Source organism: Nicotiana tabacum, chromosome 20, assembly GCF_000715075.1.
Source record: "Nicotiana tabacum cultivar K326 chromosome 20, ASM71507v2, whole genome shotgun sequence".
NCBI lineage: Eukaryota > Viridiplantae > Streptophyta > Magnoliopsida > Solanales > Solanaceae > Nicotiana > Nicotiana tabacum.
In genome coordinates this window covers 134,760,689-134,832,777 of record NC_134099.1, presented here as the reverse complement: position 1 = coordinate 134,832,777, position 72,089 = coordinate 134,760,689, and the positions used below count along the sequence as shown (strand labels likewise).

General features: G+C 40.6%; 3 protein-coding genes and 1 long non-coding RNA gene across 5 annotated transcripts in view; 3 read left to right on the top strand and 1 right to left on the bottom strand.

Annotated features, from left to right (window-relative positions):
• Nucleotides 1-29,687: 29,687 nt before the first annotated feature.
• On the top strand, nucleotides 29,688-30,149 carry LOC142174548 (uncharacterized). Its single transcript, XM_075240363.1, has one exon. It carries the CDS (start codon nucleotides 29,688-29,690, stop codon nucleotides 30,147-30,149), a length of 462 nt encoding a protein of 153 aa, XP_075096464.1.
• Nucleotides 30,150-48,093: 17,944 nt separating this feature from the next.
• LOC142174547 (uncharacterized) lies at nucleotides 48,094-48,615 on the top strand. The gene has a single exon (XM_075240362.1). It carries the CDS (start codon nucleotides 48,094-48,096, stop codon nucleotides 48,613-48,615), a length of 522 nt encoding a protein of 173 aa, XP_075096463.1.
• Nucleotides 48,616-65,925: 17,310 nt separating this feature from the next.
• Nucleotides 65,926-69,154, top strand: LOC107809907 (protein LEAD-SENSITIVE 1-like). Of its 2 annotated transcripts, none has more exons than XM_016634603.2 (3): nucleotides 65,926-66,155; nucleotides 66,795-66,919; nucleotides 68,032-69,154. In XM_016634603.2, the coding sequence occupies exons 2-3, from the start codon at nucleotides 66,826-66,828 to the stop codon at nucleotides 68,775-68,777; spliced, it is 840 nt and encodes a 279-aa protein (XP_016490089.1). In that variant the 5' UTR covers nucleotides 65,926-66,155; nucleotides 66,795-66,825; the 3' UTR covers nucleotides 68,778-69,154. The 2 variants fall into 2 exon arrangements, with proteins under 2 accessions (XP_016490089.1, XP_016490090.1); XM_016634604.2 differs by lacking the exon at nucleotides 65,926-66,155 and adding an exon at nucleotides 66,233-66,581.
• Nucleotides 69,155-70,204: 1,050 nt separating this feature from the next.
• Nucleotides 70,205-72,089, bottom strand: part of LOC107809909 (uncharacterized) — a 2,180-nt gene continuing 295 nt past the window's right edge. Inside the window, exons 2-3 of the long non-coding RNA XR_001653517.2 lie at nucleotides 71,274-71,332; nucleotides 70,205-70,607 (exon numbers count right to left, since the gene is read on the bottom strand). This is a non-coding gene — a long non-coding RNA (uncharacterized LOC107809909). The remainder of the gene's footprint in view (nucleotides 70,608-71,273; nucleotides 71,333-72,089) is intronic.

Here is a 72,089-nt window from a genome sequence, read left to right as displayed (position 1 = left end):
TGAGCATCATATAAAGGACTATTAGGTGCTTGATTTCTATCTTGATTTGACGTATAGTCTCGAAATATGAGTGTGTTGAAGGATATTTCACGTTGTTTGATTGTGGGACGAATCAGATTCTCATGTCTTATTGATGATTTCAGACTCAGGAAGGAATAAGTGATTGCGTAGTAATTGTGGCTACGAAAGGGTATAGAAAGATACCAATTTGAGGCTAAGCAGGTGGATTATCTCCTGTTGGGCGGTCTATAGATATGTGGTCCTTAAGATGTTGTATGGAGTGTTTCTTTTATACCAGTGGGTTATAGGTGTTGCAATTTGAGTTTGGATTGGTTGAGAAAGTTGACCTGACTGTCACGAGAACGAATGCGAGCTTTGCGGATGATTTTAGGTATTTTATGTCTGGTGTTACATGAGGTTATGAAGGATTTAGTTAAATCTCACTACGGTTTTATGGCAGTAATAGAGTATGGGCATTGTGGGTTATGAAGTGTTTTGTTCTAAGCTTTGAGCCAAGTGGGGGAGTCTGCTATCGACGATTTGATTGCATGGTTATGTGTTATACTGGTTTTGGTTTGAGGCATACTTGTGAATCAGATATGATTTGCGGAGGTTGAAATCGAGGAAGGCTCGAGTAAAGGAATTTATAGATACAGGTTATGTTACCCTTTATGGGTATATGGGATCATGGAATGATTGAGTTGTTATTCATGGATGATATAGTGCGCATGGAGTAGGAATTTGTCATGCCCCAAACCTAGGGAGGCGTGGCTGGCACCCGTTACCGTACTAGCCCGAGCGAACCACTCTATAACTCTTTTTTTCTTCTTGAAATATCATGGGCCAACACGGCTACAACTCATAATGTATAATAATAAGTGGGAAAGCATTATATGAATGAACTATCATTCCTAAAACATGAATACATACAGGCCGTCTAGGCCTCTGACATACTGTACATAATGAAGTTGTGTCTACAAAGCCTCTAAGAGTATTTGACATTAAATGGGACAAGGTACTGACCTACCCATAAGTCTATAGCAAAACTATGACATGATGACTTATAGACTCGGTTACACTCTGAATGATGTGGAGTCTTATCGATCCTTCGCTGAATGCTAACCTCGTCTACTATGAGGGCTCGTCAAACTGATTACCTATGCTTGCAGGCATGAATGCAGCATCCCCAACAAAAGGACATTTGTACGAATAATGTACCGAGTATGTAAGGCATGTAAATCAGTATATAAAGGACATGGAAGAAACATGGAGTAAATGACTCAACTTGTAAGTCTGGATAGCTCTGTAAATCATGAAACATTTACAATGTTATGCAAATGCATATAAATGTCATATAATGCATAGGTCTGTACGTACATAACATCATCAAGCCTCTAAGGACATCCCATCATATCATCTCAGCCTCTATGGGCAAAATCATTAATGTATACCAACTGATCATGTAGTGGTGCGTATATAACGCAATAACTGTTTCCCATATCCCATATACATATAATATATGCGTATATAATGCTATCTAGTCGTGGGTCAATGTACATGTATAAATGAACAAAATGCATAAGAAGTACGTTAATAAGATTTCTCGGAATGTCATAAGATCAATATGTCTTCGGATAAACTTTATCAACTACGTATTTTTGTGAGAGCCACAAATGGAAGATATAATAAGACACATGAGAAATAAAGAACATAGGCATCAATAGTACTTTTATGAATAGAGTCATTTATGAAAGTTGCGCATTTGCTCGTTTCATTTGTATTATATGGATCATGCCAAAAGAAAAGAAGGGATAGCCTTAACATACCTTACTTGAGGAATTTATCAAAAACTTTTACTTGAGCTTGCCAAGAACAACTTTTTATCCTTCTAAATCTTTGAACAAGAACTAAGTACTTCTTATGATCACGACATATTTTATGTTGCTGAACATATGGAGTATCATGGATGTATGTTTTTGCTATGTTTCTAAAGTAAAAGACTCCCTAATAATAGAAGGAAAGATTTCAACCTTCTTTCTAGATCTCAATTACAAAAGAAGTATATAATATAAAGGCTTAAAGGTTTACATTGTCACGTGTAAACAAGGCACACCAAGTGCTATGACTCATGTGTACTTTGGTGCCACCCTTGGCCAACTTTATGCCATGTGGCAGCCCATAAATTTTCCTAAAATGCCACCTAATCTCATAAACCAAAGAGTCACAATTTCCCAAGCCTTTTCCTGCCACGTTGGGAGGCTTATCAAGCCTATCCAAACATTTTAACTACTTATCCACCCCAATAATTTGATGACTAAGCCACCAAAACTCCATAATCATGCCACCTAGCTCCAACACTTGCCTAGTTAATATTGAAATCCCTACTTGCTTCCATCTCAATCCTTATAAATTTGATTAGTCATGAGCCCCCCTTTATCCTCATGATTCCACGTGGATTCATATAAATAACACTTATCCACTTATAACTAATTCCATATTCCATGACTTTATACCAACATTTAACCAATTATTCACTCAATAATTTCTAGGTCTCGACTCACTTAAATACTAATATATTTAATATACCTTACTATCATGGTCATGTGGTATAGCACTAATCTATAAATACGGGGTATTATAGCTTGGACCGTATTTCATCTCAAAATATCATACTTCGGCGATACTAAATTCCTTCGATTCGCTTACCTTCTGACTTTCGTAACACTTATTTATTACTTGCTTGACATATCAAAAGTACTTATAACCTAGAAAATACTCTTGTCCTTGAACTTATGTCAATTATCTTATGACACATCCAATGTAGAAAAGTACGGAATGTAACATCCTTCCCCCTTTAAAAACATTCATCCTCGAATGTTAACGCTTAGAGATTTACAAAATTTTCTCTAGTGTCTCCTTTGTAAACTAAACTAAAACCAAACCTCTATATGAAGTCTGAACTATTCATAATCTTTTGTACTTGAGTATCTCGTATCTTCTTAACCTTTACCATACTTACCTTTCGATCTCACATCGTTTCTTCTGTCGCTTTCATAACCTCCCTTCCACATAGGTGGAAATTAGATCTAATCCATAAAGTTTTACTATGATGCGTGCACCTCTGGTGCGTACAAAATCTAGCAGAAGCTTCATACTGACTTCTTACGACTCAACTCTATGGCACGATCTAGAAACAAAAGAAGGGTAATATTTCCTAAATGCCTATAGCCTCTCAGTTATAAATGTGGCACGCAATACACTCATAAGTGAGACTCTACTAGGCACGGCTTTGTAGACTCCCTAGGACGCGGCCTGCTCCGATACCACTTTGTCACCTCCCAAACATGAGGAGGAGTGGCTAGCACCCTGTGCCATACTAACCCGAGCGAACCACGCTGTAACTCTTTTTTTCTTCTGCAAATATCATGGCAACTCATAATATGTAACAATAAGTGGAAAAATGTTGTATTAATGAACCATCATTCTCAAAACATGAATACATACGGGCCGCCAAGGACTCTAACATACTGTACATAATAAAATTGTGTCTACAAAGCCTCTAAGAGTATTTGACATCAAATGGGATAGGGTACTGGCCTACCCATAAGTCTGTAGTAAAACTCTGACACAATGACTTATAGACTCGGCTTCACTCTGAATGAGGTGTAGTCTTACCGATCCTTTGCTGAATGCTAACCTCGTCTACTATGGGGGCTCGTCAAACTGATTATCTATACCTGCAAGCATGAATGTAGCATCCCCAACAAAAGGATGTCAGTACGAATAATGTACCGAGTATGTAAGTCATGTAAATCAGTATATAAAGGACATGGAAGAAACATGGAGTAAAGGACTCAACCTGTAAGTCTAGATAGCTCTATAAATCATGAAATTTTATAATGTCATGCATATGCGTATAAATGTCATATAATGCATAGGTATGTACTTACATAACATCATCAAGCCTCTGAGGACATCCCATCATATCATCTTAGCATCTGTGGGAAAAATCATTAACGTATACCAACTGATCAGGTGGTGGTGCGTATATAACGTCGTAACCTTTTTTCATATCACATATACATATAATATACGTGTATATAATGTCATCTGGTCATGGGTCAGCATACATGTATAAATGAATGAAATGCATAAGAAGTACGTTAATAAGATTTCTCGGAATGTCATAAAATCAATATGTCTTCGGATAAACGTTTTCAACTATATATTTTTTTTAGACCCATGAATAAATGATATAATAAGACACGGGAAATCAAAGAACGTAGGCATCTGTAGTACTTCTATGAATAGAGTCATTTATGAAAGTTGCCATTTACTCGTTTCATTTGTATCATATGGATCATGCCAAAAGAAAAGAAGAGATAGCCTTAACATACCTTACTAGAGGAATTTATCAAACACTTTTACTTGAGCTTGCCAAGAACAAATTTTTCTCCTTCTAAATCTTTGAACAAGAACTAAGCACTTCTTATGATCACAGAATATTTCATGTTGTTGGACATATGGAGTATCATGGATGTATTTTTTGCTATGTTTCTAAAGTAAGAGACTACCAAATAATAAAAGGAAAGATTTCAACCTTCTTTCTATATCTCAATTGCAAAAGAAGTATATAATATAAAGGCTTAAAGTCTTACATTGTCACGTGTAAACAAGGCACACCAAGTGCTATGACTCATGTGTACTTTGGTGCCACCCTTGGCCAATTTTATGCCATGTGGCAGCCCATAAATTTTCCTAAAATGCCACCTAATCTCATAAACCAAAGAGTCGCCATTTTCCAAGCCTTTTCCTGCCACGTTGGGAGGCTTATCAAGCCTATCCAAATATTTTAACTACTTGTCCACCCTAATAATTTGATGACTAAGCCACCAAAACTCCCTAATCTTGCCACCTAGCTCCAAAACATGCCTAGTTAATATTGAATTCCCTACTTGCTTCCACCTCAATACTTATAAATTTAATTAGTCATGAGCTCCCCTTTATCCTCATGATTCCACGTGGATTCATGCAAATAACACTTATCCACTTATAACTAATTCCACATTCCATGAATTTATACCAATATTTAACCAATTATTGACACAATAATTTTTATGTCTCGATTCACTTAAATACTAATATATTTCATATACCTTACTATCATGGTCATGTGGTATAGCATTAATCCATAAATATGGGGTATTATAGCTTAGACCGCATTTTATCTCAAAATGTCATACATCGGCGATACTAAACTCCTTTGATTAGTTTATCTCTAACCTTCGTAACACTTATTTATCACTTATTTGACATATCAAAAATACTTATAACCTTGAAAATAGTCTTTTCCTAGAACTTAGGTCAATTATCTTATGAGAAATCCAATGTAGAAAAGTACGAGATGTAACATCCTTCCCCCCTTTAAAAACATTCGTCGTCGAATGTTAACGCTTAGAGATTTACAAAATTTTCTCTGGGGTCTCCTTTGTAAACTAAACTAAAACTCAACCTCTATCTGAAGTCTGGACTATTCTAATCTTTTGTACTTGAGTATCTCGTATCTTCTTCACCTTTACCATACTTACATTTCGATCTCACGTCGTTTCTTCTGTCGCTTTAATAACCTCCCTTCAACATAGGTGGAAATTAGATCCACTCTATAAAGCTTTACTACCATGCCTGCACCTCTAGTGCGTACAAAATCTGGTAGAAGCTTCATACTGACTTCTTATGACTCAACTCTATGGCACATTCTGGAAACAAAAGAAGGGTAACATTCCTAAATTCCCTATAGCCTCTCAATTATAAATGTGGCGCGCAACACATCCATAAGTGAGACTCTACTAGGCACGGATTTGTAGACTCCCTAGGACATGGTCTGCTCTAATACCACTTTGTCACCTCCCAAACATGGGGAGGAGTGGCTGGAACTCGGTGCCGTACTAGCCCGAGCGAACCACTCTGTAACTCTTTTTTTCTTCTGCAAATATTATGGGCCAACATGACCACAACTCGTAATGTATAACAATAAGTGAAAATATTGTATCAATGAACCCTCATTCCTAAAACATGAATACATACCGGTCATTAAGGCCTCTGACATACTGTACATAATAAAATTGTGTCTACAAAGCCTCTAAGAGTATTTGACATCAAATGGGATAGGGTACTAACCTACCCATAAGTTTGTAGCAAAACTCTGACACAATGACTAATAGAATTGCTCGACTGCGTTAAGGCGGGGTTACTTCTTTGGGTGTTGTCGTGCTAATGTGCACATGTCGTTCTACCTGTTTGGGTGGTGTAATTGAGATTTAAGTAGAGTGGATAACTCTCGAGAGGTTCTAATGGATTCAAGATTTATATATAGCAATTGAGAATTTATACGGATTTGTATATGGCTAGAATCCGAGGTTTGCATTGGATGGTGTCGGGACTCGCGGTATTTCTGTTTCACTATGGATTCTACATTTCAGTATCAGGAAAGGTAAAGGAAATAGTTTTAGGTTCACATAAGGTCTCTTCTTATGGAACTTTGAGGTGATAAGAGGGAATACAACGGCTTATGTGCCTTAGGGCATCGTGGTTTCATGCTATGATCTTTTGTGTTGAGCTTCGGGTAAGGATCTCGGTGCTCTGGAAAGGGAAAGTTTTAGCTTAAGGGTAATTCGGAAGGAACTCGGAGGAATAAGACAACTTGGTAGTAGATTAGATCAACACCGTAATGGATATGATCGGTTCTTTGGGGTACTTATGATGTAGTGAGTTTCTATAAGTAATTTGTGGTTGTACTCTTAGGTTTGGCAACCTGGGCGGCTTGGTTGAGTTTGAAAGATTCAGTTTTGATGGTTTGGTTATGTGCAAATGGGTTTCAGAGAGTTCTCGATGGTTTTTACCACAATTTGAGATGGATATTTCCTACCGACATGAGGAGCATGTTGTGTATTGTGATTTTTCTCCTGGATGGGATCAAGTGGCAGGTTTCTGACTGATTGGGTATGTATTATGCTGGTGACTCAGAGTTGATTATAAGATTCTCGTACTTTTCATATGATAGCATGATATATGGGATGTATTGTGTGGGATTGAGATTTGCATGTACAAGGTCATGATTTAGTTTCTAAAGGAAAGTCATGATTTTATGCAGCACAGACGATTTTAGATGTTGGAACCATTTGGTATTGCTTGAGAAGGGTGCGCATTTTAGAAGGTGCACTGTGTTTTGGCTTATGGATGCTTCATTATTACCGCGGTACTCACTTGGTTGATCGATTGCTGATGTTCAGATTTTGCTATATGGCATGGAGAAATTATAGAAGTATTTCTCGTGGGGATAATTATGTATGATAGATGTGTTAGTCATTCGAGTGGCAAAATTGGGATCAACTATGGTGATTCATGTGTTCTATGGATTTAAAGACTAAGAGATCATAAAAGTAGATAGTTTCAGGGTTGCGGACTGTGAAGATGTGGCCAAAGTTAGCTAGATGGTAGTACATGTTATGGTTAGATCATTGTGGACTTTTGGAGGGCTATTTATCCATTTGGGGAAGGCTGGAGTTAATTGTGGGGCCCACTGGTAGGCCCAATGAGAATGTGTATCCTACACTAGGTCGGATTTATTGACTCGGCGTTGTTATTGTAGAAAGGTATGTCGTTCAGTTAGAATTGATCTTATACGTATCTAAAGTGTTCTATGTGTTACTCTTCTATGCTACGAAGGATTATGATTTGTTGGTTATATGGATACATGGTGCGGGTTTGTTTGGGTCTTGTAGCGGAATTTGAGCGAGATGGTTATTAGGGTGTTGAATGGTTGATTGCGCCTTGGTTATGTTCTTTCCGGGCTATGGTATAAAGTGTTATTCAATTCTCCATGGTTATTGTCATGCACTCGTGTACTTGGTGTCGAATTGCTTATGGTTGTTGATTTTGAGCATTGGGGCTCGAGGTATTTCATATGGATCTGTGTTTGAAAGGGTCACGTATTGCAGGTGGGTTATGATGGGATATGATCCTTTGTGGTAGATTCGTGTGTTTTGGTTCTACTATGTGTGATAGGTTATTAGCATAGCATTGGGGTGGTACTTATTGAGCTTGCGGAATGGTTCTCTCATTTGAGTCATTTTTCGTTTTCGAGTGCATTTGAATTACTGCGTATTGGTGCATGGATAACACGGTTTGTGGCTTTGGTAGTACTGGTGTAGCATCTGTGTAGAGTAGCTTGTATTTGATGAGATGAAGTCTTTGGGCCAAAGGTGTTTGCTATCAAATTTGATTACAGTGTGTTTGGGGGGATAATATTGGAGGTCATCTTAGGATTTGGCTTTAGTTCTTATCGGATTAGAGAGGGCTCCATGACTGGTTGATCTGATAAATGGTTATGAGTTTCTGCATGTTTCTTTATCTGATAAGTGGTTATGAGTTTCTGCGTGTTTCTTTCATCATCGGCAGTGTATGAAGGTTTTAGAACGAGATTTTGTTTGATATGAGGTTTATTATCGGTACCGTGTTTGTTTTGAGTAGTTACATTGATTGGAAATTATTCCTACAAGTATACGACATGTGTGGTATATCATGCGATTTCATCTTCGGTCATGGTTATGGCTTGATATAGCTTGTTCAAACTTGTAAGGATTGCAGATGTTGGAAATTGGGTTCTAAGTCTTATGGACTAAGGTTGAATTAAGATCTTCAGTTATTTTGTAATTTGATGGGTATCAGAATGATTCTTGGCACGTTCGAGGACGAATGTATGTTTAAGTGAGGGAGGATGTAATGACACGACGGTCGTTTTGAGTGTTTGCACTTCACTCGTGGTTTGTGGGCATGAGTAGCATCGTATGATATATTATGACATGCGTGAGCTGCCGGTTCTGGTTTTCAGGTAATTTGGAAGTGATTTGGAAGAATGAATTTCGTGATTGAAGCTTTAAAGTTGGAAGAGTTGACCAAGTGTCACACCTCATTTTTCCTCGCGGAGTCCGGGTTTCGACATTTTTGGGACAACTCCTTTCCTTTTGGGATTGGGTAAGGGATTTGAAGAGTCGCCACCTAACGGATTAAGGTGCGTTAGGACACCTAGAACAATTAACTCATGAAACCAGTTTGCATCACTAGAGATCGGGTGAGGGCTCGAAATTACCTTGAGGGGAAGGTGTTAGGCACCCCTCGAGGTCCACAACGGTGGGCTCCGACCAAACTTAATTAAGCGAATTAGTCTTTAAAGGAAAGTTAAAAAATTTGAAACAAATAGATAACTACTTTAAAACAAGCATTAAAGCGGTCCTACGTTTTTTAGCCTATAGGATCATTTCCATGCAATACTTGGTAACTTTACCCAAATTGGGGTGTTACGCATAGCATTAGCGCACAAGTCATCATCTCCTTTACTACCCCATTACTATCTTTCAGTTGTTACCTAAGCGTTTTAGTAGCTTCTAATGCGTACCTTATGCATGCACTACCCGTCCCTTACTTATGATTTTGGAGGTATTTAGGAACTCTATTTTGGATAGTTCTAGACTGACCTATATTGTTTAAAATGAGAAAAGCTAGGCGAAAAATAAAATTCAGATAGGACTATCATGTAAGGAGCAAATAAGGGCTCATATTAACCTCCACAAGTAGATAACAAATGCACGCAGTTAAATGAATATGTTTCTTTAATTAAGGATCCTATAGACAGGATATCTAGATGAGCAGAAACAGAATACAGAACAGCAATTTACTAAGGCGGACATTTGGACCTATCAGTTTTGCCTATTGATAACCGGGCAGAATCCTATAAACATGGTATCTAAACTGTTCATTAGAGACTACGGTTTATAACTGGGTCACTGATTTTAATAGGAAGATTTTATCTTTAGATCCTACAGGCATGCTTTCTAATTTACAGAAATAATTACCCTTATAGGCATGATTTCTAAGTGCTGAAGCTGATAGTTAGTGTTATTTCCTATAGACATGATATCTAAGTGAAAAACTGATTTTGTATTTATTTCCTATAGGCATAATATCTATGTGCAGAACTGATTTATATTTGTTTCCTATAGGCATGATATCTAAGTTGGCAGAGACGTTAACAAAATGTCATACAAATTTAGTAATTTTCACAAGGAAGATCCTATATACGTGATCTCTAATGTACACTGAGATTTGAAAATATGCGTGGAACATGGGTTCTTGATGCAGAATTGATAAAACAACCTATAAACAGGATTTCTAGGATGCCAAGTATGAAACTTCAGATTTCAAACAGTGAGACAAGATCCTATAGGCGTGATTTCTAGTGGTATGCACATAAAGAATCATCGCAACAACCTACAGACATGGTTTCTACCCGAACCTGACAAAGATATATAAAAATCCCTCCCCAGCTTTTACTAAAACCCCATATCTGTTTTTACAAGGATTATTACATTATTACAGACAAATATGAATAAATTACAAAAAGTTATTCATTACACTATTTGGAGCCTTAGCAAGCCCAAAATCAACCTGAAAACCATGCCTTCAAGCAAGCAAGTATGATGTACACATGTATTTCATCCATAATACACAAATGGGCTTCTGATGTGTCAAAGTTCCCAAGTGCCTCAGGGACCCCGGGCAAAGCTCACACCCGAATCTTTCAAAGAAAACAATTTTGTAACAGGTTGGAAGACCAGCCCCAATGTGTCAGAGTTCGGAGGAGTCTCATGGACCTAAAGCAGTGCTCACATTGGGGGTGGTAGGACCCTTGATAACTAAGAGTAGAAGTTTAAAAATAGTGTATAAGGGGGAAGGGGATAGTTTTAGAAAAGCAGTTTGATTGGGGGCAAACAGGTTCAAAAGACTGCAAATAGAATAGAAACCTCATTTAGCATATTGGTCCAGGCATATATACCAGTAATTAAACAATCACAACATCATGGACACTTGAATTATAGATAGAACTGCCTACACATATTTGCAGTATCTAAACAAAGTCTCACATTATTGAAGGTTACTTAGCTTACTAGTTATCACTAGGTGGGACCATATAGGCGTGTATTAAACAGAAACATGCTGAAGTTTGAAATAACTAACCAACAAACACATAGCAAAGGGTAGCAAGAACTAAAGCATACTAGTCTAGAAAGAAGTAAACAGAAATCATGGCCAGACATGCTAAGGTAAACTAACCACACCAGCACATAGAACAGAGTAGATTATCAGGAATTAAGGCATACTAGTTAGGAAGAAAGCAAACAGGAAACATATGGCAAACAGAAGCATATCGAGGTTTGAAGTAAACTAATCATATAATCCTATGGAACAGAACAAGACAACAAGAACTAAAGCATAACAATTGAGAAAGAGATGGTCAAGAATCGTGTATCAAACAGAAGCATGTTGAGGTCTGTGATAAAACTGACTACATAAGCATATAGAATAAAACAAGATAACAGGAATTAAGGCATACTAGTTAGGGAGAAAGTAAACAGGAAGGTGAAGGAAATTGGAATCCAAGAGTCTAGCCTTGGCTTTCATCCGGCTAGACAATGCAGCAAATCGGAGTGATAGAAAGAACTCAAATTGTGTGAGTGTAAGTGTGTAGGTGTGAGCTTGTGTGTCTCAGCGTGTATTTGAAAATCAGAACAATGAAGAGTTTTATAGCATATAGTAGAGTAAAACCAAATAAGGTAGGAGAATCAATGGTACACAAATAAGGCAAAGAAATCAGTTAATCAATCAATTAGGGTTAAACACAAATCACTTAATAGGACAGAATTACAGAATTATTACTTAGGCTAAGGAGAATCTTATACGAAATCAATTAGCAGACAAGATTGAGGTTTAATAAGGTAAGTAATAAGTCTAGAAAGCATTCAAAGGTTAGTCATAACAATCAAGGCCTAGAAATCAGGTCAGTGATATAATTAAAGAAAGCAGTACCAATTACGAGTCACATATAAGGAAAGAATAGATAAAAATCTCAGAGAGATACCAATTTTAAAAGAAAATATAATTTCAAACCTTAATTAGGCAAATAAATCAATTAATCAATTTATTTGACAAAGCCGAAGTGAACGGGCAAATAATTTAGCAAGCAGTAGAATAATTAGAAACCCTAGGGCATAAAGTCATAGGGATGAAAATCAGGAAGAAAATTGGAGTTAAACACTAAAACATTTTAAAATATTTTTGCAGAAGCTTCTTTTTAAAAAAAAAATTGAAAACCCTAGATTTTAAGGAAAAAACAAAAATTGGTTACCAATAATAGGGAAAACGGCATAATCTTAATGGAAAAGTAACAAACAAACTCAAACCTCTTCAGATCTAAAGAGATCTGAACGGATTTAGCCAGAAATGGTTAGGATATATAAAAAATAAACAGAGGTGAGAAAAATCTGGTTTGAACCACAGATTTGAAGCCATAAACATGAAGATATTAGTACTCACAGACATAGGAATGAACACAGACGGATTTATCGAGAACATGAGGTGTTTGAACCAAATCAGGTTCGAATCTCTTTGAGATTCCATCAAGCAATACGAAAATCATAACACCAGTAGAGATAGGAGGCCGGATAGGACCCACGATCGAAGAGAAATGCCATGGATTGAAGGGGTTTAGGTGACGGCGGGTTAGGGTTAGAGAAGGTTGAGAGAGAAGAGAAGAGGAAGGGATTCAGGGGCGGCGGGATTTGGAAATGATTAGGTTTGGGGGGTTAGGGATTAATTAAAAAAGGAAATGGATCCTGAACCGTTGATCTTCTCAGATCCACGGACAGGATTCCATCCGGGTTGGGGAGGGTTATAGGAAATTGAGTTATGGGTTGATGGGTTAATTTAATTGGGCTGGGTAGAAATTGGGCTAAGATCCGAAAATCAAATTAAAAAGAGGTTAAATACTCAATTAATATGATAAAATAATTTATAAAATAGCTAATAAATGATAAAAATGCTATTTATGCATGGAAATAATTTAAAATAATTACTTAATATTATAAAAATATAAAAGGTCATTTTTCGTGTAAATAATATAATTATACATATAAGGGCTATTATTGCAAAGTTATTGCAATTATAGCCTAACGATAAATATATTTATGCATAAGATGATTGAAGCTTAATATAAATATAAATAATAAAAATCAAGTAATAAATTATTATAAAATTATTTGTGATGCAATTAGTAACTATTTAGATAATAAAATGCTAGAATAAATTACTTCAAATCCTTTTTAAAATTTACAGGAAATTATAGAAAAATACTGATTGATGTTCATGCACTATTTTGAAAGTATATAGTCACTTAAAAATATATGAGAGAAAAATTGGATATCAACACCAAGTTTGACCTTTTAGTATTTGACCTCGGATTAGAGTTTTGACGGTTTCGTTAGGTCTGAATGGTGATTTTAGACTCGGGCGTATGCCCGGATTTGCATTTGGATATTTCTAGAAGGTTTTGGCGCAAATTGGCGAAAGTTAGAAATTTGAAGGTTTGGAATGTTCATAAGTTTAACGGAGAGTTGACCTTGAGGATATAGTATTTGGATTGTGGTTTCCGGAATTGGAATAGTTTAATTATGTCATTTGGGACTCGCATGCCAAATTTGAGTTCATTCTGAGTTTATTTGATAAGACGCAAGTTTTGGAAGTTGAAAATTGAAAGTTCAGTAAGTTCGATTTGAGGCGCAATTCGTGATTTTGATGTTGTTATGCGTGATTCGAGGCCTCGAGTAAGTTTGTAATATGTTATGAGACATGTTGGTATATTTGGACAGGGTCCTGAGGGGCTCGGTAAGTTTCGGACGTGGTTCGGATTATTTTATCACATGTTGCATTGCTGAAGGAGTATTGGTTCTAGTGTTTCACACCTGCAGTTAGTTTTGCGGTGGTCGCAGAAGCGTTAATGTGGTTGCATCTGCGACGAAGGTTGGGTTGGGATACCTCCGCAGAAGCGAGATTTTTAGCGCACCTGCGTCATCAAAGATGCAGGGAATTAGTCGCAGAAGCGACGTGTGTTGCAGAAGTTGGAGCTATTGTCGCATCTGCGTATGCGCAGAAGCGGGTCTCTTCCCGCAGATGAGATGGGGGAGTTTCAGTAGTTTTTTCACAGAAGCGCATTTTGGTCGCAAAAGCAACGTCACAGAAGCGGCTATGTGTTTCGCAGATGCGACGATGCCTGTGTAGAAGCTATATATCGAGTGCTTGACTATTTTATTCGCATTTTGAGTTTGGGAGCTCCATGAAAGTTTGGGAGAGGGTTGTGGAGGTTAGGGTGAGGAAGATAGTGTTTATATCTAACAACCAGTTTGGGTTCATACCGGGTCGCTCGACTATGGAAGCTATCCACGTTATTAGGAGGTTGGTGGAACAATACAGGGATCGGAAGAAGGATCTGCACATGGTGTTTATTGACTTGGAGAAAGCGTATGACAAGGTCCCTAGGGAGGTGCTATAGAGATGTCTGGAGCTAAAAGGTGTGTCGGTAGCTTACATTAGAGCAATCAAGGATATGTATGATGGAGCGAAGACTAGGGTAAGGACTGTAGGAGGCGACTCAAAGCATTTCCTGGTTGTTATGGGGTAACACCAAGGATCTGCGCTTAGCCCGTTCTTATTTGCCTTGGTAATGGATGCACTGACACACCATATTCAAGGGGAAGTGCCATGGTGTATGTTATTCACTGATGACATAATCCTGATTGATGAGATGCGGGACGGTGTTAACAAGAGGTTGGAGTTTGGAGATAGGCTCTCGAGTCTAAGGGTTTCAAATTGAGCAGGACTAAGACAGAGTACTTGGAGTGCAAGTTCAGCGCCGAGTCGAGGGAAGTAGGCATGGACGTGAGACTTGGATCACAGGACATTCCCAAGAGAGGTAGTTTCAAGTACTTTGGGTCAGATACTCAAGAGGATGGAGAGTTCGACGAGGACTTCACTCACCGTATAGGGGTGGGGTGGATGAAAAGGAGGCTAGCATCTGGAGTCTTATATGACAAGAAAGTGCCACCGATACTTATAGGTAAGTTTTATAGAGCGGTGGTTAGACCGATCATGTTGTATGGGGCAGAGTGTTGTCCGGTTAAGAACTCTCATATCCAGAAGATTAAGGTAGCTGAGATGAGGATGTTGAGGTGGATGTGCGGGTACACTAGGATGGATAAGATTAGGAATGAAGATATTCGGGAGAAGGTGGGTGTGACCCCTGTGGATGACAAGATGTAGGAAGCGAGGCTTAGATGGTTCAAGCACGTGCAGAGGAGAAGCCTGGATGCTCCGGTGAGGAGGTGTGAGTGGTTGCCTTTGGTGGGTATGAGAAGAGGTAGAGGACGGCCTAAGAAGTATTGGGAAGAGGTGATCAGACAGGACATGGTACGATTGCAGATTTCCGAGGACATGGCCCTTGATAGGAAGGTTTGGAGGTCGAGCATTAGGGTTGTAGGCTAGGGGTAGTCGAGCTTCTCCTTCTCCATTCTGGGGGTGAAGCGAGTTTGATTAGGTTGATCTTAGACGGCTTGTGGTTAATGTAGAGTCCAGACTACCCTTACTGTTTTCCATAGCTCCGGACCTTAATTGTTGGTTATTGTTATTGCATGTCATCTATTTTATGGTTTTAGGATGTTGTCACTATTTCTATGGTTATGATGATGATACTGATGAATCGTCTTTTCTTGTTTTATTTCTATCTTCCTGAGCCAAGGGTCTATCAGAAACAATCTCTCTGCCCTATCGGGGTAGGGGTAAGGTCTGCATACAGACTACCCTCTCTAAACCCCACTTTGTGGGATTTTACTGGGTCGTTGTTGTTTGTTTGTTATTTTGAGTTGGGGAGCTCGAATTTGAGCGATTTTGGAGGCAAATTTCACCACATTAATTAGGATAAGCATTCTATACTCGAATTTTATTAAATTTCAAGAATCTATCATCGTTTTTGGTATTTGGTTGATGATTTCAAAAGAGAAATTGAGGGTTTTTGTCTAAAGTTTCATAGAGTAAATTTTTTAGTTTTGAACATCAATTCGGAGTCGGATTTGAGTGAAACTAGTATGGTTGGACTCAAAATTGAATGGGTTATCAGATTTTATGAGTTTTTGTCGGGTTTTGAGGTGCGGGCCCGAATTTGGCTTTTTGGTTGACTTTGGGCTTTTGATTAAAGATTTCACCTTTATCAGTTGGGTTTGTTTCTTTTGGCATTATTTGATTTTGTTGAGTTTCTTTTGGCTAGTTTTGAGCAGTTTGGAGATCGGTACGTGCGGGTGGCATTTTTGGATCATCGTTTGGCTTGCTCGGTATTGGATTTGGCTTATTCAAGGTAAGTAACACTTCTAAACATGGTGTTGAGGGTATGAACCCCTGAATATATATGTTTTGTGTTCGATATTGAGGTGACGTGCATGCAATGTTTAACGACCTGGCCGGTTGTTTTAAGAATTAATGCCCGATCCCCTATTAACTGCTTTCCCCGTGTTTGTTTCTGCTATTTTGATTTGTCAGGATGTTTGGTTTTGAGTTTCGGAATGATTTGGGACACTTAGTCCCTAAATGAGAGCTTAAACTTTAGAATTTGGACCGTAGTCAGAGCAGTGTGAAGAAGGCCTCCTAATGGAATTTTGTCGGTTCCGTTAGCTCCGTTGGGTGATTTCGGGCTTAAGGGAGTGTTCAGATTGTGTTTTGGAAGTTCGTAGCTTTTTTAGGCTTGAAATGCTGAAAATTGAATTTTTGAAGTTTTTGGTTCGATAGTGAGATTTTGATATCGGGGTCGGAATGGAATTCTGGAAGTTGGAGTAGCTCTGTAGTATTGAATGTGACGTGCTTGCAAAATTTCAGGTCATTCGAACGAGGTTTGATAGACCTTTTGATCGAAAGCGAAATTTGAGAGTTTTTGGAGTTCTTAGGCTTGAATCCAATGTTAAATTGGTGTTTTTGATGTTGTTTTGAGAATTCCAAAGTTTGGAACAAGTTTGAATGATGTTTTAGGATTGGTTGACATGTGTGGTTAAGGTCCCGGGGGCCTCGGGGTGTGTTTCGGATGCATAATGGACCATTTTTGGACTTGGAGAAGGATCAGATTTTTGCTGGTATTTGTTGCAGACTTTTCTTCATCGCGATCGCATGAGAAGGCTCGCGATCGCGAAGGCTTAGATGAGGCACAGGGGGAGTTGTTCATCGCGTTCGCGTGATACCGCGTGCGAACGCGGAGGTATGTCATCAGGCTTAATCGCGAACGAGTGGGACAAGGCCGCGTTCGCATAGGAGTGTGAGGCAGCCGGCTGGGAACGCATGAGTCTTTCCGTGTTCGCGTAGTGTATTTTTAGGGCGCGTGTGTTTACTCTACGCGATCGCATTTTTTGGTACACAATCGCACTGAGTGTAAGCTTTCGCAGATTTTAAAAACCCAAAATCGAAGGTTTAAGCCATAATTCATATTTTGGACTTGGGAGCTCGGGAAATTGTGATTTTTGAAGAAATTTTCACCTGAGCGATTTGGGTAAATAATTCCTACTCGGTTTAGACTAATTTCCATGAATCTACATTTAAATCCATCCTTTTATTTCGAATTTATGGTGGAAAATTAGGGGAAAGTTCTTAGACCTAAATTTCGAGTTTTGATTTGGGATTTGACATTAGATTTGAATAATTTTGGCATGGTTAGACTCGTGAAAGTATGAGGATTCTGAAAATATAAATTTTACCTGATTCCGAGACGTGGGCCCGAGGGGCGTTTTGGTTATTTTTCCTAATTTTGCATATTAGCTTAGAATTTGGTTTGTAGAATCAGTTACTTGAAGTGTTATTTACATTATGCAATTGAACTGAATAGATTTGGGCTATTTGGAGTCGCGTACTCGTGGCAAGAGCGTGATTCCGGGTTGATTAATAAGCCGGTTCGAGGTAAGTGGCTTGTCTAACCTTGTGTGAGGGAACTCCCGTTAGGATTTGGTATTATTGATATTTGAAATGCCTTGTACGTGAGGTGACAAGTGCGTATTTGTGCTAATTATTGAAAATCCGTTTTTCTTTAAGTAATTTTAACAGTGTTTCTTTTCTTGTTTATGTTACTAGCAATTTAAGCATGTTGTTAGCTTAGGGAAGCATATCTAGTTGACTTAATTGCGTTGCTTGCTCAAACTGCTTTATTTGGATTATGTGCAGCATGCTATGCAAAAATACCTGTTTTACCATGTTATGGAAATTGAAATGAATTGTGTATACTTTGTGTTGTTGTTGTGTGTTTACTTTGGGACTACGAGACGGTATCCCGAGAGATCCCCCTGTATGTTCACTTTGGGACTACAGATCGGTATTCCAGGAGATCCCCCTGCACTTTTATATTGGAACTACGGGACTGCACCCTATGATTTCCCCAGTACTAGGTATTTATATTTGGGACTACGGATCGGAATTCCGGTAGATCCCCGTGCACTATGAGTTAGACTACGGGATGGTATCCCAGGAGATCCACTGGATATGTATATTTTGGACTCCAGGATGGTATCTTGGGAGATCCTCGGTTGTTACCTCAGTGTTGAGCTGTACTCCTTTCCGTGATTGTTGTGCCTCTATTATAATTTTTGTTGTTCTTTCTATTCTATGTTATTTCTTACTATTGCACTTAATTATACTATCTTATTCTATACTATTATACCTTATATTTCATTAATCTCAGTAGGGCCCTAGCTTTCTTAGTCACTACCCCACCGAGGTTAGGCTTGGCACTTACTGAGTACCGTTGTGGTGTACTCATGCATTTTCTGCACATGTTTTTCATGTGTAGATCTAGGTACATCCACTCAGTCTTATCACACTTGAGGTGAGGCGCTTTGGTAGAGACTTCGAGGAATATTTGCCGCGTTAGTAGAGCAAAGAATCCCTTTCTATTCTTAATACTAGTATAGCCCTTCTATATTTTCCTTGTTGATAGATATTTCTGGAGTTAGAGCTTTTTATGTAAACTCTTAGCTTGTGATTCATAGGGTTCCGAATTTTGAGAGTGTTTTGGTTGAGATTCTTGTACTGTTATATGCCAGGCGGCATCTTAAATATTGTTTCATTTTGTTATCTCAGTTTTTAATATTTTTCTTTCAGCAATTGTTTATTTTCTGCATTTGTTAGGCTTACCTAGTCGTAGAGACTAGGTGTTATCATGATAGTTCACGGAGGGAGAATTGGGGTCGTGACAAGTTGGTATCAGAGCTCTAGGTTCATAGGATTCATGAATCACAAGCCGGTTCATAGGTTGCCTTTGGTGGGTATGAGAAGAGGTAGAGGACGGCCTAAGAAGTATTGGGAAGAGGTGATCAGACAGGACATGGTACGATTGCAGATTTCCGAGGACATGGCCCTTGATAGGAAGGTTTGGAGGTCGAGCATTAGGGTTGTAGGCTAGGGGTAGTCGAGCTTCTCCTTCTCCATTCTGGGGGTGAAGCGAGTTTGATTAGGTTGATCTTAGACGGCTTGTGGTTAATGTAGAGTCCAGACTGCCCTTACTGTTTTCCATAGCTCCGGACCTTAATTGTTGGTTATTGTTATTGCATGTCATCTATTTTATGGTTTTAGGATGTTGTCACTATTTCTATGGTTATGATGATGATACTGATGAATCGTCTTTTCTTGTTTTATTTCTATCTTCCTGAGCCAAGGGTCAATCAGAAACAACCTCTCTGCCCTATCAGGGTAGGGGTAAGGTCTGCATACAGACTACCCTCCCTAGACCCCACTTTGTGGGATTTTACTGGGTCGTTGTTGTTTGTTTGTTATTTTGAGTTGGGGAGCTCGAATTTGAGCGATTTTGGAGGCAAATTTCACCACATTAATTAGGATAAGCATTCTATACTCGAATTTTATTATATTTCAAGAATCTATCATCGTTTTTGGGACTTGGGACTACGAGACGATATCCCGAGAGATCCCCCTGTATGTTCACTTTGGGACTACGGATCGGTATTCCAGGAGATCCCCCTGAACTTTTATATTGGAACTACGGGATTGCACCCGGTGATTTCCCCAGTACTAGGTATTTATATTTGGGACTACGGATCGGAATTCTGGTAGATCCCCGTGCACTATGAGTTAGACTACGGGATGGTATCCCAGGAGATCCACTGGATATGTATATTTGGGACTCCAGGATGGTATCTTGGGAGATCCTCGGTTGTTACCTCAGTGTTGAGTTGTACTCCTTTCCGTGATTTTTGTGCCTCTATTATAGTTTTTGTTATTCTTTCTATTCTATGTTATTTCTTACTATTGCACTTAATTATACTGTCTTATTCTATACTATTATATCTTATATTTCATTAATCTCAGTAGGGCCCTAGCTTTCCTAGTCACTACCCCACCGAGGTTAGGCTTGGCACTTACTGAGTACCGTTGTGGTGTACTCATGCCTTTTCTGCACATGTTTTTCATGTGCAGATCTAGGTACATCCACTCAGTCTTATCACACTTGAGGTGAGGCGCTTTGGTAGAGACTTCGAGGTATATCTGCCGCGTTCGCAGACCAAAGAATCCCTTTCTATTCTTAATACTAGTATAGCCCTTCTATATTTTCCTTGTTGATAGATATTTCTGGAGTTAGAGCTTTTTATGTAAACTCTTAGCTTGTGATTCATGGGGTTCCAAATTTTGGGAGTGTTTTGGTTGAGATTCTTGTACTGTTATATGCCAGGCGGCATCTTAAATACTGTTTCATTTTGTTATCTCAATTTTTAATATTTTTCTTTCAGTAATTGTTTATTTTCCGCATTTGTTAGGCTTACCTAGTCGTAGAGACTAGGTGCCATCACGATAGTTCACGGAGGGAGAACTTGGGTCGTGACAAGTTGGTATCAGAGCTCTAGGTTCATAGGATTCATGAATCACAAGCCGATTTATTAGAGTCTCGTGGTACGGAGACACCTGTACTTATCTACGAGAGGCTATGTAACTGTTAGGAAAATTCAACTTCATTTGATTTACTTGTCGTGCGAGATTTTGATATCACAATTCTAAACTTCTGTCTTCTATTCTCTCACAGATGGTGAGGACACGTGCTACCCGAGACGATCAGGCACTCGCGCCCCTTACTGCAACTGTTAGAGACCGGGGTCGGGGTAGAGGTTGAGGACGCGCACGTTGTACAAGCTAGAGCACCTGCGCGAGCTGCCATCGAGGTACCACCAGCAGTTCCGGCCGGAGTCAAATTACTTGATACACCTGCTGCTACTACTACTCCAGCGCTCCAGGAGACTCTTGCACAGTTCATGAGCATGTACACCACTCTGGCTCAAGCAGGGTTGTTTCCCCTTGCTGCAGCTACATCTCAGGCCGGGGGAGGAGCACAGACTTCGGCCTCCCACACTCCTGAGCAGCGAGTACATGTTGATCAGGTTCTAGAGATTATTCCTGTACATCCTGCAGTCCGAGTTCAGCTCGAGGACAGGGCAGCGGTTTTCGAGGATGAGCAGTTGAGGCTTGAGAGGTTCAAGAAGTACAAGCCTCCTGTATTCAGTGGTCTAGCATCAGATGATGTTCTGGGATTTCTAGATGAGTGCTACCGCATTCTCTGTACCATAGGTATATCAGGATTGAGCGGGGTTTCCTTCACTGCTTTCCAGCTTTGAGGAGCCGCCTATGAGTGGTGGCGCACCTATGAGTTAGATATTCCGGATGAGGCTGCTTCCCTGACTTGGACTCAGTTTTCAGATATGTTCCTGAGAGAGTATGTTCCTCAGAGCCTAAGGGATGCATGACACATAGAGTTTGAGCATTTGTGCCAGGGTACTATGACTGTCTCGGAGTATGATGTCCATTACACCAGCTTGGCTAGACATGCAACAACTTTGGTTTCTACTGTTCACAAGAGGGTTCGCCGGTTTATTGAGGGGCTTATCCCCAGTATCAGGTCTAGCATGGCTCATGAGTCGTAGATGGATATTTCTTATTAGCAGGTGGTGAGAATTTATAGGAGGATTGAGGGTATGCATGTTAGGGATAGAGAGGAGAGGGAGACCAAGAGGTCTCGAGAGTCGGGCCATTTTTATAGTGCCCATGCCCCAGCTGCAGGTCGTCATGGGAGGGGTTTTATGAGTCGCCCCGTTCATCCAGCTCTTCCAGCAGCCAGTGGTATTCCAACTCCTCCTAGGCCTTAGGAGCCTTATTATGCACCTCCAGTATCTAATGCGCCTCCTACGCGGGGTGCTTTCAGTGGTCAGTCCAGCAGACCTGGTCTGAGCTAGTCACAGCCTTCACGTCCTCCTAGAGCTTGTTTTGAGTGTGGTGACACACACCATATGATGAGGGATTGCCCCAGACTTAGGAGGGGTGCATCTCCATAGACTTCTCAGCCACTGCGTGCCCCGTAGAGTTCTCAGGCTATGGTTACAGCTCCAGTTACTACCCCACCAGCTTAGCATTTGCTGTGTTGGCCTGAGGCTGGGCGTTGGTGCTTGGCATTAGGGTCTGTGCGCGAGGCGCTGCTGGCGAGAGGCATCGGTGGGGCAACAGAGGCGCATGCGCGCTTGTCACTTAGCGCAGCCAAGACCACGGGGCCGACCATGGCGCTAGGCATTGTGAGGCTTGCTAGACTGCCATGGGGCGCGACCAAGGGGTCATGGGTCGTGTCTGGAAAGCAGCCCATGACATTCTACCCCACCTGAGTTGGCGCCATTCTCGGAGCCTTATGATGATGATGATGATGATGTTTCTGATGGTTGTTGGATTGGAGGTCTGCGCCCCTATGTTCTGTGAGCTTGCTGTTGTAGCGACGCAATGATTTCATGCGGCTGACATGGAAGACTGGATGGATCTTCCACCAGGATGGAGTTATCACCTGGTATGTGGACTTCCCAATGCGTTTTTCAATCGGCAGGGGCCCGATGTATTTTTGTTGCAGGCGAGGGTCATGGGTTCTTTCTGCAAACAAGTACCGCTTTGGGATGCATAGCATTACTTTTTCCCCTGTTTGATGTTGGGCAAAGTAAAGCTTTTGTTCGGTGAACCTTTTTGCCCGCTCTTGGGCTTTGACGAGATAGCTCCGCACTATCCCCATGTTGCGCTCCCATTCGCTCGAGAAGTTGGCAGCTCGAGGAGATTTCAGCATGGTTGATGCATTCACCGTTTGCGGGAGAAGCGGTTGTTGTCCGGTAACAATTTCAAAAGGGCTTTTGTTTGTATGATGGCTCTTTTGAGAATTGAAACACAGTTGAGCAGCATCCAGGAGCTTCACCCAATGCTTCTGTGATCCGGTTGCAAAGTTGCGGAGATATTTCTCCAGCATGTCATCGAACCGGTCTGTCTAGCCATCTGATGGTGGATGAATGTCTGAGTTGTGACTCAATGTTGACCCAAAGCACCTGAAGAGATGGGTCCAAAAGTTGCTAGTAAAGCGTGAGTCGCGCCTACTAACAATGTCTTTGGGCAGGCCCCAATGTTTGACAATGTGCGAGAAGAAGAGTCGAGCTGTATCTTCTGCTGATGCGTTTTGCGGGGATGCTATAAAGGTTGCATATTTTGAAAATTGATCTATGACAACCATGATGGATGCAAGATTACCGACTTGGGGCAATCCCGTGATGAATCTGAGGGAAACACTTTCCCATGGTCTCTGTGGGACATGTAATGGCTGCAAGGGTCCCGTCTGTGATGAGTGATCCGACTTGTCCTTGTGGCATGGCTGACAAGTCTTCACACGCTGAGGAGTGTCACCAGTCTTTTGAGGCCGATAACATGATGGCTGATTGTTGCTGCGAAGGGTAGCCGGAACCAGGGGTTCATGTCTGTTGACTACCTTCTCCAACTGCATGGCCGAGATGTTTTCAGCGGCCATCTTTATGGGAAAGCATGGTATGGTGCAGGTCTTGGCCCCGTTTTCTCCCATCATCAGGAGCATGTTGGCATATGGTACTGGTATGGTGTTGGTTTGCCTCATGAACTCCAAACCCACTATGATGTCGAAGTCATCTATGATTGCGATGTGCATGTCGATGCTTCCTTTGTATGGGCCAAGTTTCACTGGGACATTTGTAGCTGTTCCACCCAATGTCTGAGGTGGTGAGTTGATAACCTTGACGCGGCCTTTTCTCTTTTGCACAACAAGACCTAGGTGCCCTACTTACGTTGACGACAAGTAGTTGTGGGTGGCACCCGTGTCTATCAATGTGTGAAGGGGCTTGCCGTTCACTTTCAATTCGATGAACATTAGGGTCCTCTCTTGTTTAGGAGGCCTCTCGTCCATCTTTTCCTTCCCTTTCTTGGTGATTGGGACTGATGTTTTCTTAGGAGGACATGCACTGGTCCCCGCTAAGGCATGCGGGATAGAGCCAACAATTGCATTGAAGGCGCCTACCTGGTCATCTTCTGATGTGTCTGATGCGTCTGACTCATCCTCGACAGTCTGATGAGCATTGACCTTTATGTTTGGGCATTCATTGTTCCAATGTGCCCCGCCGCAATGACGGAATTCTGAGGGAGGCTTTCTCCCCTGATTGTTGTTAATGGATGCAGCAGTGTTGCTGTTGGAGGGAGGAGTCTTAGCTTTGGATACACTCCGATCTCCCCCACTTTTGCTTGGGCCACCATTGCTGGGATGGTTCCCGTTGAATCCCCCTCGGACAGACGGCTGGGGCCTGTCGTTCTGAGTTCCCAAATGATAATCGCCAAGGCATTCTGCAGCTTGAATGGCATTGGGCAGGGTGTCTACCCGTTGTCTCTGTAGTTCCATACGGGCATGAGGTTTCAAACCTTCTATGAATGCGAAGAGTTTGTCTTTGTCCCCCATGTCGCATATGTTTAGCATGAGTGCGGAGAATTCGCGCACATACTCCCGCACTGATTTGGTGTGGCGGAGGTCCCGTAGCTTTCTCCTTGCATTGTATTCCACATTTTCGGGGAAGAACTACATGCGTATGGCTACCTTCAATTCATCCCATGTCTGAAGAGTATCTTCACCGGCCTTGATGGCTTCGTATTTGACCCGCCACCAAAGTTTGGCATCGCCCAGAAGATACATGGCAGCAGTCGCTACCTTTTTGGATTCTTCCAAATGGCCCACGGCATCGAAGTATTGTTCGATGTCGAAGATGAAGTTTTCCACTTCTTTAGAATCCTGAGATCCGTCGTATGGCTTTGGCTCCGGTATCTTAAGCTTTTGTGGAATGGGGGTGAGGTTTGTTGCACCCCTAATGTGGTTGTCGCCTCCTCGATGTAGGCTCTGTAAGGCAGCATTGACAACATTGAGCTTGTCTGTCAAGTCGTCTATGGTTTGCTGCATGGCAGTTAGTCTGTCTGCCTCTTGTTGCTGATGGGCTAAATCGTCGGCACGCTCCTGTTGGAGGTCCTCAAATTTGCCATGAATATTGGCAGTTTCAATGGCTGTCGTTTGTCGGTCCTCGTTAGAGTCACGACTGATGTTTGTAATGTCATTTTCTGCCTGCCGCATTCAGCGGTCCAGGTCGTCCAACTTTGCACTAAGTTGTTGTTTTGATCAGGCACCGTATCCACGATGGGTTGTAATCGGTCAACCGCTCTTCTAGGAATGCTAGATGCTCCCCATGATTCACCATGGTCAGAAATGGTAATGATGACAAATGTGTTCCCTCGTCCGATGTCGAGCCTAGGCTCTGATACCAATTGTTACGCAACGCCTTCCTGATGTTCTTTGGAAGGGCAACGTAAGGCTAAGCAACCAATGTCAGTGCGGTTGTTGTCCGCCAATGAGGTCCTCTCCGCACGCTAGACTAGATTGTCAGTGACGTGCGGGAAAACCAATGTCATGACCAATTGCGGAAGCTAAGAGAGAATTGGGTTTTGAATGATGATGATGATTTTATTGATGACTGAAAATGTTGATTACAAAGATGCGGTGTCGAGGGGGAGAGACACCAGAAAAATGCTTGCTTGAAATGTTTGATTGTTTGGTCCCCCTTAATAATGCTTAAAAAAAATAAACCAATATTACATGACAAGTCCTAATAAAGCTGTAGAAGCACACTGAAATGGAAATGATGTAAACTAGCCTATAATTACAATGAAAAGGACTTAGTTTATTACAAGGTAGAACTAAGTCCGATGGTAGCAACTTTGTCTTGTGGGTAAGGGTCTGCGCGCGCGTTGCTGTGGGCGCGCGCGACATTTGCTGTGTTGGCCTGAGGCTAGGCGCTGGTGCTTCGCATCAGGGTCTATGCGCGAGGCGTTGCTGGAATGGGCATGCAGCTGGGCGCTGGCGAGGCATCAGGATCTGCGTGCGCGGCATTGTCAGGGCGCGCGGCGCTGTTGTCATTGGCCAGCCCTTGGGCGCTGGTGAGAGGCATCGGTGGGGCGACAGAGGCGCATGCGTGCTTGTCACTAGGCGTAGCCAAGACCACGGGACCGACCATGGCGCTAGGCATTGTGAGGCTTGTTAGGCCGCCATGGGGCGCGGCAAAGGGTCATGGGGCGTGTCTGGAAAGCAGCCCATGACAATACATGTGATGGGCAGAGAAGTAAAGAATTTTAATTGGTATGATTTTTCATGTTAGGCAATGTCAGATGTTTTGAACCAGCAAAGGTTCTTTTGTTCCTTGCCCGTGAAAGATTGTTTCTTTAGCTCACTAATTATTCTATTTATCAGTATTGTGATTGTGACGGTCTCGAAATTGAATTGTTGGCCATCTTGAACTTACAATTGGATCGAAAGGCAAATTGAGGTGAGTTGAGGTTACTTTCCTAGTAGGGAATTCTATTAGGACACATGTGCTCCATATGTTAGATAAAGCTATGTCATGTCTTCTCGTGATCCAATACTCAGTTCACTTATTCTTATTCAGTACGACATTATATGGAGAATGAATACATGCTTATGTGTATTACCAGTTGTTATGTGCCTTTATTTGTGATATTCATATTCAGTTAAGTATTGAGTTTCAACATTTATTCATGCATCAATGTGATCACATTCGGTAGGGAAAAGTGGCAAACCTCCCCAGCGTGAGTGCCATGATGCCAGGGTTGTCTACCCCACCCTCGCAGGTGCCAACTGTTTGTTGGGGAGATAGGCCGACACTCCCCCGTACGTGTTCCCAAATGCTCACGTACACAGGGCCATTATGTGTAACAATTTTTAGCAAAGTTATATTTTAAAAAATATATATAACTCAGATTCTATTTCAAATATCAGTTATGGACTCAATTTCTACTCTAAGTTTCAGTTTCAGTTTATAGTTTAGCTTATAGTTTTAGTTTTCAGCTTATTACTTGGTTGAAAATTTTTAGATGATTTAAATGATTATTCTGTATATCCGTTTTCTTTCTTATTTTTCCCAAAAGGTCTCGCTCTTCCTTTTAGGAGGTAGCCTATGAGACTTGCTGGTTATCTTTTGGTGATACTTAGCCCGTTTGTGCCTTCTACGTCGTGTGGCGGGTATTGAGGACGCAAGTAACGAGGCATGTGGCTAGATGAGATATTCTGGTTTTAGTTTACAGACTTCGTTGATTCATCCCAGCGGTATTGGACTCTTTTAAGACTATTATTTAGTTTTAAATGTTTATTTTATTTTTAGGGAATGCCCTGCAAGCTATGTATTTTCAGTTTTGTAAAATTCTAGAAGCGTGGGTTAGTATTGTGATATTTCGGGATTTATCCTTTATTGATTATTTTATCGGTCCGTTTAAGAACTACGACTTGAGTAGAATGGACATTTAAGCGCATTAGATTGTTTGCTATTAAACATGAAGAGTTGATACAACTAGCACAGGGTTCACTCAACAAGTGGTAAGGGTTGAGTGCCAATCACGTCTCACCCTAGTTGGGGGCGTGACAAGTTGGTATCAGAGGAACCAAGTTGAGGGAGTCCTAGGAAGTCATGAGTCGTGTCTAGCAGAGTCTCAATTATGGGTATGTTATGCACCATACTTATATTTGGGAGGCTTCAGGGCATGTTAGAAATTATTTTATCGTGCGTTAGAGCTAAACATTTCAGAATTCTAACACTCATTTATCTCTCGTTTCAATGAACAAGATGGTTAGAACAAGATCTACTTCATCCTCTACTGCTAACAATATTGGGATACCAGCTGCTAATCATCAAGAAGCAGCACCAGAGGTGCGGGCCACACCAATAGCACCGGCTACAGTTAGAGGACGTGGCAGAGGTAGAGGTAGAGGTCAAAATACTAGGGGTAGAGGTAGAAATGATAGAGGTAACCAGGCTCATGGTAGGGCCACTTGTCAGGCACAGGCTCTACCTCAGCGGGTTGTTAATGATCAGGTTGAAATCACACCCCCTCCCAACCCACTCAGGGAAAATCAACCACAACAGCACGATGATCGAATTGACAGAATTGTGGAATTTTTGGAGTCGCTAGCCCCTCCGGCTGGTAGTCGGGCTGCACCTGTTCATGCTCTTCCTCAGGGCCCTCATGATTCAGATAAAGAGATTATAGAAGAGGATTTTCAAGATCCACTAGAGGTACCACCACGAGTTGCCCCTGCAAATATTTCCCAGACAGTGCAGTTTCCAACAAGAAGAATTGATCCACATGCCTTTCTGAGATTGCAACCTCCTACTTATATGGTACATATAAACCAAATGAACCAATGTTATTTTTGGAAGAGATAGAGGAAATGTTTGTTTCTTTGGGTTGTATTGAAACATAAGCCACAGAGTTGATTGGGTTCCGATTGAAGAGTGTAGCAGGACAATGGTGGAAAAGTTACAAGAAGGCCAGAGATTCTACATTACCGCCCCTTACTTGGCCACATAAGTTCGAACATCTTAAACAGGGTACCATGTCAATGAGTGAATATGAGATGAAATTTACAAATTTGGCAGAGTATGCACCTAATTTGATACAAACAGAGAGAAAAAGTAGGAAGGTTCATTGAAGGCTTGAAACCATATAGGGCAAAAGATATGACTTCACATCAAGATGACAAGACTTATCTTCAGGTTGTCAATATCGCTATGCATAAGGAGGCTTTTGATAAAATCGCCAGGGAAGCTAGAGATAACAGCAAAAAGGATATAACAATAGGTAGTTATAGTGGATTTTCAGTTGGGGATAAGAACATGAATCATTCAGCTCACATTCAATCAACAGCTCACTTATCTCCTTATCTCTCCACTCAGACATGGCCAGAAGAGTAAGGGACAGGCCCCTCAGGGAAAACTTCAACTATTCATGGCCAACCCCGGTTCTCCTATCATATATGTACTTCCTGCAGCAAAAGACATCTAGGAAAATGCATTTTGGGTCAGAAAGGTTGTTTCCAATACCACGATCCAGTTCATATTAAGAGAGACTGTCTACGGCTTGGACAAGCTCCGGGGAAAACTTCAACCACTCAAGCAGCATCCACGGATAATTCTGTAGTTGCACCTCCTCCATTTCAAGCACCTAATACTCAGACTGGGCATGGTGCCAATGGAGGCGGAGCTCATGGAGGAGGCGGAGCGGCCAGATTCTACATAGTACTAGACATGCAGAATGTTGAGGCGTCTAACAGAGTTATTACAGGTATTGTCTCAGTTTGTGGTCGCCTTGCTTATGTATTAGTTGATCCTGGTTCGACTTTCTCCTATGTATCTCCTTATTTTTGTGTCTAGTTTGGAAAAGTGCCAGAAAAATTAGGGGTTTTGTTTGAGGTTTCAACACCTATTGGTGAATCTGTTAAAGTTGAGTATATATTCAGAAATTGCATTATCACAGTTCAGGGCTGAGAAATATTACCCGATTTGAACTTGTTAGATATGGTAGACTATGACATCATAGCTGGCATGGACTGGTTATCTTCTTGTCATGCCATAGTTGATTGTCGCGCGAAGACATTTAACTTCTCATTTATTGGGGAAGATCGAGTTATAATTAGAGGTGAAGTGGGTACACTTGTGAGTAAGTTTATTTCTTACCTTAAGGCTAGAAAACTAGTGAACAGAGGGTGTTTGGCGTATCTAGCACATTTGCAGGATATGAAAGCCGACTCCCCAATGCTTGAATCAGTACAGATTGTGAAAGAGTTTCCGGAGGTGTTCCCAGATGATCTCCCAAGGATACCACTAGATAGGGATATTGAGTTTGGCATAGACACATTGCTAGGAGCTCAACCAATCTCAATTCCTCCTTACAAAATGGCGCCAACTGAGCTAAATGAACTCAAGAGGCAGCAAGACCTCTTAGATAAGGGATTTATTCGACCTAGTATTTCACCCTAGGGGTGCTCCAGTATTGTTTGAGAAGAAAAAAAATGGTTCCCTACGAATGTGTATAGATTACCACCAGCTGAATAAGGTTGCTATCAAAAATAAATGTCCACGCCCAGGATAGATGACTTATTTGATCAGCTGTAGGGTGTCAGGTATTTCTCAAAAATAGTTCTAAGATCGGGATACCATCAGTTAAAAATCAGAGAAGCAAACATCCCAAAAACATCTTTTAGGACTCGGACGGTCACTATGAATTTTTGGTGATGTCCTTTGGATTGACCAATGCACCAGCAACTTTTATAGACTTAATGAATAGAGTCTTCAAGCCTTTCTTAGATACCTTTGTCATAGTATTTATTGATGATATTTTGGTTTATTCCCGTAGCCGAGAAGAGCATGAGAATCATTTGACAACAGTTCTTCAAATACTCAAGGAGCGTCAGCTTTATGCCAAATTTTCCAAATGTGAATTTTGGCTCGATACAGTTACATTTTTGGGATACGTGGTCTCGAAAGAAGGCATTAGAGTAGACCCACAGAAAATAGAAGAAGTTAAGAGTTGGCCTAGGCCGATGATCCCTACAGAGATTTGCAGTTTTCTAGGATTGGCAGTTACTACCGTCATTTTGTAGAAGGGATCTCTTTAGTAGCTGCCCCGTTGACAAAGTTAACTCAGAAAAATGTGAAGTTCCAATGGTCTGAAGCTTGTAACAAAGGTTTTCAAGAACTCAAGAATAGGTTGACTACAGCCCTAATCCTGACTCTACCTAGCCCTATAGGTAAATTTGTAATCTATTGTGATACTTCCAGAGTAGGGTTAGGATATGTTCTTATGCAGAATGACAAGGTAATTGCTTATGCTTCTATGCAGTTAAAGAATCATTAAAGATATTATCCTACCCTTGATCTTGAACTAGCGGGAGTTATTTGCTCTAAAAATATGGTGTCACTACCTTTATGGAGAACATTGTGAAATTTATACAGATCATAAAAGTTTGTAGTATATATTCAAGTAGAAAGAGTTGAATATGAGACAACACAGATGGTTGGAGTTGCTTAAAGATTATGATTGTAATATCCTTTATCATCCCGGCAAAGCGAATGTGGTTGTTGATGCTCTGAGCAGAAGATCCATTGGGAGTTTGACCAGGTTGTTTGTGGTTGAACGTCCAATAGTTAAGGAAGCCCAACAAATAGCTAACCAAAGGGTTCATCTCGATGAAGAGTATGATGGACGATTGATATCAAGTATGGGTGTTAAGTTTACTTTAGTAGAGAAAGTTAAAGCCAAACAATTTGAGGACGCTATCTTGCTTAAGCTCAAGGAATGGGTCCTCAGTGGCAAGATTAAGAATTTTGCACTTGATGAGAATGGTCTGATGAGTCTTGATGGCCGCGTATGCGTGCCTAATATGGATGATCTTCGAAGGGCACTTATGGTAGAAGCTCATAGCTCCAGATATTCAATACATCCAGGTTCTACTAAAATGTATCATGATTTGAGGGAAATTTATTGGTGGAATAATATGAAGCGAGATGTTGAAGATTGTGTATCACGGTGCCTTAACTGTCAGCAAGTAAAGGCTGACCACCAAAGGCCAGGTGGCTTAGCTCAAGTCATTGAAATACCAGAATGGAAATGGGAATGAATAAACATGGATTTTGTTGTTGTCTTGCCGCGAACGTTTAAGAAACATGACTTCATTTGGGTCATAGTAGACCGAGTCACTAAGTCAGCTCACTTTTTGCCAGTTAAAACAACCTACACAGCAACCCAGTATGCAGCATTATACGTAAAGGAGATTGTTCGATTGCGTGGTTCTCCTATGTCTATTATTTCTGACAAGGGTGCACAGTTTACTGCCAGTTCTGGCAAAGTTTTCAGGAAGGTCTCGGTACCAGAGTTAATCTAAGTATAGGTATTCACCCTCAAACGGACAGGCAAGCCGAGAGGACAATCCAGACCTTGGAAGATATGTTACGGGCATGTGTTCTCGATTTTAAAGGGAACTAGGATGATCATCTACCTTTGATTAAGTTCGAATATAATAACAATTATTAAGAGATTATTCATATGGCCCTATTCGAGGCCTTATATGGGAGGCGGTGTCGTTCGCCTATAGGGTGGTTTGAGATAGGTGAAACGAAGCTTATTGGGCCAAACATAGTACAAGATGTCTTGAAAAAGGTGAAACTTATTCAGGAACAACTTAAAACAACTCAAAGCCGACAAAAGTCATACTCAGATAATAGACGTCACGATCTTGAGTTCAAAGAGGGAGACTATGTATTTTTAAAGGTGTCTCCAATTAAGGGTATCATGAGATTTGGTATAAAAGAAAAGCTTAGCCCAAGATATATAGGGCCTTATCCAATTCTTTAAAGGATTGGTCTTGTGGCGTATCGACTAGCTTTACCTCCAAAGTTATCTTCTGTGCATCCAGTTTTTCATGTGTCCATGTTGAAACAGTATTTTCACGACCCGAGTCATTTACTTGGTAGACAGGAGATAGATGTTGATGATACTCTGTTATATGAGAAGGTCCCTGTAGCAGTAATAGACAGGCAAGTTCGTAGACTTCGAACTAAAGATGTTGCTTCGGTGAAAGTAATATGGAGTAACCATTTAGTTGAGGAAGCTACATGCGACCTAGAGGAAGCCATTAAGGAAAAGTATCCTTATTTGTTTGAGATTTCAGGTACATAATTTGTTTTAAGGTTTAAAATATTTAGATTGTAAAGTAATGTGATATCTGAACTTATAATGATGTAAAATTGCTTTAGGGGTATATCTGTGTGCCTTGATGTTGTATATTATTGGATTGAGTAGTTGGAGGTGCAAAGTGTTATTGTTCAATTGGTTGGACATGTCGAAATTTTTTGGACAACTCCAGCTACAGAGGAAACTCTACCGAAATTTTTGAAAATTTAAGAAATTAGTCAAATTTTGGCGGTCATAAGGGAAGGTGTGAATAGCGCAAGGTCTAAAATCTTTGTGTTAGACTCAAGAACGGATGCCACACAATATTAGAGGATGAACATTTTCTTAGGGGGGGAAGAATGTAAGTGCCCGGGAATATTTAGACTCTAAATACGCTGATTACTGGCCTAATGTAATGAGATATCTTTATTATAGCGATAGTAGTACGTTGTATTTGTCTAGGGGTAAATCACTGAGCTGTAAATTTTAGATCAATGTCCATAGAGAGCATATGTGCAAATTTAATAAGAAGAATGAAAGTCATTTTTCTCTAAGTGTCATTGATAGCAAATTTAGTTATTTGTTGGTTGTCTTTCTAAAGTAGTTTATGGCCACTTTTACTAAGATTTGGATTTAAGTAATATCACGTGGGCCACTAGCCAAAGGATCAAATTAAAGAGTATGGCTTATGATAATAAATTCTTTAGTCCAAGACCATGAGTCACGTAACCAGCATCCACAATAAGTGAAGCAATTGAAAAAAAGAAAAGAAAAAAAAAGAAACTTTTCTAAGGATTGGAAACAGAAGCTTAAGGAGAACGGCGTACAACTTCTATACATGTAACATCTCCCTGTTGACACAGTACACTAGGTTTCATTCATCATTAGTTCTTCCTTCTTTGCTCTTTAATTGCCTGGTATATATGGAGATAAATATTCTAGCTGTACACAAGAATTAAGGTTTAAGTTTGTATTTGGGGAAATTTTGAAATAATGAACTGATAAGGTTGAGATGAATTAACTCTGCTACAAAGAAACAGATGGCATCCATAGTACATTGGGGGAAAAAAATGTTAGAAAAGCTAAGGTATTTGGTCATGATCTCTTGTACTGGTCGTCTTAGGAAAACATATATACATGTGATGGGAAGAGAAGTAAAGAATTTTAATTAATATGATTTTCCTTGTTAGGCAATGTCAGATGTTTTGAACCAGCAAAGGTTCTTTTGTTCCTTGCCCGTGAAAGATTATTTCTTTAGCTTACTAATTATTCTATTTATCAGTATTGTGATTGTGATGGTCTCGAAATTGAATTGCTGGTCATCTTGAACTTACAATTGGATCGAAAGGCAAATTGAGGTGAGTTGAGGTTACTTTCCTAGTAGGGAATTTCATGCTCCATATGTTAGATAAAATTAAGCCATGTCTTCTCGTGTTCCAATACTCAGTTCACTTATTCTTATTCAGTACGACATTATATGTGGCATGAATACATGCTTATGTGTATTACCAATTGTTATGTGCCTTTATTTGTGATATTCATATTCAGTTAAGTATTTAGTTTCAACATTAATTTATGCATCAATGTGATCATATTCGGTAAGGAGAAGTGGCCAACCTCCCCTAGCGTGAGTTCCATGATGCCAGGGTTATCAACCCCACGCTCGCAGGTGCCCACTTTTTGTTGGGGAGATAGGTCGACACTCCCCCGTACTTGTTCCTAGATGCTCACGTACGCAGGGCCATTATTCTTAAGATATACTATATATACATCTTAAGATATATATATATATATATATATATATATATATATATATATCAGTTTCTATTTCAGATATCAGTTATGGACTCAATTTCTACTTTAAGTTTCAGTTTCAGCTTACAGTTTAGCTTATAGTTTCAGTTTTCAGCTTACTACTTGGTTGAAAAATTTTGCATGATTTAAATGATTATTCCGTATATCTGTTTTCTTTCTTATTTTTTCCAAAAGGTCTCGCTCCTCCTTTTAGGAGGTAGCCTATGAGACTTACTAGATATCCTTTGGTGATACTTAGCCCGTTTGTGCCTGCTACGTCGTGTGATAGGTATTGAGGACGCATGTACGTGCCTATAGGAGATATTCCGGATTTCTTTTACAGACTCCGTTAATTCATCCCAGCGGTAGTGGACTATTTTCAGACTATTATTTAGTTTTAGATGTTTATTTTATTTTCAGGGAATGCCCTGCAGGCTATGTATTTTCAGTTTTGTCAAATTCTAGAGGCTCATGACTTGTTGGTGGGTCAGTATTATGATATTTTGGGATTTATTCTTTACTGATTATTTTATCGGTCCGTTTAAGAACTGCGACTTGAGCATAATGGACATTTAAGCGCATTAGGTTGTTTGCTATTGAACCTGAAGAGTTGATACAACTAGCATTGGGTTCACTCAACAAGTGGTAAGGGTTGAGTGCCAATCACGTCCCACCCCAGTTGGGGCATGACAAGTTGGCATCAAAGCAGCCAGGTTTTGTGTCTAGCAGAGCTTCAATTATGGGTATGTTGTGCATCATACTTATATTTGGGAGGCTGTAGGGCATGTTAGAAATTATTTTATGTGACTCTCATTTCGTGCGTTAGAGCTAAACATTTAAGAATTCTAACACTCATTTATCTCTCGTTTCAGTGAACAAGATAGTTAGAACAAGATCTACTTCCTCCTCTGCTGCTAACTGTCATGCCCCAAAATCCGAGGAGCGCGATCGGCGCTCAATCGAGTGAACCCAACCGAGCAAGCCTGTTAGACCTCATTCTACCCAAACTAACTCATGAATAAATTGGAGATGGACTCCATTAATCAAATTCTATAAACATATCAGTAACGATTTCCATTTCATTTTCATTAGCAACTTCATTCGCCATATTAAAAGTATTACAAGTTTTATATATTATTGCCAAACATCAATATTTCTATTTTAAATTCCCATGCCAGACACTACCCACAACCTGTCTACGGAGCCTCTAAATACAACTGAAGAATAATACGGAAATGTCGGCAACAAGGCTCCAACTATACCTTACACAAATACCAAAATAAGATTCCGGGAAGAAAAGCGGCATGAGCCATGCATGGACACGAGAGGAAAGGGGCTCACCAATATAGCTGACGGAAAGTGGAGGAGGTGCTACTGCCGGTGGACTGGAGTACCTGCTTTAGAACCACCTACAATCATAACACGAATGTAGCGCCCTCGGCAAAAGGGATATCAGTACATTTGAATTGTACTGGTATGTATGTACAAACTTTACCCCAAGTAAAATCAAACAATACACAAGTAACAAACAGTAATAGAATCAACAATCAAATGCACAAGAAAGGAACAACCAAAGCCAAACAAGTTTCACAATCTCTCCTTTTCCCTTTTCAACATTATTTCATCAAATCAACGATTTCACAACTTTCACATTAAAAAGAACTATCAAGCAAGTACAAGTAAGTCACGTGAGTACATCAAATATGCAATTCATGCAATCCTTCATATAATTTCCAAAACTCAGTTTGGGGCATCTCTTTCGTATGTTCATCACTGTTCTCAATGCCACCGCTATCTTAAGCGGAGTCCGATCACGACCCGACCGGCTAGGTCACCTCATTAGAGGCATATATCTCAATCAATATTTCATTTCCCTTATCCGGAATTGAATATCAGCACATTACCACCATGTGTGCGGCATGGTGTCCGATCTCGACCCAATCGGCTAGGTCGCCCTATCTAGGCATTATCACTTTCTCATTAGTCATCACGTCAGAATCTTTATTTCACATATATCATATCAATCCCGGGGCACTCAAGGCCACCATTATCACCTCGTTTTCCATTTTTAATATTCATCTTACAAGTTTTTATCATAGACATATATGTAAATTCAAGTTGCAATCACAGGTAAGTGAGCACATAGCTAGTATGAATAATTCTCCGTTTCGATCTTGGCTTGCAGCCTAAGCATTTCAACGCATAATTGTATTCTTCATACTTCTCTAATTATCAAGAATGGTATATTACTCACATTGAGGCACAACCTTCACGTATATGTGTAGATAATTGCAAATCAATTAATGCTTAATAACAATCAATATACTAACCAATTCAGCTCTTACCACACTTTCGTAAATGCCAACGGAGCTCAATTTCTAATAAAAGGGGGTTTTAGCCATACATACCTCGTTTAAGCTTTCCTTAAGTTACTACAACGTTCCGGAAATTCTAGCAATTCCAATCTAGTTTGATACATAAAAAAAATTGAACACAAATTAGAAAGGTATTCATGGTTTCAGCTCATTTGAGCATTTTATCAAATACTAGTTGAGCATCTTAATCTCAAATCTCTTTTTCAAGGTTTTCCTTCATTCCCCAACCAAATCTTTACTTATTTATGTTAAACAATATCCCAATAAACCTAAGTTGTATATGCATGTATACACAATACTAATACACCCAAGAATCATACCTCAATAACCCATCTTATACTCCAAACTTGAAATTAAAACCTAGGGTATAGAATCTTACCTTTTAGATGAAGAACTTGTGATTGGGTTCTTTGATTCTTGAAGATTGATGCAAGATTTGAATGATTTAAATGTTGGGTTCCTCCTTCTTTCTCTAAAATGCTCTCACCTCTCTCTAAAATCAGTAGAAAATGACCCCAAATGAAACCCTAAAGGTTATATATTAAAATGGGGTCGGGTTATAAAAATTAGAAAATTAACCCTCCGATGTCAAGTGTGCAATCGCAGAATCCACCGCAGAATGGGTATGTGGGCCGTAGATTCGTCGCAGAACTCGTTGCCCAGAATTAGGCTGTTCTGCTTCATTCTGCGACCGTTCTGCAATCGCAGAATGGTTTTGCAGTCCGCAGAGTTAAATCTGCGATCGCAGATTTCACCGTAGAATTGCATTTTTCGAGCCTTTGGTAATTTGATCATAACTTTGTGTAGGAATGTCCAAATGACGAACGGTTTGAAGCGTTGGAAACTTGACTCGAAGAGATTTCATATTATAGGTTGTTCATAACATAAACCTTATATATACTTAGATAGGCTTATTCAAAGTGGTGGCTTGTGCGAACTCATTTGAAATCTTAGCCTATTATGAACTCTTTCCAATTTTCCTTAGACTTGGATATTCTTAAGACAGCCTTCAGGACCAAATATGGTCATTATGAGTTCCTTGTTATGTCTTTTAGGCTGACCAATGCCTCGGCAGCATTCATGCATTTGATGAACAGCGTGTTTCGGCCCTATCTTGACCCGTTCGTGATTGTTTTCATTGATGATATCCTGGTGTACTCGCGTAGTCAGTAGGAGCACATGGAGCATTTGAGAGTTGTGTTGTAGAGGTTGAGGGAGGAGAAGCTTTATGCAAAGTTCTCCAAATGTGAGTTTTGGCTTAGTTCAGTAGCTTTCTTGGGGCACGTGGTGTCCAGTAAGGTTATTCAGGTTGACCCGAAGAAGATAGAGGCGATTCAGAGTTGGCCCAGACCATCCTCGGCTACATATATTCACAACTTTCTTGGTATGACGGGCTATTACCGTCGGTTCGTTCAGGGATTTTCATCTATAGCATTGCCCTTGACCAAGTTGACTCAGAAGGGTGCTCCATTCATGTGGTCGGACAAGTGTGAGGTGAGCTTTCAGAAGCTCAAAACTGCTTTGACTACAGCTCCAGTGTTAGTGTTGCCATCAACTTCAGGTTCTTATACCATGTATTATGATGTTTCGAAAGTTTGTATTGGGTATGTGTTGTTGCAGGAGGGTCGAGTGATTGCTTATGATTTTTGTCAGCTGAAGCCCCATGAGAAGAACTACCCCATGAGTTGAATAGTAACCTTATTCAGCTGGCAGTAATCTATACACATTCGTAGGGAACCATCTTTTTCTTCACGAACAACAGTGGAGCAACCCAGGGTGAAACACTAGGTCGAATAAAACCATTATCTAAGAGGTCTTGTAACTGCCTCTTGAGTTCATTTAGCTCAGCTGGAGCCATTCTGTAAGGAGAAATCGAGATTGGTTGAGTTCCTAGCAATGTGTCTATGCCAAACTAAATCTCCCTACCTGGTGGTATCCTTAGGAGATTATCTGGGAATATATCCGAAAACTCTTTCACAATATGTATTGATTCAAGCATTGGGGAGTCGGCTTTCATATCCCGCACATGTGCTAGACACGCCAAACACCCACCGCTCACTAGTTTTCTAGCCTTAAGGTAAGAAATAAACTTACCCACAGGTGTACCCACTTCACCTCTAATTATAATTGGATCTTCCCCAATAAATGAGAAGTTAATTGTCTTCGCGTGGCAATCAACTGTGGCATGACAAGAAGATAACTAGTCCATGCCAGCTATGATGTCAAAGTCTACCATATCTAACAAGTTCAAATCGGCTAATGTTTCTCGGCCCTGAACTGTGATAATGCAATTTCTTAATATATACTCAACTTTAACAAATTCCCCTATAGGTCTGGAAACCTCAAACGAAACCTCTAATTTTTCTGGCACTTTTCCAAACTCGACACAAAAATAAGGAGACACATAGGAGAAAGTTGAACCAGGATCAATTAATACATAAGCAAGGCGACCACAAACTGAGAGAATACCTATAATAACTCTGTTAGACCCCTCAGCATTCTGCATGTCTAGTACTGCATAGAATCTGGCTGCTCTGCCTCCTCCATGAGCTCCGCCTCCTTTGGCACCACACCCAATTTGAGTATTAGGTGCTCGAACTGGAGGACTGCAACTATAGAATTACCCGTGGATGCTGCCTGAGTGGTTGGAGATTTCCCTGGAGCTTGTCCAAGCGGTGAACAGTCTCTCTTAATATAACTTGGCTCGTGGCAGTAGAAACAACCTTTCTGACCCAAAGGGCGTTTTCCTGGATGTCTTTTGCTGCACGAAGGACATATAGGATAGGAGAACCGGGGTTGGCCTTGACTAGTTGAACTTTTCCCCTGAGGAGCCTGATGCTTACTCTGCTAGCCATGTCTGAGTGGAGCTGGATAAGGAGATGAGTGAGTTGTTGATTGAATGTGAGCTAAATGATTCATGTTCTTACCCCCAACTAAAAATTCCACTATAACTACCTATTGTTCTAGCCTTTTTGCTGTTATCCCTAGCTTTCATGGTGATTTTATCAAAAGCCTCCTTATGCGTAGCAATATTGACAACCTGAAGATAAGACTTGTCATCTTGATGTGAAGTCATATCATTTGCCATATGTGGATTCAAGCCTTCAATGAACCTTCCTACTTTTTCTCTCTCTGTCAGTATCAAATTAGGTGCATACTCTGCCAAATTTATAAATTCCATCTCATATTCAGTCACTGACATGGTACCCTATCTAAGATGTTCGAACTGACATCGGAGCTAATCCATCTGACTGCTAGGCAAAAACTTGGCCTTGAAAGCTTCTTTGAACTGTGGCCAAGAAAGGGGCGGTAATGTAGAATCTCTGGCCTTCTTGTAACCTTTCCACCATTATCTGCTACACTCTTCAATCGGAACCCAATCAACTCTGTGGCTTGTGTTTCAATACAACCCAAAGAAATAAACATTTCCTATATCTCTTACAAAAATAACATTGGTTCATTTGGTTTATCTGTACCATTATAAGTAGGAGGTTGCAATCTCAGAAAGGCATGTGGATCAATTCTTCTTGTTGGAAACTGCACTGGCTGGGAAATATTTGCAGGGGAAACTGGTGGTGGTACCTCTAGTGGAGCTTGAAAATTGTCTTCTATAATCTCTTTATCTGAATCATGAAAGTCCTGAGGAAGAGCATGAACAGGTGCAACCCGACTACCAACCGGAGGGGCTAGCGACTCCAAAAATTCCAAAATTCTGTCAATTCGATCATCGTGCTGTTGTGGATGATTTTCCCTGAGTGGGTTGATAGGGGGTGTGATTTCAAAATGATCATTAACAACCCGCTAAGGTGGAGCCTGTGCCTGACTAGTGGCCCTACAATGAGCCTGGTTACCTCTAGCATTTCCACCTCTACCCCTAGTATTTTGACCTCTACCTCTACCTCTGCCATGTCCTCTAATTGTAGCTAGTGCTATTGGTGCGACCCGCACCTCTGGTGCTGCTTCTTGATGATTAGCAGCTGGTATCCCAATATTGTTAGTGTAAGGCCCTGGAAAATTTCGCTAAGCAACCTAGGATTTTATGGTGCCATGTAGGCTTATTAAACTATTTTATGTGTTATTAACATGGTGGGCATCAATTGGATTTGGTAAATATGTGTACAAGTCTTATGGTAAGTAATTTGGGGTCCAAGGAACCTGATCTTCAACTGGTGATAACCTGAACAGGGATCAATCTTGAAGAACACCCTCGTTCCATGAAGCTGGTCGAATAAATCATCAATGCGAGGCAGAGGATACTTGTTCTTAATTGTAATGTTGTTCAACTGCTTGTAATCAATGCAAATCCTCATCGTGCCATCCTTTTTATTCACAAATAGAACACGAGCACCCCACGACAAAACGCTAGGCCGAATAAACCCCTTATCAAAGAGTTCCTGAAGCTGCTCCTTCAACTCTTTCAGCTCCGCTTGTGCCATACGATATGGTGGAATAGAAATGGGTTGAGTGCCGGCACCAGGTCAATACCAAAATCAATATCCCTATCCAGTGGCATGACCGGTAGGTCTGCAGGAAACACATTGGGAAAATCCCTCACAACTGGAATAGAATCAATGCTGGGAGTCTCTGTGCTAACATCCCTCACAAATGCTAAGTATGAAAGACAACCCTTCCTAACCATCCGCTGGGCTTTCAGAAATGAAATCACCCTACTAGGAACATAATCGGTCGAACCTCGCCACTCAATCCGTGGCAACCCTGGCATAGCCAATGTCACTGTCTTAGCATGATAGTCCAGAATAGCATGACACAGATATAACCAGTCCACGCCCAATATCTCATCAAAGTCAACCATACTAAGCAGCAAGAGATCCACTCGGGTATTTAAATCGCTAATAGTCACTACACATGACCGATATACACGGTCCACAACAATGGTATCGCCCACCGAAGTAGATACATGAATAGATGATACAAGAGACTCGTGGGGCATATCCAAATAATGGGCAAAATATGATGGCACATAAGAAAAGGTGGAACCAGGATCAAATAATACAGAGGCATCTCCGTGGCAGACCGAGATAATACCTGTAATCACAGCATCTGAAGCAATAACATCTGGTCTAGCTGGGAGGGCATAGAAATGGGCCTGACCACTACCTGATCGACCTCCCCCTCTAGGGAGACCCCTAGCTGACTGACCTCTACCCCGAGCTGAGTGAGCGGGTGGGGAAGTAACTAGTGCTGAAGCCGAAGGCTGACTCCTCTGCTGGGATGAACCACCCGTAAGATAGGGACAGAACCTCTTGATGTGACCCAATTCTCCACACTCAAAACAACCCCTCGCAGCAAGTCGCGGTAGTTATTGAAGGGAGCCCTGAGAATTGGGAGGTCCACTAGAAGCACCAGACATAGATAAGCCCTGAACTGATGGTGCCTTGAGTCGAACTTTGAGCTGGAAGGGCACTGAGAGATGAGTGACCCTGATGTGAACTGTGAGAACTATGGCCAGATGACCCACCACGGTGACCTGAATGGGCTGGTTGAGCATGTCTGAATGAATGACCTCTGTCGTGCTGAAACTGGCCTCCCGAAGAAGGACCCCCAAAACTACCAGATCCTCGAGGCCTCTTGGCCTCCATCTTCTCTCACTCCTAGAGACGAACTGACTCAATCATTCTAGCAATGTCAACCACCCTTTCATAAGAAGCACCAGATACTCTCTCTGGTCAGAATAATTCGTAGCTGATAGTTGAGACCATCAACAAACCTCTTGATCCTCTCCATATCTATGGGAACTAGCCAGATAGCATGACGGGCCAACTCAGAGAACCTCATCTCATACTGCGATACGGTCATATCTCCCTAACGTAGCTGCTCAAACTGCCTGCGCAGCTCCTCCCTATGGGAATGTGGTACATACTTCTCTAAGAAGAGAATGGATAATTGATGCAAAGTAAGGGGCGGTGCACCATCAGGCCTACGCCTCTCATAAACCTCTCACCAAGTGAAGGCAGCTCCAGAAAACTAAAAAAGTAGTAAATAAGACCCTACTAGTCTCCAGAATACCCGATGTACGCAACATCCTCTAACACTTATCTAAGAAACCCTGGGCGTCCTCGCCCTCTGCACCACTGAAAGTTGGAGGCTGAAGTCTATCAAACCTCTCCAATCGACACTGCTCGTCATCAGGCATAACTGGAACCACAAAATCCTGAGTAGGTGCAACCGGCTGGGCTAGTGGTGCCTTTGGTATTTGGAGTCCCTGGACAACCTGCTCGAGTGTAAAGACGGCGGGAGTCTGAGTGCCTCCCCCGACCTAAGAAATAGTTGTTGTAGTAGAAACTGTGACTGTCTGAGCAAGATCGGTGCACACAATCAGAATCTGAGCCAAAGTCTTCTAGAGACCCGAAATAATAATAGGCACAGTCGGTGTTTGAGCTGGTACTACTGGAGCATCCCCCGCGGAAGCCTGATCATGAACTGGGGCAGCGGGTGGATCTGCATGTGCTGCCCTAGCTGCTGTACGGGCCACACCCTGCCCCTACCACGGCCTCGACCGCTTCCTCGGCCCCTAGTGGCCCCAGCTGGTGGTACTGGTGGTCGTCCATCCTGACCAGTAGCACGTGTCCTCACCATCTGTGAGAGAATAGAATAACAAAAATTTAGTACTCAGATCAACAGATTCACACGACAAGAATTCAAGAATATGAAGTTTTCCTAAAGGTTCTGTAGCCTCCCAAGGACCAATCCGCGAGACTCTACTAAACTTGCTCATGACTCGTGAGACCTATATAACCTAGGCTTTGATACCAACATGTCACGACCCAAAATCTAACCATGTCGTGGTGGCGCCTATCGTGATACTAGGCCAACCACTTATTTCCAAATACACCATTTTTTCAAATTAATACTTAAGTAAAATCATAATTTTGAACAGAGGTTCAATAAGATAAAAGTAGTAATAAAAATCCAATAGAAGAAACACAATCCCGATCTCGGGTGTCACTAAGTCATGAGCCAAAACCTAATATGACTATTCGAAATAACATGATCAACACGGTATGAGAATATTAAAAACATATAAACTAAAGGGAGATAAGGGAAAGAGAAGGCGGAACTGCAGTTGCCAAGCAGATACCTCGCAATCTCCAAGTGAAAGTCCGCACAATATAATCAACAGCCGCTACCGTGCCCCGAGATACCTGGATCTGCACATAGGGGTGCAGGGGGTAACGTGAGTACACCAACTCAGTTAGTAACAAGTCCAAACTATGTACTGACGGTAGTGACGAACCAAACGTCAACAGGTTGCAACAGTTAATTGTACCGAAATATAGGCATGCTTACAGTTCAAGTAAAGTTCAATAGTATTTAAATGCAACTGACAGCATGAAGTTCTCAGGGATTTTACATCTACAAATGCACAACTAGTATGATCAATGTGCTATGAACCTCCACTCACAAGTACCTAACCCCTTGGTACTGTATATGGCCATCCGGCCCAGAGAAGATCCATCCCGGAATATACATCATTGTCGGCAGTCATCCACTATCGAGGACCCAGGCCAGTCTAGCCTCACAGAGAAGATCCATCTCCCGGTATAATACTTCAGACAAGATCTATGTCCAGAGATGATCCATCTCTAAATATCATCATCTGGGCTCACTAGGGGTGTAAAGACTCCGGAGGGGCTTCTCTCATTAGCCCAAGCGCTATAATAAAGCCAACGAAGGGTATGATCAATATCTCGCTACGGCATACAGCCCGATCCCATACTGTCAATCAATATCAGGCTCTCGGCCTCACTCAGTCAATACTCTCCAGTCTTACACACACGGGGGCTAAAAATGTCATGATACAAGCCCGAACAAGGATATGATATGTCAAATAACAAAAATCGAGACAGAGGCATGATATAATATGCATGAACATGACTGAGTATAGATTATAAATGAAACTAATGACATGACAGCAAGAAATGACCTCTCGGGTCTCAACAGTGTTGGCGTGAAGCCTTAACATGATAATTAACATGAATTGCAGCTAATTAGCTTAAGCACATAATTTACAACACAAATATCATCACAAAGGAGTCACTAAGCAGTGCCATGGAATGATCCAGGCCGCATTTTCTCATGGTGCATGCCCACACGCCCGTCACTTGGCATTGCGTCACTTCAATAGAAATCATATAACACACAGTTCGGGGCTTCGAACCCTTAGAACCAAATTTGGAAGCGTTACTTACCTTAAGACAAGCCAAACTCTAGCCCGCGACACCTTTTCCTCTCGATTTGGCCTCCAAATGCCCCGAATATAACCAAAATCATTATATAACCATCAAAATATGCTAAGGGAACAAAGCCCATACAAAAATAATCAAATTACAACACAAATTCCGAAATTGACCAAACCCGACCCCCGGGCCCACATCTCGGAATCCAACAAAATTTACATCAACGGAATCATTATTCCCCCATGAGTTCATTCATATCAAAAGTATCCAAATCCACCCACAAATGACCTCTCAAATCCCTAATTTAGTCTCCAATTTTCCAATCCCTAGCCCCCAATTTGCTACTGATTTTCCCATAGATTTTAAGCTTACAACCTTAAAAATCATCATAAAAACGAGTTTAGGGACCAAAGACCTTACCTCTAAGAAACCCTCTTGAATTCTCCCTTCAATTAGCTCTCCAAAGCTTTTTCCCGTTTGGAATGTTATGAAAATTAACTCAAATTTGCGAAGGGTGAAATATATATGTTTTGACCCAGCAAAACCGCATGTGCGGTCCAATTCCCACACCTACTGGACCGCTTCTGCGCATAATCAACCGCTTCTGCGGTTTCTCATTTAATCCCCTTATCCGCACCTGCGACCCAAGCTCCACATCTGCGGGCTCGCAGGTGCAGCACACCTTCTGCATCTGCGGCTTCTCCCTTCTTCGCCTGTGGCTGCATCTGCGGCTTCCTAACCACAGGTGCGGGTATGACAGTAGAATCAGCAGCTGAAGCTGCTCCAATAATTTCCCAAATTCCCCGTCAACCATCCGAAATCACCCCGAGGCCCCCGGGACCTCAACAAAAAGTTTAAACAAGTAATATACCACCTTCCAAACTTTTACAAAGCTGCAAAACACCTCAAACAACATCAAATCAACCAAATAACATCGGATTCAAGCCTAAGGTTCCAAAATCTCCTGAATTTCGCTTTTGATCAAAAAGTCTATCAAACCACCTCCGAATGACCTGAAATTTTGCACACATATCACAAATAGCACAACGGACCTACTCCAACTTTGGGAATTCCATTCCGACCCCTATATCGAAATCTCACCTATCAAACGGAAAATGCCAAAATTCCACTTTCATCAATTCAAGCCTAAGTCTTAATCGGACCTCCAAAATACATTCTGATCACGTTCCTAAGTCTCAAATCACCTCTCAGATCTATCCGAACCATCGTAATTCACATTTGCCCCTTTTTCACATAAGTCAACATCCAGTTGACTTTTCCAACTTAAGCTTACTCACAAGAGACTAAGTGTCTCATTCCTTTTCGAACCCGAACTAACCAACTCGATAACACATAATATAGTTGAACAAGATGATGAGAAGCATAAAATGGGGAAAATAAAGTGGTAACTCATAAAATGACCGGTCAGGTCATTACAGGCATGGACTGGTTATCTTCTTGTCATGCATAGTTGATTGCCACGCGAAGACAGTTAAATTTTCATTTATTGGGGAAGATCTAGTTATAACTAAAGGTGAAGTGGGTACACTTGTGGGTAAGTTTATCTCTTACCTTAAGGCTAGAAAACTAGTGAGCAGCGGGTGTTTGGCATATCTAGCACATGTGTGGGATATGAAAGCCGACTCCCCAATGCTTGAATCAGTACAGATTGTGAAAGAGTGTCCATAGGTGTTACTAGATGATTTCCTAGGGTACCACCAGATAGGGAGATTGAGTTTGGCATAGACACATTGCCAGGAACTAAACCAACTCGATTCCTCCTTACAGAATGGCTCCAGCTAAGCTAAATGAACTCAAGAGGCAGTTACAAGACCTCTTAAATAAGGGTTTTATTCGACCTAGTGTTTCACCCTGGGGTGCTCCAGTATTGTTCGTGAAGAAAAATGATGGTTCCCTACGAATGTGTATAGATTACCACCAGTTGAATAAGGTTACTATCAAAATAAAATATCCACTGCCCAGGATAGATAACTTATTTGATTAGCTACAGGGTGCCAGGTATTTCTCAAAAATAGATCCATCAGTCAAAAATAAGAGAAGCAAACATCCCGAAAATAGTTTTTAGGACTCGTTACGGTCACTATGAACTTTTGGTGATATCCTTTAGGTTAACTAATGCCCCAGCAACTTTTATGGACTTAATGAGCAGAGTCTTCAAGCCTTTCTTAGATACCTTTGTCATAGTATTTATTGATGAAATTTGGTTTATTCCCGTAGCCGAGAAGAGCATACGAATCATTTGAGTACAATTCTTCAAATACTCAAGGAGCGTCAATTTTATGCCAAATTTTCTAATATGAATTTTGGCTCGATACAGTTACATTTTTGGGACATGTGATCTCGAAAGAAGGCATTAGAGTATACCCATAGAAAATAGAAGCAGTTAAGAGTTGGCCTAGGTCGACGACCCCTACAAAGATTCGTAGTTTTCTAGGATTGGCATGTTAGTACCGTCGTTTTGTAGAAGGGTTCTCTTCAGTAGCTGCCCCGTTGACAAAGTTAACTCAGAAATATGTGAAGTTCCAATGGTCTGAAGCTTGTGAGAAAAGTTTACAAGAACTAAAGAATAGGTTGACTACGACCCCCAATCCTGACTCTACCCAGCTCTATAGGTAAATTCGTGATCTATTGTGATGCTTCCAGAGTAGGGTTAGGATGTGTTCTTATGCAGAATGACAAGGTAATTGCTTATGTTTCTAGGCAGTTAAAGAATCATCAAAAAAAATTATCATACCCACGATCTTGAACTAGCGGCAATTATTTTTGCTCTAAAAATATGGCGTCACTACCTTTATGGAGAACATTGTGATATTTATATAGATCACAAAAGTTTGCAGTATATATTCAAGTAGAAAGAGTTGAATATGAGACAACGCGGGTGGTTGGAGTTGCTTAAAGATTATGATTGTAATATCCTTTATTATCCCGGCAAAGCAAATGTGATTGATGATGCTCTGAGCAGAAGATCCATGGGGAGTTTTACCAGGTTGTCTGTGGTTAAACGTCCAATAGTTAAGGAAGCCCAACAAATAGCTAGCAAAAGGGTTCGTCTCGATGAGGAGTATGATGGAAGGTTGATAGCAAATATGGGTGCTAAGTCTACTTTAGTAGAGCAAGTTGAAGCCAAACAATTTGAGGACGCTAGCTTGCTTAAGCTCAAGGAAGGGGTCCTCAGTGGCAAGATTAAGAATTTTGCACTTGATGAGAATGGTGTGATGAGACTTAATGGCCGCGTATGTGTGCCTAATATGGATGATCTTCGAAGGGCAATTATGGTTGAAGCTCATAGTTCCAGATATTCAATACATCTAGGTTCTACTAAAATGTATCATGATTTGAGGGAAATTTATTGGTGGAATAATATGAAGCGATATATTGCAGATTAGTGCCTTAAATGTCAGCAAGTAAAAGCTGAACACTAGAGGCCAGGTGGCTTAGCTCAAGTCATTGAAATACCATAATGGAAATGGGAACGAAGAAACATGGATTTTGTGGTTGGCTTACCGCGAACTTTAAAGAAACATGACTCCATTTGGGTCATAGTAGACCGACTCACTAAGTCAGCTCACTTTTTGGCAGTCAAAACAACTACACGGCACCCCAGTATGCAGTATTATACATAAAGGAGATTGTTCGGCTGCACGGTTCTCCTATGTCTATTATTTCTGACAGGGGTGCACAATTTACTGCCTAGTTCTAGCAGAGTTTTCAGGAAGGTCTCGGTACCCGAGTTAATCTAAGTACAACTTTTCACCCTCAAATGGACGGGCAAGCCGAGAGGACAATCTAGGCCTTGGAAGATATGTTATGGGCAGGTGTTCTCGATTTTAAAGGGAACTGGGATGATCATCTACCTTTGATTGAGTTCGCATATAATAACAGTTATCAAGCAAGTATTCAGATGGCCCTATTCGGGGCCTTATATGAGAGGCGATGTCATTCGCTTGTAGGGTGGTTTGAGATAGGTGAAACGAAGCTTATTGGGCCAAACATAGTACAAGATGCCTTGAAAAAGGTGAAACTTATTGATGAACGACTTAAAACAGCTCAAAGTTGACAAAAGTCATACTCAGATAATTGACACCACGATCTTGTGTTCAAAGAGGGTGACTGTGTATTTTTAAAGGTGTCTCCAATGAAGGGTATCATGGGGTTTGGTAGAAAAGGGAAGCTTAGCCCAAGATATATAGGGTCTTATCCAATTCTTGAAAGGATTGGGCTTGTGGTGTATCGACTAGCTTTACCTCCAGAGTTATCTTTTGTGCATCCAGTTTTTCATGTGTCCATGCTGAAACAGTACTTTCATGACCTGAGTCATATACTTGATAGACACGAGATAGATGTTGATGATACTCTATCATATGAGGAGGTCCTAGTGGCTGTAATAGACAGGCATGTTCGTAGACTTCGAACCAAAGATGTTGTTTCGGTATAAGTAATGTGGAGCAACCATTCAGTTGAGGAAGCTACATGGGAGCCAGAGAAAGTCATGAAGGAAACGTATCCCTATTTGTTCGAGATTTCAGGTACATAATTCATTTTAAGGTTTAAAATATTTAAATTTTAAAGTTATGTGATATCTGAACTAATAATGATATAAAATGGCTTTGGGGGGTATATCTGTGTGCCTTGATGTTGTATATTATTGTATCGAGTAGATGGAGGTACAAATTGTTCGATTGGTTGGATAGGTTGAAATTTTTTGGATAGCTCCAGTTACAAAGGAAACTCTGCCGAAATTTTTGAAAATTTAAGAAGTTAGTCAAATTTTGGGGGTCATAAGGGAAGGTGTGAGTAGCGCAAGGTCTAAAATCTTTGTGTTAGACTCAAGAACAGATGCCACACAATATTCGAGGACGAATATTTTCTTAGGGGGGAAGAATGTAAGGCCCCAGGAATATTTAGACTCTAAATACGTTGATTACTAGCCTAATGACATGAATGAGATATTTTTATTATCGTGATCGTAGTATGTCTTATTTGTCTTTGGGGTATATCACCAAACTGTAAATTTTAGGCCAATATCCATTTAATAAATATTATTAGACATACATTATATTAATAAGAAGAATGAAAGTCACTTTTCTTTAAGTGACATTGACAGCAAATTTAATTATGTGTTGGTTGTCTTTCTAAAGTAGTTAATGGCCACTTTTACTAAGATTTGGATTTAAGTAATATCTACGCGGGCCACTAGCCAAAGGATCAAATTAAAGAGTATGGCTTATGATAATAAATTCTTTAGTCCAAGCCCATGGGTCGTGTGACCAGCAACCACAACAAGTGTAGCAATTGAAAAAAAATTAAAAAATAAAAAGAAACCATTTCTAAGGATTGGAAACAAAAGTCTAAGGAGAACGACGTACAACTTCTACACAGGTAACATCTCCCTGTTGACACAGTGCACTAGGTTTCATTCATCATTTGTTCTTCCTCTTTTGCCCATTAATTTCCAGGTATATATGGAGATAAATATTCTAGTTGAACTTGTACATAAGAATTAAGGTTTAAGTGTGTATTTGTGAAAATTTTGAAATAATGAACTGATAAGGTTGAGATGAATTAACTCTGCTATAAAGAAATAGATGACATCCACAGTACATTGACAGTACATTGGGAAAAAAACTATTAGAAAAACTAAGGTATTTGGTCATGATCTCTTGTACTGATCTCAGATGTTTTGAACCAGCAAATGTTCTTTTGTTCCTTACCCGTGAAAGATTGTTTCTTTAGCTCACTAATTATTCTATTTATCAGTATTGTGATTGTGACGGTCTCGAAATTAAATTGTTGGTCATCTTGAACTTACAATTGGATCGAAAGGCAAATTGAGGTGAGTTGAGGTTACTTTCCTAGTAGGGAATTCTATTAGGACCCATGTGCTCCATATGTTAGATAAAGCTAAGTCATGTCTTCTCGTGATTCAAAACTCAGTTCACTTATTCTTATTCAGTACGACATTATATGTGGCATGAATATATGCTTATGTGTATTACTAGTTGTTATGTGCCTTTATTTGTGATATTCATATTCAGTTAAGTATTGAGTTTCAACATTGATTCATGCATCAATGTGATCACATTCTTTTGGGAGAAGTGGCCAACCTCCCCCAGTATGAGTGCAATGATGCCAGGGTTGTCTACCCCAGGTTCGCAGGTGCCAACTATTTGTTGGAGAGATAGGCCGATACTCCCCACGTACGTGTTCCCAGATGCTCACATACGCAGGGCCATTATGCGTAACAATTAACTTTGCAAAGTTATATCTTAAAATATATATATATATATATAATTCAGTTTTTATTTTAAAATAAGCGCCGACATTTTATACCATTAAGAGGTACCACAGGATAACAAGCATGAAAATAGGGCTAGTAGTCATAGGCACCAAACTGCCCCTGCATATGGGACAGATATATAGAGTAAGATGTAAGCTCGGAGTGGTTATTAAACCTTTTCCTTTAATCATACTTATTGACTTTTCATCTTTATGTGGTTTTGCATAATACTGGAGTTAAGTCTCAACTACCAACCATATTCTGCTAAGGTATCAGTTAGATAAGTTGTTTTGTTGTAAAATGCTTATCTTTTGAATTCTGCTATGCTTCTGTCGAAAAAGAAGGCTTAAATGAAACAAAATTAAACTTCATCCCCACTTGCCATCACTTGAATTACCAAATAATGGATCTACATACGTTTGTCATTTAGTTAAGCATTGGTGGGTAGAGGAGGAATGTCACGACCCCAAACCGGACCCAGTCGTAACGGCGCCTCTCATGAAGACAAGGCCAGCCGACACAATTTCCAAATCAATCATTTTCCATTTAAAAGTGGTTTTTATACCATTTATAAACCAAACTCATAATGAATATTTAAAAGAACAATGCGGAATAATTACATAATCCCGACATCGGGGTGTCACTAGTCATGAGCATCTACCAAGGTCTGAATACAACAAAACAGTCAAGTGTACTAAGTACAAAAATGGAAATGAGATGAAGAAACAGTGTTGCGAACGTCGTGCAGCCACATTGCTAACTCTGATGACTCCGTGTCTGAGCAATCAATACCCGCTACCGAGTTCTAAAATACCTGAATCTGCACACGATGTGCAGGGAGTAATGTGAGTACTCCAACCCAGTAAGTAATAAGAGTAAATAAAGACTAAGCAGTAGGAAACAATGAATCCACATTCATGATAACTCAATAAGCACATAGGCTGCTAATTCAGAATACGAGTCGATCGTCTTATTAAAATCCAGCCTTTTGGTAAAAATTATTTGAAAATGCTTTCCGACAGTTTTAGTAGGGGTTCAATACCATTTATAATAAAAGAGATGAAAACCCATAATCATCCCCTCGGGCAAAACATAGTTCGTAAACAACCCCTCGGGCAAAACAGGAATCATAAACACCTCATAACATAAAAATCTCAGTGGAAATAACAAAGCCAAATCAGTGATTAAATTCTGAACATCTCATAAACCCCAGCTTAAATGAAAGTTGTTTTAAAATATTTGTTCAACACTTTCGACAGAGGCTCAATATAAAGATGAGTGAAAACAGTTAATAAATCAACATATTCGATAGAAACTCATTTTAAAGAGGAGTGAAAATCAATAAGTTCATAAACAGGCCCCTCAGGCAAAGAATCACCCATGTGCATGTATATATCTATCGCCCCTCGGGCAAGCCTCTCAGTCACTCGTGACTCAACTCTTACCAATCAGCGCTCACACTCAGCACTCACACTCAATAGGTACCATATAGTAACCGTTGTGGTGCGTAGCCCGATCCATATATCGCTACGGCATGTAGCCCGATCCATATATTTCGTCGACGGTGCTCACTGGGGTGTGCAGACTTCGGAGGGGATCCTACAGCCCAAGCGCTATATCGCTGCGGCTTGTAGCCCGATCCATATAAGTATTGCTGCGACGTGCAGCCCGATCCATAACTATATAATCCTCACAACTAAGCTCTCGGCCTCTCTCAGTCATTAACCTCACAATCAGACTCTTGGTCTATCTCAGACATCAACCTCACGATCACTCACACGATCGGTAAAACAGGGAACTCAGCCCAAATATGTGACGACCCGGCCAGTCATCTCATGAGTTACCGTTCCATTTCCCCAATTTCAGCTTCTTTACGCTTCGTTATCCATATTTTATGGGATCGAGATGATTAGTTCGAGTTCGTAGAGGATTTGGTAAGAAATGAGACACTTAGTCTCTTTTAAGAAGGCTTAAGTTGGAAAAGTCAACCGGATGTTGACTTATATGTTAGAGGGTTCGGATGTGAGTTCTGATGGTTCGGTTAGCTTCGGGAGGTGATTTGTGACTTAGGAGAGTGATCAGAAGTAGTTTTGGAGGTACAGTGTAGAATTAGGCTTGAATTGACGAAGTTAGTATTTTGGCGAATTCCGGTTGATAGGTGAGATTTTGATCCGAGGGGTGTAGCTTCGTTATGTCATTTTGGACTTGTCTGCAAAATTTGAAGTCATTCGGACGTGGTTTGGTTGGATTTTTTATCAAAAATGGAATTTGGAAGTTCTTGAGATTCATAGGCTTGAATTCGATGTGATTTGATGATTTTGGTGTTAGTCGAGGTGTTTTGATGATTTGAACGAGGTTGAATAATGTTTAGGATGCATTGGTGCTTTTGGTTGAGGTCTCGGGGGCCTCGGGTGTGTTTCGGATGAGTTTTGAGCGAGTACAGACACCTCGGAAATTAGAAAAATGGAGGGAGCAGCAGTTTTGGCGCGGACCGCGCTCCTTTTCGCGCTGGGCGCGCTGGCCTAGTGCTGGCCGCGTCAAAGTGGCCGCGGCCGTGATCGTGAAGACTGCAGGTTATTGGTCCTATTTCGGAAGCTCATATCTTTTGATCCACAAGAAATTTTGAGGTGATTCAAAAACAAAAGTTGTAGATCTTCGTGTCTAGTTTCCAGAAAGGTTAGGATATTGCAATTTGGACATTTGTAGCGAAAGTTATGGCCGAATTACTAAAGCATGTCCCTACAGAGCAAGACCTGCGCGGCCGCGGTCGTTTTTGCGCGAACCCTGCTGGTTTTGCGCGGACAGCGATCATTTTTGTGCGGTCAGCGGTGTCGGAATCCGAGGGGTACTCTATAAATACGAGGTTTTGGGTTTTATTTGATATTTTGACCTAGAGAGCTCGGATTTTGGCGATTTTTCGAAGGTTTTTCAAGAAATTCATCGGGGTAAGTAATTTTAACTCAGATTTGGCTAGAATACATGATCTATCACTGAATTCATCATTTAATTCGTGATTTGAGATGGAATTTAGGAAGAAAATTGTGGAACCTTTCAAAAATGTAAAATGATGATTTGAAGGACCAAATGGTATCGAAATAGGATAATTTTGGTATGGTTAGACTCGTGAGGGTATGAGGATTCTGAAAATGTAAATTTTTCCCGATTCAAAGACGTGGGCCCGGGGCTCGGGTTTTGCTAATTTCGAGATTTTTGATATTTTTCGAATGTTTTCACTTGGGCTTTCTTCCTTTAGCATATTGTGACGTATTCGTTCTGATTTTGGATAGATTCGACGCGCGTGGAGGACAATTCGAGGGGCAAAGGCGTCGCGAGCTAGAGAATTAGCCAGTTCGAGGTGAGTAATGGTTGTAAATGATGTCCTGAGGGTTTGAAACCCCGAATTGCACATCGTAGTGCTATATTGAGGCAAGATACACACTGGATGATGAGCGTGAGGTTTTCACTACTGGGGATTGTGACTTGGTCCATCCCGATTGATGATTTTACTGAATATTTGACTGAAATTTATTTGTTACCACCATGATTTGGGCTGATTGCCATATCTGGGCTTCGTGCCAACTATTTGAACCCTTCGGGGATTTTTATCACTGTTTCCTCACTACTTGACTTATTACTTGAACTCAGTCCTGTTGATATCTACTGTTTTATAAACTCAGCCACTTTTACTCAGTTTTGAAACTAAAATGATATTTCTACATCATGTTTTGGGCTGAGGACTACTGTTTTACTAATGCCCAAGGGGCTTATGATGATTTCTGGACTGAGTGAGGCCGAGGGCCATATGTGAGGATATGTTGAGTGATATGAGGCCGAGGACCTGAGATACTATTTAGGCCATGCGGTGGCTTGAGTGATGTGAGGATATGCTGAGTGATGATGCCACGAGGTGGCTTGATAGCTTGGGCCGTGAGGGGCCCCTCCGGAGTCTGCACACCCATAGTGAGCGCGGGTACCCATGTGATTTGAAACAGTGGTAACAATGACACTGTTTGATGAAAGTTGGTCAGGTAACAATGGCTGACCATTATGCTGAGTGATTGTGAGGTAGCCCGAGGGGCTGATACTGTACTGAGAGTGAGCCCGAGGGCTGATACTATGCTGAGCGATTGATACTGTGCCCGAGGGGCGGATTTCTACTTGTTAATTACCTATTAAATTACCTGTTTTACTTGTTTTAAAAAGGAATATCATTTGATTTCTTCACTGATTTACTGCTTTAAGTGATTTTACTGCTTGACATGGAATTTCTTTGTGCCTTTACGTGTTTTCATACTTTCAGCCATTATTTGTAATTATTACTCACTGAGTCGGAGTACTCACATTACTCCCTGCACCATGTGTGCAGATTTAGGTATAGCAGAGTCCTCACCTGAGCGCTGATTCCTTCCAGGCTAGGCAGTGATTTGGAGTTACGAGGTAGTTGTTGACGTCCGCAGCCCCTTGTCTCTCTTATCCTCTATCATTTATGTTTTCTTCAGACTGTTGTATCGGATTCCGTACTTTGTAGACCTATGGAAGATTCTGTAGTAGCTCATGACTTGTGACACTCCAGTTTGGGATGTGTCGGGATGGTTCCTACTGTTATTATCGTTAAATTCCGCAATTTATGAGTATTATATTATATGTTATTACTGTTATGATGATTAACTGTTTAAAAGAGGTATTCCGTTTTGGTCTGACTGGCCTTGTCTTCACGAGATGCGCCATCACGACCGAGTTCGGGGATTGGGTCGTGACAAAACAGTTTTCATATTTTTAAGAAATAAAGTGATAAACCAGATTTAAACAATAAACAGGTAAAACACAACTGAGGATATACTTTCAAAACAAATAGAGTGAGGAAAAATAGTGGAAGTGTCCCTAAGGGTCTCAGCAGGTCGGCACAAGGCCCCAAACATGGCATACAGCCCAAAATATAATAACATCAAACAATTAACTATCAATTACGCATTAAAATAATCGTTCGGAATGGACTAAGTCACAATCCCCAGCGGTGCTCTACCCCACGCTCTTCATCTAGCGTGTAAGTCACCTCAACATAGCACAACGATGTGCAATTCGGGGTTTCAAACCCTCGGAACAGCATTTACAATCATTACTTACCTCGAACCGGCTAAATCTCTAGCATGCAACGCCCTTGCCCCCCAAATTGGCCTCCACGTGTGTCGAATCTATCTAAAATCAGAACAAATACATCACAATATGCCAAGGGAACAAAGCCCAAGCAAAAACAAATCGAAATATGCCAAAAATCGCAAAATTAGCAAAACCCGAGCCCTAGGCTCACTTCTCGAAACTCAGAAATTTTCACATCAATAGATTCCTTATCTCCCCACGAGTTCATATATACCAAAAGTTCTGAAATCCGACCCCAATTGGTCTTCCAAATCCCCAATTAAAAATCCCAAAATTTCAAGCCCTAGTTCTTCCATTTTTAGCTTAAGTTCCATGAATTTCTAGGTTGATTTAGCAATAGAATCAAGTTTTAGGTTCAAAAAATCTTACCTCCAATAGGTTCTCCTTGAATCCCTCTTTAATTTCCTTCAAATATCTCTCAAAATGATCAACAATGGGGGAAATGAGCCCCAAAATCGCGGATGAAGTGACTTAAAATCTGCCCAGGTCTGACCCTTCCTTCTTCGCGAACGCGATCAACGCCTCGCGTTCGTGAAGCACAAACTTACGTTGACCAACTTTTGCCCTACGCGAACGCGTCACACCAATCGCGAATGCAATGCTTCTGCCTCCTACACCTTCGCGAATGCGACAACATTACGCGAACGTGATGAACAAAATACCTTGGACCCCAATTTACTCTACATGATCGCGAGTGCCTTCTCGCGGACGCGATTCACTGCTTCCCATCCTTTTGCGAACGCGAAGGCTTAATTCTGGCCTTCCTCAAATCCATCTACGCGAACGCGAGGCTCCACTCGCGAACGCGAAGAGATAATTCTCTGCAACAGCTTAGCAGATTTTTCTGCAACTTTCAAACTCCAAAATGGTCTGATTGACCACCCAAAACTCACCCGATGCCCTGGGACCTCAACCCAAAGAACCAACACATCCTAAAAGCTCGTTCAAACTTGCTCCAATCATCAAAACACCTCGAACAACACCACATCCACCAATTCACATCGAATTCAAGCCTAAGTGTTCTAAAAACTTCCGAAATACGCTTTTGATCAAAAACCAACCAAACCGCATCCAAATGACCTGAAATTTTGCACACACATCCCAAATGACATAACGAAGCTATAGCAACTCTCGGAATTCCATTCTGACCTCTATATCAAAATCTCACCTATCCATCGGAAAATGCCAAAATCTCACTTTCGCCAATTCAAGTCTACACCTTCCACGGACTTCCAAAATGCATTCCGATCACGCTCCTAAGTCCCAAATCACCTAACGGAGCTAAACAAATCATAAAATTCTGATCCGAGATCATATACAAACAAGTCAAATATTGGTCAAACCTTTCGAATTTCAAGCTTCAAACTGGGAACTGTTCTTCCAAATTCATTCCGATTTTCCTGAAAACCAAAACCAACGATTTAAATAAGTCATAATTCATCACACGGGTCTAGTCATGCCCAAGAACTGGTGAGCAAAGTGCAAAAGCTCAAAACAATCGGTCGGGTCATTACATCCTCCCCCACTTAAACATACGTTCGTCCTCGAACGTGCCTAGAGTTGTTCCAAAAGCCAACCAATCGCTGAATAACCTTACCATGCACATACCCGGGGGTGATCCCACGTTACCCTATCACATATAGGTCCGATAACACAATGCAACTGAAATTTCATTATCTGACCTAGCCCATAAACCTTAGAACCACATTTCCACTCTTGAGATCATCCACATGATCAAAATCTCACATCTATACTCTGAATAAGCCTGAACTGGCTGTAATAATCCCTACTTGCAAACTTAGGTGCAATTACATGGTATACCACATACCTCAACCACTTGTAGCGATAACTTCTAATCACAACAGTTGCACACAACAACCGAATACTGGTAAAAAACCTCTTATCAACCAAAGTCTCATTCCCAACACTTCCATATACTGCCAATGATAAATAAACCACAAAGTAAGCCATAACCATTCCTCAGATCAACCATTCATGAAGCTACTTCTCCTTTGGCAAAAACCATAGCAATTTCTAAGCCGAACCTCGATATTATCCTTCCAACATGCTGAAATCGAATCCGTTTGTATTCATTAATGATCCCAACGATCTCCTCTGATCCAACAAACTACTCTGGTGACATGACACATCAATACAGGCTTAAGCCACAACTTGCATAATACACGCACCAATAAGCAACGGTCTGAACATACTCAAATCATGAAAATGACTCTAACGAAAGAGCTGCCCCTCAAGCTCACCAATACCATCACAACACAAGGCTGAGAACCCGTCTCTCATCATAGAAATAGAACACACGAATCTAACTCGCAAGGTCATAACTCCACATAGCTTCACTGCAACGCGCGATCCTATCCAAACGCTGCTCCACAGGAAACTCCTCGAGTCACTATGCTCAAAATCGACAACCACGCACAATTTGTTGTCTGGAGCCAAAGCAAATCATTACACCCACAGTGAAACAAATAACATATACCACGCAAACCCGAAAGGACATAACCGATATGTCATTCACCAAGCAACACCCAATCACTCTTCCCGCTCGACTTCCACTATGAAACTCCGATAGAACCGCACCATAGGTGCCTATAATCAACAGATCATAACATCTCGCAATACAAAAAGGTAACTCATAGATCTCCCCAGATTGCCAATAAGCTCAATAACAACCGAATCAACACATCCTTCGCCTACAGCAACTCGAAGTCAACAAGGTCATCTCGATGCCGGACACATATCCATATAGGTCTACCAATGGACCACACATCAACTCTAGTTACCCACAATAGATAAATAATCCTTCGAAGGTTCACAATGACTGAATCAAAGCACATACTAACATCTGACTAACTTACCCACATTTTGCCATCCACAACCACGAGCTAACCTGCGCATGAGAACTTCCAGTCTCCAAGTCCATAAAACACACGAAGTACCATATCTAATCCCAATTCCGCCACTCATATATATAACTCACCTCTAGTACTCAATCATTCCACGAGAGATACTCTAAGATTCCTCTGTGTTGCCAAGCAAACTCGAATATCAGCAACCGATCTGACAAGAAGTGTTGCAATACTACTGGAGTACCATCAACTTAATCACATTACCTCTCTCTAAATCATATACCCTCGTCCAATCACCTCAATTAGCATTACCATTTCCTTAATCATCTAAAGAGTATTTCTCAAATCATTTGGATCTCATTTCTTCAATTTATCTGAACTGCCCGTGCTGCCTAATAATTTATGACCTTCCTTTCAAATTTGAACCGTGACCTTACACATGCCAATCTCACTCTTACACAACATACCGCATAAACCGTACCATTCTAGGATAACCACAAGAACCTTGTATTTCTTTCGAGCCACAAGCAACTATGTACTCAACCAACCAAGAACTTTCCATTGTTCCCATCTAGAAGAAAATCACTATAAATACCATGCTCCTCATGCCCATAGAAAATATACATTTCCAACCGAGGTCAAAACCATCAAGAACTCTCTGAGTTCCCCTTGCACAAACCAGGCCTGCCAGGACTGAAACCTTCGAACTCAACCGAGATACGCAGATCACTAAAACCCAAGAGAATTGCCGAGAAACACCTGTAGAAACTCATTACCTCGCAAGCATCCAAAGAGCTAATCGTATCCTTACCATACCAACTCGGACTACTACCAAGCTATCCCATCTATCCGAATTTCCTTCTGATTTACCTTCAACTTGGTACTCATTCTTGCTATAACATCACAATTCCTCAACCCAGACTTACCACATGGGACCCAAGCATAAAGCCATACCGTCTAAGGCTCATAAGCCGCTAAATACTTTCTCAGATATTCCCACGAGCACCACGATCAAAGTACTTTGCTCTGAAGAGACTTCCTGCGAATCTAAATCTGTTACCTTTACCTTCCTGGTACTGATACATAGAATTTCATAATTTATAAATAAAATACCACAAGTCTCGACATCTTCCAATGAAAACTCAGTTTCTAACCACATATACAACTTTAAAATACCCCAACTGTTAAATGTAAAATCTTGAACACATTAGAACCATTCTCGAGAGTCATTCACTCTATTCAAACTGCAATTAGCCTGATCAAATAAATAGAACCACCCGTGCCTCAATAGCACTCTGACATCGCAGGGTGTAACTTCATCCTAGAACAACCAAGCCACTTCCTACTCTATGCACCGAGCATCCATTACCACAACATCTCAAGACACTCTGAGATTCCCATACACCTATGAAGCATGACATAACCTCTGTCAAAAATTTTCCTTTACTCGAGACATCCTCAGTCTCAGTCCCCGTAAGCCATAACTGATTCACCAGTGCGCCTCAAACTGGAACCAACATAGCACATAACCGTGCAATCAACAAATCAACAGCAGACTCCTCCACTTGGCTCGAAACCATAGATCAAAACACACTCAATATCTCATAACATATATACTCTATTGATGCCATAATACCATAGTGAGATTAAACTCAAATCTTTTGTAAGCTTGCGAAAACACAGATCATCTAGTACTTTAACTCTTTTTCAAATCTCGCATTCACTCTCACAACAGTTAGGCCCCCTCTCTTAAGCGACCAATTTAAATTACGACACATATCTTTCACTTGCAGATAAGATCTGCTAACAGACAGCATAAGGATCGCACAACTTCTGAACACTTCACAGGAGATAACCCACCTGATTTGCCTCAAACTAACATTCCCACATACCTTCCACCGTCGTAAACTTTACACAGTCACTTAGTCTTCCTGAGTCTGAACCCATACCGCAACATGAAATTTACTTCACTCCCAACTAGGAAACATGAAAAGATTCTTCACACGCCCACAACTCGGGGCTATAGCTCGAATCAAGACGGAAATCAAACACCTAATAGTTCTTCTATCCTCCAGCGGACCTTTCTCGTCGCTTCTAAATCATATGGATATGTCTCGCAATACTAACATACTCATCACATAGCCATCCAGTCGTCGCTCCCTCTAATAGGGACAATACCGAACATATAAGTTCAAAAACACTTGCTCACACAATCAGCACCTCGGTGCTCAAGCCATAGGCAAAGATCCGGCCTCAAGTCCTCCAGACTGGCCCAACATCAACTCACAAAGATCACATCTCGCCCCCCGATCGGGGACTCAAAAGCCATCGATGCAAATCTGATACTGAGCGCTTATGCATGCATACGAATGCGTGGAAGGAATTCAAAGAGTTACATTTCAAGCTGAATCAAGGACGCACGATAAGAATTAAAGAACGTGAAGTTTTCCTAAAGGTTCTGCAGCCTCTCGAGGATAAATACAGACGTCTCTGTACCGATCCGCGAGACTCTGCTAAACCTGCTCATGACTCGTGAGACCTATGTAACCTAAGCTCTGATACCAACTTGTCACGACCCCAAACCGGACCCGATCGTGATGGCGCCTCTCATGAAGATAAGGCTAGCCGACACAATTCTCAAATCAACCATTTTCCATTTAAAAGTGGTTTTTATATCATTTATAAACCATTAATCTCATAATGAACATTTAAAAGAACAATGCGGAATAATTACACAAGCCCGATATCGGGGTGTCACTAGTCATGAGCATCTACCAAGGTCTGAATACAACAAAACAGTCAAGTGTACTAAGTACAGAAATGGAAATGAGATGAAGAAACAGTGCTGCGAATGTCGTGCAACCACCTTGCTAACTCTGAAGAATCCGCGTCTGAGCAATCAATACCCGCTACCGGGTTCTGAAATACCTGAATCTGCACACGAGGTGCAGGGAGCAATGTGAGTACTCCAACCCAGTAAGTAATATGAGTAAATAAAGACTGAGCAGTATGAAACAATGAATCCACATTCATGATAACTCAATAAGCACACAGGCTGCTAATTCAGAATACGAGTCGATCGTCTTATTAAAAATCAGCCTTTTGTTAAAAATCATTTGAAAATGCTTTCCGACAGTTTCAATAGGGGTTCAATACCATTTATAATAAAAGAGATCAAAAACCATAATCGGCCCCTCGGGAAAAACATAGTTTGTAAACAGCCCCTCGGGCAAAACAGAAATCATAAACACCTCATAACATGAAAATCTCAGTGGAAATAACAAAGCTAAATCAGTGATTAAATTCTGAACATCTCATAAACCCCAGCTTAAATGAAAGTTGTTTTAAAATATTTGTTCAACACTTTCGATAGAGGCTCAATATAAAGATGAGTGAAAACAGTCAATAAATCAACATATTCGATAGAAACTCGTTTTAAAAAGGAGTGAAAATCAATAAGTTCATAAACAGGCCCCTCAGGCAAAGCATCACTCATGTTCATGTATATATCTATCGCCCCTCGGGCAAGCCCCTGAGTCACTCGTGACTCAACTCTTACCAATCAACGCTCACACTCAGCACTCACACTCAATAGGTACCATATAGTAACAGTTGTGGTGCGCAGCCCAATCCATATATCGCTGCGGTGTGTAGCCTGATCCATATATCGCTGCGGCGTGCAGCCCGATCCATATATCTCGTCGACGGCGCTCACTGGGGGTGTGCAGTTTTCGGAGGGGCTCCTACAGCCAAGCGCTATATCACAGCAACCCGATCCAATATATATATATATCACTACGACATGCAGCCTGATCCATATAAGTATCGCTGCAGCGTGCAGCCCGATCCATATATATATATATATATATATATATATATATATATATATATATATATATATATATATATATATATATATATTGTTGCGGCATGCAGCTCGATCCATAACTATATAATCCTCACAAACAGGCTCTCAGCCTCTCTCAGTCATTAACCTAACAATCAGACTCAGACTCTCGGTCTATCTCAGTCATCAACCTTACGATCACTCGGACCATCAGTAAAACAGGGAACTCAGCCCAAACAGTTTTCATATTTTTAAGAAATAAAGTGATAAACCAGATTTAAACAATAAACAGGTAAAACACGACTGAGGATATGCTTTCAAAACAAATAGAGAGAGGAAAAATAGTGGAAGTGCCTCTAAGGGTCTCAACAGGTTGGCACAAGGCCCCAAACATGAGATACAGCCCAAAATATAAAAACATCAAACAATTAACTATCAATTACGCATTAAAATAATCGTTCGGAATGGACTAAGTCACAATCCCTAGCGGTGCTCTACCCCACGCTCGTCATCTAGTGTGTAAGTCACCTCAACATAGCACAACGATGTGTAATCCGGGGTTTCAAACCCTCAGAACAGCATTTACAATCATTACTTACCTCAAACCGGCTAAATCTCTAGCTCGCGACGCCCTTTCCCCTCAAATCGGCCTCCACGTGCGTCGAATCTATCCAAAATCAGAACAAATACGTCACAATATGCAATGGGAACAAAGCCCAAGCAAAAACAAATCGAAAAATGCCAAAAATTCCGAAATTAGCAAAACCCGAGCCCTGGGCCCACTTCTCAAAACTTAGAAATTTTCACATCAATAGATTTCTTATCTCCCCACGAGTTCATACATACCAAAAGTTCTCAAATCCGACCCCAAATGGTCTTCCAAATCCCCAATTAAAATTTCCAAAATTCCAACCCCTAGTTCTTCCATTTTTAGCTTAAGTTCCATGAATTTCTAGGTTGATTTCACAATAGAATCAAGTTTTAGGTTCAAAAAATCTTACCTCTAATCGGTTCTCCTTGAATCCCTCTTTAATTTCCTTCAAAAAGCTCTCAAAATGATCAACAATGAGGGAAATGAGCCCCAAATTCGCGGATGAAGTGACTTAAAACATTCTGCCCAGGTCTGACCCTTCCTTCTTCGCAAACGCGGTCAACGCCTCGCGTTCGCGAAGCACAAACTTATGTTGACCAACTTTTGCCCTACGCGAACACGTCACACTAATCGCGAACGCGATGCTTCTACCTCCTACACCTTCGCGAACGCGACAACCTTACGCGAACGCGATGAACAAAATACCTTGGACCCCAATTTACTCTACGCGATCACGAGTGCCTTCTCGCGAACGCGATGCACTGCTTCCCATCCTTTCGCGAACGCGAAGGCTTAATTCTGGCCTTCCTCAAATCCATCTACGCGAACGCGAGGCTCCACTCGCGAACGCGAAGAGATAATTCTCTGCAACAGCTGAGCAGATTTTTCTGCAACTTTCAAACTCCAAAATGGTCCGATTAACCACCAGAAACTCACCCGAGGCCCCCGAGACCTCAACCCAAAGCACCAATACATCCTAAAACCTCGTTCAAACTTGCTCCAATCATCAAAACATCTCGAACAACACCAAATCCACCAATTCACATCGAATTCAAGCCTAAGTTTTCTAAAAACTTCCGAAATACGCTTTTGATCAAAAACCCAACCAAACCACATCCGAATGACCTGAAATTTTGCACACATATCCCAAATGACATAACGAAGCTACAGCAACTCTCGGAATTCCATTCCGACCTCTATATCAAAATCTCACATATCCATCGGAAAACGCCGAAATCTCACTATCGTCAATTCAAGCCTAAACCTTCCACGGACTTCCAAAATGCATTCTGATCATGCTCATAAGTCCCAAATCACCTAACGGAGCTAAGAAAATCATAAAATTTCGATCCGAGATCATATACAAGCAAGTCAAATATTGGTCAAACCTTTCGAATTTCAAGCTTCAAACTGGGAACTGTTCTTCCAAATTCATTTTGATTTTGCTAAAAACCAAAGCCAACGATTTAAATAAGTCATAATTCATCACACGGGGCTAGTCATGCCCAAGAACTAGCGAGTAAAGTACAAAAGCTCAAAACGGCCGGTCGGGTCGTTACAAGGAACATGGGTGATGAGTTTAAAAAATACATAAAAAAAGTTAAAATAATCTGTGAAAACAACAATGGAACGGAAAGAAGATGCATAGATTTACGTGTGCTGATTTATAAGACAAATAATGCAACAACATGCTTTATTTGCACAATGTTTGAGAGCTTTAGCATTTATTCTTTATCCTAGACGCTATCAAATATTATATAGTAAGTTCTAATCTCTAGTGTTATCTAGTGTTATCAATTGCTGATGAAGAGATCTGTTAGATCTGTGTATGAGGCCGTCGGTTGGTTGAAATTTTATTGCTTATTGAAATCCATGAGTGAGCTGAAAAGAATTTTATTTTACAAAGAACAAAATTAGCTTATACTAATTCTCTCTCCTATTCTACCTACAAAATCTATGCAGCCACTATAAAATAGAATTTCATACCTTTCCGAAGTCCAAATTAAAACTCATAAAGCAAATTTAATTGTTCTACATTTCCCCTATTTTAAGCAAGCCTGGCATTAATGATCTTACATTTTTTAGGTTCGGGCGGTGGCAATTTTTTAACAGTGACTTGAACCCCATCTTGACAAACAGCTGACATGGAATCAGTATTTGCGTTCTCAGGCGAAACAATTTTCCTAGTAAATTTCCTAACTTTCCTCTCCATTCTCAAATACTTCACCCCTTCTTTCTCGTCGGTAATTTCTCAAACACCTCTAGTGCAAGTCTGGATGTAGTATCTAAATAAAAAGTAAGATCAAATCATGAAAAGCACGTAAAACACAAGTCTAACAACATATCACCAATTAAGTAAGAATTTCAGATGAAAGCAAGCTACATCTTCTAGGGAAGATTCAAAACATCATAAAGAAACATTCTTCAAAGTAAAAAAGCAACACAATCTTAAATCTAAATAACACTGGTAATCAGAAGAGGTTGGATAAACAAAGGAAAACACAGAAGAAAAAACTCACCCAATAACTATACAGACAGCACACAGTGAAGTGACGAGGGAGAAAAAAGAGTGAAACAGAGCAGAAAAATGACGGAAGACGTTGTGATAGACGGTGTCGTTCAATTTCATCTTTCAATTTCATATAATTGGGACAATCTATGAGGATGTGTCAAAGTAACAGAATAGCATGTGTCTCTTACCCCAATTCTCCAAAATAACCCTACGACCCCAATTCTCGTTAGCCGCTTATAATAGTAGTAATAATTTGATTTTAAATTTTCATTTAATCCTTAAACCTTGTGCTCACTTATCATTTTAAACCTAGATTGGGAAAAGCTGAAAGGAGAAGGAAAGAGATGGGTCTGCTGTCTCACAGAGTAGAAAGGAATGAGATAGCAGCAGGTGATCATATCTACACGTGGAGAACTGTCTTCGCATACTCTCATCACGGTTAGTCTGCAACCCAATTTCACTAATTTTCCCTTTCAGTAAATCCTAATGTAAGATTTTAGTAACTTTTTTCTTCATTTCATGATACTGGAAATGACCGAAAACAGCAATTACTACCGCATATGAACAATCTTGCGTTGTATACAGTAGCATTTGGCTTTAGATTAGAGAAATGATTGCGGAATACAACCGGCCTTCTTTTCAATTGTGGATCTTCAAATTTGCTGAAAATATGGTTGATGATCCAAAAGAATAGTGACTTAGAGAGTGTTTGGTGTTGCATGATCTCAGTAGGCTTTAGCTTTTGCTAAATCGTAGTGGATTAAGCATAAGAAAAAGATACAAGCAATGACACAATTCTCTTTAGAAGCATGTCCATTTCAGGTGCTGCTTTTGCAAAATGCTAATGAGTTAATTCTGATAAGATGGTAATTTAGTAGTAGGACTATACCTCTATGTACACTGGAAACCTTGGACAGAAGGATTAGTAGGTTATTGAGGGGAAAAAGGGAACATATTGCCCATGTAAAGTTTAGATATCTTAGACATTTATACTCTTGGTGTAGGAGGAACTATGTAAATAACAAAGAAAACATGCTGGAGCTCATGGACTCTCTCCTATGCATATTTAGTACCTCCTTGGTACATTTATATCAAAAATAGAATTATCTGTTAATAAAAGTAGCAGGAAATATCGGATATCTGTCATGTTAATACTCTAGATCCTAGAGTAAACATGCATGCCTCCTGAATTTTGGATAACTAATCACCTTTGATATTGATGTGACCAGGGGGTCACGGGTTCGAGCAGTGGAAACAGTCTCTTGCAAAAATGCAGGGGTAAGACTGCGTACAATAGACTCTTGTGGTCCGGCCCTTCCCCGGACCCCGTGCATAGTGCGAGCTTAGTGCACTAAGCTGCCCTTACCATTATAACACTTGCTATTAATTAGTTAATTAGGCACAACAGGCTTCATCTCCTATATTTTAATTTCTTGTCAGAGTGCCAGTTATTTATACTCCAGTATCTGTTGTGACTGAAAATGAGCTTAATGATATTCTAGTATTGGTAGTTGGTGTCATATTTTCAAATATGTGAAATTCATGAGCAGGAATCTATGTTGGTGGAAGCAAAGTTGTCCATTTTACGCGTGAGCAAAATATTGTTTCAGGAGACACAATTCTCTTCTCTGTTCCCCCAAAACTCTCGTCAATTTCGAGTACAAATGTGTCTTCGACCTGTACAAATATTCTTGACTGCGGATTTCAGCACAAGGAAAGTGGGGTGGTTCTATCTTGCTTGGATTGTTTCCTGGGTGATGGACTATTGTACCGCTTTGACTATGGAGCCAGCCCTTCAGTTTTTCTTACTAAACTCCGAGGTGGCACATGCACAACTGCACAATCTGATCCTCCAGAGGCAGTGATCCATAGAGCCATGTACTTGCTTCAAAATGGTTTTGGAAACTATGATGTCTTCAAGAATAACTGTGAAGATTTTGCCTTGTACTGTAAAACAGGTCTTCTTGTTCTTGACCAAGGAGCTCTTGGAAGGAGCGGTCAAGCTGCCTCTGTTATAAATGCTCCTTTGGCAGCTATTGCTTCTTCGCCCCTTAAGTTATTCATGTCAAGTCCGGCTGGCTTAGTCTTAGCAACCGCTGGTATGTATTGTTTGACGAAGTATGTAAGTGACATTGGTGTGAGGAGTGATGTTACGAAGGTGAAAGTAGAGGAACTGACTTCGTTCCATAATTGCAAAAGCTTGAAGAAATCCATCAATGAGGACCATTGTGATACAAGAGAGGTGACTCTTAATCAAACAGATACACCAGCTAAAAAGCGGCGAAGATGTGATTGAAACAAAATTAGCAGTGTGCCGGACTACTCATTTTCCATGTTTTGAGTCAGGTGTCAAGGCTCCGACAGGACCTGGAGCCCGAATAAATCTTCCAATGAGGAATTTGAAAGGCTTGGTTTTTTACTTTTTTTTTCTTCACTTTGTTCTCCCCAGCAAGCTGAAAACCTTTTTTGCAGAAGATGGATTGGGGATCTGAAGAAGGTTTGGATTGGTCTTTGTAAATAGCTGGACTAGTCTTTTATTTTTCTCCAGCAAAATGGTATGTGCTGTTTAGTTGGTGATATCTCCAATGATTTTTGTTTTTATTCTTGCTACGACTAAGCAGGTAACGTTAATTCTGATCAACATAAATAAGTTCCTTTTTTTTCTTTTAAATACATCAAAGAATATATGATTGTCTATTAGTTTTGGTTTCTGTTGATTGAATTTGCTAAACTATGGAAATAATGATCTTGCTATTCTTTTCCTTTGCCTTCAGTTGAAGCTGCCCATGTAAACGAGGGTAAACAGGCAACAAAGTTTAATTGTAGTCATTTTGCTACTCTGAGAATAAGGCAGACATTTTAGCTGAAGAAATATTTTGTAGAGCAAGACATTCTGACATATACGATCACTCTACATATTGCCATTCATTAAAAATTATCCGAATATAAAAATAAAAAAAGAGAAGAGAGATCAATCCGTTGTCACCATAGGTGCAGCACATTAGCAGCATCTTAATTGCTCTCCTCTCAAGTGTAGGCCTTGCCGTCGAGTTGAGCCAAGTCGAGCTGAACTCATCAAAGCCTAATCCAGTATCAAGCTTGGACCGGCTCATCCCATTTTGTTTCCGCACACTAAGTAGTAAAAATTGCACGGGGCACCCTATTTGGTCGCCCTCATTTAACATATACCTATTTTTTTTTAAGTTTTAATTTGTACCCACTTTTTAAACAACTTCAGCCCCCTTTCTCTCCCTCCTTCGTTTTATTCTTTTTCTTCTTCTTTCTTCTGTTGTTGTTGGTACTGCTATGAAACTTCAGTTCATGGGATGATTGACATAAATATGTTTATCATATTATTTAAAAATAAATTATAAATAATTACGTAAGTTAGTAGACAATAATTTGTGAATATTTTCCCGTACGTAAGTTAGTAGACAATGATAATTCTGTTCTTTTCACGTTTATTATTTCCAGAATTTATGATTTAGATACTGTTGGCAATCTGATTATTTATATAGTATGTTAGAAAGCTTTTTCAAAAACTTCAGCTTATATAGTGCTGAAGTTTTTACAAATGAACTAAATAACTTCAGCATCTTCTACTAAAGTTTTTGAAAATGCTTTATGGCAAAACTAATGAATACAGGACAAAAAAACTTCAGCTTTGTCACGACCCAAACCGAAGGGCCGTGATGAGCACCCGGTGCCTTACTCAACCGAGTACCAACATAACATATCTTTCTTATTATACTATCTTGAGTAAATGAGCCAGAAACCCATCATGAGATAACAAGAATAAAACGTAAGGGAATACTCAACATATGACGACCCAACATAATATACAAACTTATACATGTGATATACGGGCCTATAAGGTCGACATGACCATTTGTAAACTCAACACATAGGCCAACAAGGCCATACAAGTATCCATAAACCTGACATATGTCTACAAGCCTCTAAGAGTACATAAAATCATAAAGGTCGGGACAAGGCCTCGCCATATCAATCGATACATATCCAAAGCATACTGACCAAATAGGCAACTCCGGAGCAAGTGGAGTGCACCAACACCTCCGCTGAGCTAATAGCCTACTAGGAAGACTATCAACCTAACAATCGGGACCTACGGGCATGAAACGCAGCGTCCCCAGGCAAAAGGGACGTCAGTACAAATAAAGTACTGAGTATGTAAAGCAGGAAAGCATAAACAAGAACATTAATGTAAAGAGAGATAGAGGAGATACAACCTGTAACATCTAAGTGCCTCTGGGGATACAGACATGAAATGCATAAGACATATACATACATAAACTTTTAAAAACATATGCCTCTGTGGCATCATCATCATCATATCGTACCCGGCCTCAAAGAGGACTCGGTAAAAACGTACCCGGCCATCATAAGGCTCAGTAGAATCGTACCCGGCTACGTGGAGCTCGGTAAATCCAATTGATCAGTGGTTGCATAATAGGCGTCATACCCGGCCTACTATAGCGCGGCTCGGTAGAGTAAAATAGATACTATATGTAATGCATACTAGACTCATGGAATCACGTTCTAAACCTTTGGAGTGACTTAGGTCGTTGCATTTTCGATTAACATTATGGACATCATACCATCAATATGAGCTTCTATAGGATTCAAGGATCATACATACTTGCTTAGAATAACTTTATAAGGAAAGAACAACATGGGCAACCTTAATTTCTAGGAGTAGATCCGTTATGAAATAGAGTATTCATTTCACTTTAGATCATGCCAAAAGAAAGAGGGAAGTGCCTTAACATACCTTAACCACGTTGAGTCCTTAATACCTCCCAAGCAACTCTTCAAACAACTCAATTCAATCTACCATTGCATAAGGAGATTCAAAATCAATATTGAATAAAGGCTAAGTCTGCAACATAAACTTGTAGCTCGTTTATATAAATTCGGGCAGCATCTCCCCTGTAACAAGAGCCTACTTATACCAACAACAATTACCAGAGAAATCCAGCAATACATAATTATCAATAACAAGACACCATAAAACAACAACAAATCACAACTATTTTACGACGAGCGACAAGCTCCAATTGGAATTTGTATACCCCATATCATACCTTATAGACTTTTTACTTTAATTTAATAGTATTATTAAGATGATAATGAAGTCATTCATCAATAATTCCAGTCTTATACCATATATCCATAACAAAGAAAATGATCCACAACTCCAATTATTCTTAATTAGCAACTTTATACACTAGTTCATGTCTAGTTCATCCATTTAACTTATCCAATGCCAAGATAACCTTAAGCGCCAGTAGGAACACAATATAATTACCTCCTACAGTGGATTCAAGTCGAAATCCACATTATATTTAGATTACAACAGCCCAACATACCCCAATCAATTCATACCAAAAACGACGACTATAATAGTGTCCAACACCCCGAAAATATTGCAAAGAATGACTAATCCATCATTTTGCCATTACGTGGTATTTCTCCACACCATTTATCCTCCAAAAACTCCATTAAATAGCAGCAAAATATACAGACCAAAAGCTACATGAAACAGCCCAAAAACAGCACACAACAAGTCGAATAATTCGAACTCACG

Coding starts and splice junctions, on each gene's coding strand:
- LOC107809907 (XM_016634603.2), top strand. CDS start 66,826: ATGGGTCTGCTGTCTCACAGAGTAGAAAGGAATGAGATAGCAGCAGGT. Junction 66,920..68,031: donor CTTCGCATACTCTCATCACG/GTTAGTCTGCAA, acceptor ATTCATGAGCAG/GAATCTATGTTGGTGGAAGC.
- LOC142174548 (XM_075240363.1), top strand. CDS start 29,688: ATGGTAGACTATGACATCATAGCTGGCATGGACTGGTTATCTTCTTGT.
- LOC142174547 (XM_075240362.1), top strand. CDS start 48,094: ATGAGACAACGCGGGTGGTTGGAGTTGCTTAAAGATTATGATTGTAAT.